The sequence below is a fragment of the Garra rufa genome, chromosome 24 (genome assembly GCF_049309525.1).
Source record: "Garra rufa chromosome 24, GarRuf1.0, whole genome shotgun sequence".
In the NCBI taxonomy this organism is placed as follows: Eukaryota; Metazoa; Chordata; class Actinopteri; order Cypriniformes; family Cyprinidae; genus Garra; species Garra rufa.
The window spans coordinates 11,326,522-11,389,176 of NC_133384.1; the positions used below are offsets into that span (position 1 = coordinate 11,326,522).

General features: G+C 39.0%; 2 protein-coding genes across 3 annotated transcripts; both read left to right on the forward strand.

Moving 5' to 3' along the window:
* Positions 1 to 23,238: 23,238 nt before the first annotated feature.
* On the forward strand, positions 23,239 to 41,770 carry tmx3b (thioredoxin related transmembrane protein 3b). 2 transcript variants are annotated; one of them, XM_073830509.1, is made up of 16 exons: positions 23,239 to 23,310; positions 23,409 to 23,469; positions 24,462 to 24,501; positions 24,583 to 24,706; positions 25,332 to 25,377; positions 29,901 to 29,981; positions 30,891 to 30,990; positions 33,122 to 33,199; positions 33,330 to 33,396; positions 34,003 to 34,101; positions 34,411 to 34,468; positions 34,577 to 34,630; positions 35,528 to 35,584; positions 35,749 to 35,878; positions 38,429 to 38,497; positions 39,981 to 41,770. In XM_073830509.1, the coding sequence occupies exons 1-16, from the start codon at positions 23,268 to 23,270 to the stop codon at positions 40,257 to 40,259; spliced, it is 1,386 nt and encodes a 461-aa protein (XP_073686610.1). In that variant the 5' UTR covers positions 23,239 to 23,267; the 3' UTR covers positions 40,260 to 41,770. The 2 variants fall into 2 exon arrangements, with proteins under 2 accessions (XP_073686610.1, XP_073686611.1); XM_073830510.1 differs by lacking the exons at positions 23,239 to 23,310; positions 23,409 to 23,469; positions 24,462 to 24,501; positions 24,583 to 24,706; positions 25,332 to 25,377 and adding an exon at positions 25,987 to 27,994.
* Positions 41,771 to 46,843: 5,073 nt separating this feature from the next.
* Positions 46,844 to 60,728, forward strand: dselb (dermatan sulfate epimerase like b). Its single transcript, XM_073830932.1, has 2 exons — positions 46,844 to 47,421; positions 54,772 to 60,728. Exon 2 carries the CDS (start codon positions 54,956 to 54,958, stop codon positions 58,595 to 58,597), a length of 3,642 nt encoding a protein of 1,213 aa, XP_073687033.1. The 5' UTR covers positions 46,844 to 47,421; positions 54,772 to 54,955; the 3' UTR covers positions 58,598 to 60,728.
* The last annotated feature ends 1,927 nt before the right edge of the window (positions 60,729 to 62,655 follow it).

Here is a 62,655-nt window from a genome sequence, read left to right on the forward strand (position 1 = left end):
CTGTCCGGTATAGCCACGTTCAGTCAGGATTCCGTGAAACACAGAGCAGCAGAATGTGAGAAATCCTTATTTGTCCGGGAGAGCAGAAGGAGTTTGTCCGTTTTGTTGGGTAGAGAGTGGAGATTCACCAGATGAATGCCAGGTCTAAATCCACACTGACGAAGCTTCACGAGTGCGTCGGTGCATTTTTCCCTCCTGCGTTTCCTGAAGCATCTGATCAGCGCTGCCACTCCGCCAACTACGATGTTCAGCAAAACCGAATAATTAAAAACCAGTAGGAAATTTATTGGTGTGGAAGCAGGCAATGATCTTCTTCTGTGGAGGCAGTGTGTGTGCAGCCCAGGGTCAAAACACAGACAGAGCAAAACTAGGAAACTCAGAGCACAAGTAAACTATAAAAACATACGAACAATAAGCACCAGTAAAGTCCAGGCAAAGGATTAGGGGAAATGAAGTCTTTGATGGAGTGGTAGAAGTCTGGGATAGAGCTCATGCTCAGCTTAAGATTGTGACAATAGAATGTTTTTAGACGAACAAGAAAGATCTGAATTCTGAAACTTACAGATGTTTTCATAGCATGATGACCTCTTATATGTCAAAAAAGTTCATGACCCCTATTAAAATCATTATGTACTCCACTGTATAAATACAGTATGCATTTAAAAAAAGGGGGGGGGGGGGGGGTCTTATTGGTACAGTGGTAAACTAGATTTCATTTTTATTTTATTTTATTTAAAGGTTGCTGTCCCCTGATCTAGCTCCTGCATACTTAACCAGTCTTCCATACTACAAATCATTACACTCTTAAAATCACAAAAAACTTTTATCTTTTTAAAGATATCAAAGGCCACTAAAGGAAGTAGAATGTAAAAAAAGAGGGAAAAAGGGAAAGAAAAGAAAACTTTGTAACACTAAAACATGCATTTTCTGTGAAGGTGCTGAGAAACAATATGTATTGTGAAAAGCGCTATAAAACTAAAGCTGAATTAAACTGAACTGAATTGAATATGCATTAGCATGTGTCTCATGGGAAAACGTGCTGCCGTGCTTCAGTGCTCAGGCTGAAAAAGACACACGTTTATTGCCTGTCACACGCAAACATAAACATACAGTGTGTCTCTCATGCTGGTGATCTGATAAAGGCTGCATGGCTTTTTCAGCCAGGCTGAAAATTAGATGTTAGCGTAGTGTGCTAATGACAGAGGAAAAAGTCAAAATGTTCAACAGCCAGCAAATGAAACATCTTTTACCAGTCCAATCAGTATTCTGACACTCAGTGTGTGAATTTTAGACCTTGATCAGCATTCATTACTACCACTGATTACAACTGGGCTTTTACAGAGGACTGGAAATCAATTTGTTTCAGAAATAATTATTTAGTGAATTGCATTAATTCCCTTTAAATTAGAGTATGCATTGACTTCCAAGAAAGATAATGCTTTCTTTTGCCCTAGAAAACTGTTGCACATACATTATAAATCAAACGGCAACATTACAAGCTGCAGTACACTAGCTAGGGAAGACCAGAGAACTAAATACAAAAGTGTGGCTTTGAAAGCATGCAGTGATGATGGAATAACTCTGACACAGAGAAGTGCAGAACAATGATATTATATCACATTTCAACATATAACGTCATGTGAAAGTCAAGATGCAAGCCAGACATGAATAGCATTTGTTAACACTGTAACAGTCTCAGCCTGTTACAAGGCATACTATCATTTCTGGAGGCTATGTTTATCCTCAACACTAGGGGTCTCTAGTTGCACTTAACGTTAAGTATAAAAAAGGGAAAAGGCAGAAGAAGAATCAGATGAGAAAGAATGGGAGATGGTTTATAGCATTCGAAGAGTTGTCGGTAAATGTAGAGTACAGGAAGAAACTATAGTCTCAAGGCTTAGATTTGGTCATACTGCTCTTAATAGCAGTTTGAATAGAATGGAGAGACATGAGACTGGAAAGTGTGAATATAGTAGTCAGGAGGAAAATGTAGAACATGTTATAAATGTCCAAGATACAACAAAGAAATCTGGCCCATGAGATCCACTTTCCTGCATAGTTTAGCTCTAACCCTAATCAAACACACCTGAGCATGCTAATCAGTGTCTTTAGGGTCATTAGATAATCACAGGTAGGTGAGTTTGATCAGGGTTGGAACTAAACTCTGCAGTTCCTTGGCCTTCCAGGGCAAGATTTGAGGAACCCCCATTTAAAGGACACTGGTTTATATAATAGAATATAGTGATCCTGACCCACACTCCTAATCAGGTGACGGTAATACACCTAAAAGTTGTATGCCATCCGCCAATAAAACATCAAGAAGAAGAATCAGATGGTTTTAACCTTTGTAAAGTTTACAGGACTGGAGCAGAGGATATAGTGGTGATTCTGCCCATGTCAGAGATTGAGGAGCCCATTGTGGAAGCTGGAGGAGCCAAACACACAGCACCAGATGAAGCATGGGCTCTTATCCTCTGGGATGGGTGGGGCATTACTTACAAAACAAAAAGAAAACAATACAGATACATCACCCATGTAGGTTGTACAGTAGTTGGCAGCAACACTTCTAAAGAGTGAACAATAAGAAGAAGATCCAGTTTGATTTGCCTCATGCTGTCTGCTGCTCTCACTTAAAAAAAAATTAGTTTGAGAAATGTTTTGTTTGCTGCTCGAATGTAAGTGTTTATTTATTTCATGTTTTCCTTTTTGTACATTTTTAATTTAGTCTTAGATCTGTTCTTTGTAAATAAATTGTTGGTTTATGTTGGGTAATTAGAAGTCTGTTTGAATTATGTTGTTCATTCATGCATGAGAGCGTGATTTTTTTTTCTTCTTCTTTGTGGAGGATTTTTTTTATGTTATGCTTACTCCTGGATTATAGCTGTATTCATGCTGTGTCATAATTATCATAATTCCGACGTGACAACATGACATATTACTCAGAGCTGAATTATGCATTTCTATGGCAACATTATCAACGCTAAAGCCTTGTAAGCTCAGAATGTTCTGTGAGTTACGACTTGGGTCATGTGACGACTGTACCACCTGACCGCCACCAGATTCATTTAGGCACTATCTCTGGGTCCGAGAACATCGGCAGCTCTGGGTGGAACGTCATATGATTTCATCTTGGAATTACGTAATTACGACAAGATGTGAAGGCAGCATGTTCCAGAGGGTTTATTTTGTTGATTACCTTTGGATACAGTGCCATTGGCCAAAGGACTGTAGGGGAAGGAACTTTTCTATAAGAAGGACATCTGTACAACATCATTCAAACAAGACTGATCTCATCCTTAGGGGCCAGTTGTTCAAAAGTAATCTAATGGGATTTTGGAAATCTTGAAAATGGGTTGTTCAAAAGATAAAAAAGATACTGAATTCAGATTATATTGCAAAATCCAATCTTTGTTTTTATCTGGATTACATCCTCAATTTGCGCTATTCAAAATGTTTTAGTAAGATTGGGATACTTTTGATCCAAAAAAAAAAAATCCAGCAGAAGTTTGGATTTCAGGAACAAAAATGTTGTACAACATTTTAACATGTAATATATCCCCAAACAGCTGTCAGTATTAAACAAAAATATTATTTTAAATTTAAAGTTTATTTAAATTTACTCATTGTAAACTACATTGGCACGATCATTAGAGATGGACCTAGCAGTCAGAAGTAGTTATTTGTGTAAATACAATGCAAAACAAATGCAATTTTTTTTTCATCACCATGTCCCATTAGAGCAGGGGTGCCCAACCTTATTGCTGGAGATCTACCTGCCTGCAGACTTTAGTTCCAGCCCTGCTCCAACACAGCTGCCTGTAATTATCAAGTGCTACCTAATAGATTAAATAGCTGGTTCAGGTTTGTTTGATTAGGGTTGAAACTGAACTTTGTAGGAGGGTAGATCTCCAGGAACAGGGTTGAGCACCCCTGCTGTAGAGGCTCTGTAGAGCACTAGAAATCCAGAGTTGGACATCTGAGAAAGTGCATATCTGGATCAGTGTGATACAAAAACTGGCACACAAGTAAGATGGGCTACCTGTTTCTGGAAAGTAAAACATGGGATTTCAAATCTAGATCATTCTGATCCAGAATAAACTTTTTGAACAACTGGCACCGGTAAACTGGCATTTGATGTCTCATATTATATCATTCTCCAGAAACCTCTTGTGATATACTACGGTTGTTATTTTGGATTTTTTGCTTTGTTGGTGATATTGTTATGTATTTATGTAATATAATTTATAGATGAATATATTTTTGAAAAGAGTTTTTTGGCTGTTTTTCATTATTCATTGTTTACACTATATCCATCACTTGGTGTTTTGCAGAAGTAAATCACCGCTGTTATATTCTTTGTAACTCATCAGTTCTTGTCACGATGTGCGGGGGAGACGAGGAGCCAGGAGAACAAACGCAGGAGAAGTAAATCCAATAAACACTATTTATTTACAAAACTATAAACAAAACAAACAGGGAACAAAACCATTACAAAACAAAACCCGAGGAGCAGAACAAACACCATGAGACGTTATCGACTGACATTGAAACTGAGGAAACAAACAACTTAAATAGGAGTGGCAGGGGGTGTAGCAAATTACAGACAAGTGAACAAAATCAAAGCTAATAGGGACAAACCAAATAACACAGAGTAACAGGGGAAGACAAAGGGAAAAACCAACTGAAGTTCAAGTGAGGGGGGAAACACTAGGAAACACTGAACAGAACAGGCACAATCCTGACAGTTCTAGGCAGCCAAGACAATTATAACATCAGGCAGAGATGCAATGCAAGCACAGCTATTTATAGCTGTTGATGAAAATATCCATTATATACATTTAGTCAATATTCAGTTATTTGAATCAGTTTTATTCCTTTATTTAACTTTATTTGACAAAAATATTATTTCAGTACAAAGTGCAAATATGAATATTTAAACAACTGTTAGATAAAATATTATTAGTAAACTATTGTAATCTTGTCGTGGGAAGAGTTCATATTCACAACATGAGTTTTACATTCTGACCAGCTCGTTACTTAGTTTAAACTCATTGGTTTGTGTAACTATAAAAAAAAAAATTAAAACCAAAACCAGTAACCAAACAGATGTAAAAGACAGCATGTGTGTCACTCTGAGTGCTGATACACGTCGAAAACTAATTCACACGAGGGAACTTTACATCAGCCTGTAATGAAGAGTGTGTTCTTTTCAACCTGGAGGGTTTGTTTGAGTGTTTTCTCTTGCACCAAAGCTCCAGTGGGGACTGGTGAGTGTATGTGATTAAAAACACTTAAATCCTATCCATTTCCCAACTTTAAGCTGCATTGAAATTAAATGCCAGATACAGCTTCTAACTGAATTTAATAATTATTCTAAATTAATCAATTAAATAAAATAAAAAAACATCAAAGATGATGCATATGATTAAAATAGCCCTGGAAATCTATTTATGTCGCAATGATTTCTACCTCTCTCGATTTAAGCTTAATCACCTCCAACTAGTTATTTATACTGAAAACATTTTAGTTCATTTAATTTGTCATTTGGTGTAAATACTGGCTCTATATGGAAAAATGTATTTCTGTTACTGATGTGAACTAATCATTGCACATAATATAAAGAAAATGAAGAATGAGCTTTGGGAATCAGCTGTCCACGACACACCTAAACCAGAACAGAAATGCACTTAGTTAACTGCAAAATACTGTCTAATTGTTATCAACAAAATCACAGAAATCCATAAATCCTCTCTCTCAGATTGTACTCTTTTTGTACAATTAAGCCAATTTCAGTCAAATCCATCTAAGATCATCATTGGTGTCCCACAGGGATCAGTTCTGGGCCCTTTAATATTTATGATCTGTCTGAGGTTAAAGCCTGATTTGCAAGCAATTTTCTTAAACTGAATAGCAGTAAAACAGAAGTTCTTCTCATAGGTACAACATTTTTTTTGCAAAGCTTACTACCAGATACGTAACATTGTTTTGTCCAGCCCTCTCAATTTATTCTTTAGCCACGTTATGTATTGATTATTTTATGGTCTTCCTCACAAGCTTATACACAAACTACAGTCTAGAACTCAGCTGCACAAATCATCTCCAGAACTCCTTTGGTGGAACATATTTCTCCTGTCCTTCAACAACCGCACTGACTTAATAAAATGCATTATAATTATTAATTCTTAATACCAGATGAACTAACAGTTTGTGAAAGCCTGTCCTGTCAGTTGTGTAGCAGCTCTGCATATCCCTCTAAAGAATCACCGTGTGATTCAACAACAGCTGAATTCGATTTTTAACAACATGCCTAAATAATTATCTTGCAAGAAAATACAGCTCACTGAATCCTTAAGAACATTAGGACTTTCTAACATTTTTGATCAAGGTAGAGCGGGGCACAAACAAACGCGGGGTTAATTGTAACACACGTGGTTTAAATATTTCCACACATGCTAGCATAACCAAATTTACGGTATTTACTAGTTGCCATAGCAACACTATACAGAGAAAAAAGTGCGGCAAAATTCAAAAGCCTTTTGAAGATATCACTGAATATTTATTTGACCATAGTAAGAACATCTCTGGCTGAAGTAAATTTTATCTCAGTTTTTAGTATTCATTTAAATTGAGACAAATCTGCTATTATTTTAATCTCTAATCAGTTATTTATCAATTTATTAATGCTTTGCAAACCAGCAGAAGAAACTAACCTGTATTATATTCCAGTTGTGCAGATGGGGAACATTGAAACACTGTGTGACAATATGCCCCGCTGTTATTAAACTATGCTATTCTATGACATTAGTGATGTTATTTACACTACTTACTTTTAGGAATTTTAATGAGAAACCACAAGAAACAGGTGAATAAAGACTGACAATCAATGTTTAATGTACAGAAATTAATATTTAAAGAAATGTAAAGCATTTTGTCTGGTTTATGTGTGTGGGGTTTTATGAGAGCTGTGTGTGGAGGGAGAGGAGTGCTTTTGTCTAAATGTGTTTCATCTATTTGCCTACATTGTTTAGAACAACTGTACAGCTGTGTTTTGAGATCAAGGTCGTCCCACGCATTGTTGCACTGTGTTCATTGTCAAATTCAAAAATTAGATTAAAAAAAGGCATTATTTAATTTGAAAAAGTTAGTAATTTTTTTTTTTTTTTTTTTTTGACAAAATATTTTGGTTTGTCGGGTATATATATTTTTCATTTGACCAGATAACATTTTAAGCTGTCATATGGTGATGTTACAACGTGCCCCTCAGATGGGCTTGTTGTCACGTTTCACTTCCTTTCTTTTGAGGTAAATAACGAAAAACGTATACACTGTATGTAATTATGAAAAATTACAAAGTGACATATTTGTACTAGACAAATGTGAAAATAATGAGGATAAAAGATTATACTCTGAACTCCACGTGGATTTACACAAACTGAGAAATTCAAAAAGTGTTAGTTTGTGCCCATCGCTCCCCTACAGTTAATAACACTGAGTTTAATTATCATTGCAAGGTGATTCTCATTAGATTCTCATTTCTGTTATACAGTATTAACTCTATCACAATAACACAACAGCATAAATTCGAAGCAGTCCAACAACCACTAGTACAGTATGAATATGTACAGAGTGAATCATCTACATGAAGTGCAGAGGTCACCCCATTTTAACTAGAACCACCTCGGCAGCGAATTAAAAGTTTCCATATCGAAAACTTCTCTGATATAATTGGTCATCAACTGCTCGTCTCTGTTAGTCTTATAAAAGTATTTCATCATTAAACTAAAAGCAGTATCCAGAGGTTGAGCTTTGGAACAGCAAACAAACTTCAGCAACTCGTTTGCAAAGCTGGGTTAAGCTGATGTAAAACAGATGCATCTTCAGGGGCTCGGAAACGAACGCTTCCCACCTTCTGACAGGAGACTGACAGCTATTTAAATGCAGGCTGTCATTAACAACCACGAGCCTCCACGACACCTGCTTTAATCACGGAAACAAAGGCGCAGCGAGTGGCCGGTCGTCAGGCTGATATTCAGATGATGAGGAGGAGCAGCGCCGCATAACAACAACATCAAAAGAGTCGCTCACTCCTGAGGAGGGCAGAGCTCCGCCCGCGAGACGCCCGCTAATCACCCGCTAACGGCCACGCGGGGTTAAGAGAACACGCCATCGTGCACAAAGAGACACACAGAAAGGTTTAGTCCAGGGTCTCTTCACTGTAACTGCTAAAATGCATTCATTCGTCACTTATCAATATGATGCATATGAATTTATTTTGATAAAATTTTTATTTCATGTATGATAGTCTAATATTTTTAGGTTGTCACATATTAATGAGGTTTGCATATATTAATTCACACACACCTCTCTCCCTCTCAGACTGCGGCTGGTGAAAGCGTAACTCTAACCTATCAACAAACTAACCAAAACTATCAGAAAATGACAGACAGGTTTGTTTTTCTTTGGGACGGATGAATGCTGAAGCCCTGCTCTTTGAAGTAATGGTTGAAAATAATTGTGTTGGGTTAATTTAATTCATTTAAGTAAACTGAACAAACACTAAATGCTACTTGAAACGTGTTCTTTCAAAATGAAAACATTCAGTTGAACCAAAGCATAACTGTTTCAAGTTACAGTTTTCAATACATAGTTCACTTTTGCAAAACTCTTCACACAATTCTCCTAACCGACTTTCAGTTTGGCAAAGCAGTTCATTTCACATTCAAAATGCACTACAACTACCAAAACACTTTATTCAGGTCTCAAATAAACTCATTCTTCCAGACCACTAGCAAAGCTTGACAGCCGACAAACACACTTTGTCACCCACAAAACAATGAGCTAAAAAACACTAACAACATGTAGCATTACACAGTGTTTTCTTGTGTAAAACAAGGACACATCTCTGTTTATTACTGCAATATATGTTACTGGAATGAATCAGACATGATGCAGAATTCCTCAATATTTTATGTCGTTTATTTATTTTTATTTTTTGCACTAACCTACTATAGAGCTTTGCCCACTGATCCTACCAGTAGATTTCAAAAGGAAATAGAACTATTCCTCCAGCAAGCTCACTCCTCTTCTCTTATCTCTGAACGAGAATTCCAATATTTGTTCAGTCGTACCCCAACTAGACCAGCTTTCTATATTTTGCCTAAGGTTCATAAAAATCTATCTAATCCACCAGGTCGCCCAATTGTTGCAGGAAATAATAGTCTTACTGAACCCCTTTCTAATTTTGTAGACTTCATTCTCAGACCTTTGGTTACTTTGCTCCCAAGTTATCTCAAGGACACATCTGATTTTCTTAAATGTCTGTCTCAGATTGGTCATCTAGGTCAGGGTTTTTTGCTTGCTACTATGGATGTAACCTCTTTATATACTAACATTCCTCACACTGATGGTTTGACTGCCTTGAAGTATTTTCTTGATCTCCGGACTAATGATGATGGTCTACCTACTAAATTCATTGTAGATATGTCTGAATTAGTGCTCACTAAAAACTATTTCTTGTTTGAACATCAATATTACCTTCAGATCAGTGGCACAGCTATGGGTGCCACTATGGCCCCTGACTATGCCAATTTATATCTTGGTGTTTTGGAAGAACAGTATGTGTTCAATAACAATCCTTTTTTGGAGAAGATAATATTGTTCAAGAGATACATTGACGACTGTTTTGTGATTTTTCATGGCTCATTATCTGAATTTGAACTGTTTGTCTTATACATGAATTGTTTAAGACCTTCTATTAAGTACACCTATACAGCGAGTGCCACTAGTGTGAACTTTTTAGACACCTGTATTTCTGTGATTGGTGGACATATTGTTTCTTCTTAATATAGGAAAGACACAGAGAAAAATAGCTTACTTCATGCCACAAGTGCTCACCCAACATCTCTGAAACGTGGTCTGCCTTTCAGTCAGTTCACCAGATTGCATCGTATCTGCTCTGACAAAAATGACTTTGAGGTAAAAGCAAGACTTCTATACAGAGATTTTAACTCTAGGGGATATCCCAACCGTTGGCTTGACACAAAGTACGTGCCTCTGGTACACATTCGTCTAATTTGGTTTCCAAACAAAATGAGAATCGCTGCATTCTAAAACTGACCTATAGTCCTTTGAGCAGAGAAATTCGAAACATTGTTAATTCTCATTGGCATATAATTAAAAGTGATTATCAACTGAATGGGCTTTTTCAAAATTTGCTTCTCTGTGTCTTTTCTAGAAGCTCAAATCTTAGAGATAGGCTGGTCCATGCTGATACTGCCACGCCTCCTTCTAGTACTCTTTCCAATGCCCAAGGTAATTTTCCATGCACAAGTTGCACTTCCTGCTCACATTACCTTAAACTCCAGTCTTTCACACACCGCACACACGTAAGATATATAAAATCAAGCAATTGATTACTTGTAAATCTACCCACGTGGTGTACATTTTGATCTGCCCTTACCCATTGTTGTATGTAGGCAAAACTATCAGGGCTTTACGAACGAGAATTTTGGAACATTTGAGTGCAATTAGGAGATGTGATGCAACTTCGTCTGTTTCCCAACATTTTCAACTAGCAAAGCATGCAATTTCTGACCTGAAATTTCTGGGCATTGAAAGAGTTTTGCCAAAAAGGAGAGGTGGTGATTTAGATAAAAAACTGCTACAGAGAGAATCTTTTTGGATTTTTGAACTCAACAGTCTTTTCCCGAAAGGGATGAATGAAGAGATGAACTATTCATGTTTCTGTAAGTATTTTTATTCTTTTTTAGAGATAAACATTGTTAACTTTTTTAAAAAGAATTCTGTTTCTACCTGTTCTCTGGGTCTGGGCTGAAGCCCCTCCCATTGCACCTGTTACCTGTTTCCTGATTACCTACTGAGTATTAATTGACTGCATGTCTGGTGTTGATTCATTATGAGCATTGAGAATAGCTGGATGGCTGAAACGTCTGCTCTTGCTCTATTAAAATAATTGTTTCTTTTTGTTAAAGACTTTGTCTAGTTTTTCAGAGTGCGAACCATCTACAGTCTCTTCTATACTTTATTGGTTTTTACGCACCTGGACTTACAATTAGCCTTCATCTGAGCGCAACAATATTTCCTTGCCGCCTTATTTTTTGCACTAAGTAATTCCAAAATGCAGTTGTCTCCTTTTGTAATGAAATTGAAAGAGTAACACCTGTGTAGATGTTCATCTACAATGAGAATCAGCTGTGGCTGGTTAAACTGCAGTTTTAGATTTGAAATATGTTTCAATAAAATATTACTGTTGAATTTTGCTGTCTTATTCAGTTTTGCATTATGTAATTGTTTTGAACATAAGTTTAACAGTTTTGAAAACAGTATGTAAGCATGTGCAAAATGTCCTGTACGTACAAAGATTTTTGGCAGTTGTTGTGTCTGAGAAAAGGATGTATGAAATTTGAGAGATGTAGTCATTGAATGCATTTTGTGCCAAAACAACGATAATTGATCCTCAGTTTAGCCCACATAGACTTCTGTTGTGCTCACTGTGTGAAGAGTTTTGCAGAAGTGACCTAAGTATTGAGAAATGTGTCCTAGCGTCTGTAAAAAACTGTAAACACATTGTATCTGTGTTTGAATGAGAAACCTAATACAATGGTGTTAAATCAAAATTAATTCTTTAAATAAAGTGAATAGTATAAAAAAAATGTTGAGTGTAGTAATCAGCCAGAAAGCCCAAACAATAAGCCAGAAACCCTTCACACCATGTTCATCAATGCTACATTAATCTTGCTTCAATTCAAGTTCAGACTGTAATGTTGTCAATCGCCATACAACCAAAATTCTGTGTACAAAATACATTAATGTGAACCAAAACTGCTGGAAAAGCCAGATGTGCTGTATGGAGGCTCATTGTTTGAAAAGGGTCAGAAACACATGTTCAGAATGACAAAGACAGTATCAATATGATTTTCCCCAAAAGAGGAAAAAAAACATGAATTTGCCGAGTACAACTGACTGAATGAAAAATGAATACTTAATTCCTTAAATAAAAGAATGATTCTTTGTGATCTTTGTTTTTAATACACAAACGGAAACATACCAACAGTTGCAACTTTACTGTCTGCCAAATATATTTATATTTTTTCTAAAACAAATAGAGTTAAACAAGATTGCAATTATATGTAAAATGGACTCTGATTTATTTTCTATTATCCATATAATAATGCAATTCATATCTGCTTATAATAAAAAGTGTCAATAGCTGAAATCATACGGCAGCACCATTGGTGATCCAGTATGTTAGTGGTAGTTTATCTTCACTCCGTCAGAGATCCAGGTGCCGGTATTCTGTCTATCGTGAGCCTGTGCTCATCGGTTGCTATGAATTGTGTTTCTATGTAATAAAAAAAGCAGAAGTGATTAAAGCTGAGGCGGCGCAGCCTTAAACAGACACATCCGTGCCTCTGACGATGCTGCTCTCTCGCTAATTACATGGCAACAAATGAGTTGCCAATCATCTGAATTCATTGTTTGCGCTTATCAGAAAGACCCATCAAGTCGAGCCAATTAAAGTCTGGAATGAGCAGACGGTGGCGGAGAGCATGTCCTCCCCCTTTACTTAATTCAGGATTGCCAATAAAACAAAAAACAAAACAGTTTGTTGTGATGTAAAAACTGCCAGAAAGGTTGGCTGACATTCCTCTCTTTCAGAATAGATGAGGAATTGTTTTGTTCCTTATCCTGCAGATAATGGTGCTATTCATGTGTTTGACTCTCAGGAAAAGCAAGAATGCAATCTTAAATGCAGTATTGCTTTGGATAAAAACATCTGCCAGATGTAAGTACACAGTAAACTGTTTTTACAGTATTGTCTTATATTAATGTCCGTTAAAGCATGATTAAAAATTCCAAAATCTCCAAAATTATTTAATTATTCAGTTATGTCAGACAGCAATGCATCATGTTCTATAAGATCATAATGTTTGTAGTGTGTTCCATGGGATTAAAATGTACACTATAATGTAAAAATAATATATTTCAGATCTATAATATTAACTAATAATAGTAAATATGTAAATTTGCATAAAACAAAAATACAGCAGCTGCCTCAAATGTATAATTAATAATAGAATTCCACAATTGATAACATAAAACATATATAATAATACAATACAACTTTTACTGTAGTAGTCATAACATTTACTGATGACTTAATTTGAGAAATAGTCTATTGCGCTTCTGAATTGGCTGTGAGATTCGGCAATTTTGGGTGCTTAAGTTGTGATGGATTCTGATCCGTAAAATAAATCTGACAATGTAAAGTGACTTTTTGCACTTTTTCGTGTCACACACTGCTTACCTGCAGTCATTTTGTTCTTTATTTCCACTTTGACTTCTCTTTCGTTGTCATTCTGTCTGCTTCTGTGCTGTTGTCCAGTTGGAATTTTCACTCCAGAATGGCGGCCGGTTTCACTCTCCCAAAACGTCTGGACGAAATGCCTAGTCGATACATAATGTATGCGTATACAGCTAAACGTGTCTCTGTGTGGACAGGCCTGAGTGTGTCAGATTCAGAAATATACAAAATGTGCAAAGCACTGGGCCCCGAGGACTGGAGTTGAGCAGCACTGCTTTAGGACATGCATTTTCTTTCAGTAGATATGATGGAGAGGAAATATGAAGATCCTCTGACTAATTGTTAACCTAGCCTGTTGTAGTCTATGATTGAAATGGCAGGTCAGCTTCCAGTCAGAGGTCACATTTCTTAGTCCGTCTGAATGAGATGTTTTGTTTACAAGTGCACAGGATTGAGAGGAAGACCAGAGCTGGTCTAACAAAGTTTGGTATCTAATCTCTAAGGGATATTTGATATGTTTTAAGCAATTAGAAGAAATATTCTTATATGTTTGTAAATGAAATATGAGAAGTATTATAACTTCTTTCAAAAAAGTCTAAAGAAGTTGTTGATGTCTGAAGACACAGCTGATCAGTGGGCACTTAAATGCTAATGCTATTTCCAACCGTGTATACGCATAACATGGACTATAATTATGGGCTCTATACTATCCTTACAGTCAGCTTCTGTGTATATGTCCAATCCATGAGTGCTGCCGTCTCTCTCGTGGCCCATTAGCTGCTTTTCTGTGCTGTTGGTGGTCTAATTAAAACCAGCCACCCTGAAATGTGTCACATTTTAATAGCAGGAAATGGATAGCTCACATTAATTTCCACTCTGTCTGTAATTTCTATACTTATGCTGACCTAATGTGTGTCTCTCTGCTGTTCTCTCCATCTTTTTGGTTCTTTAGTGATCCATCACCAGTACCAGGCCCGTCGCGACAAGGCAGGCAAACCAAGCAATTGCTTGGGGCCCCGAGCTGGCCTGGGGCCCCAAGACAACGACTGGTTAAGAATAAAATGCAGCGACAAACTGTGTGAGCGCCCCATTGATAGTGAATGCAGTAAAGTGCAATGACACTGTTATCGGGATCACCCTCAAGGGGGCCCCCCTCGCTGACAGCAGCCAGCCAACCACGAGATCTCTGCTGCCGGCAAAATACAAAACTTCCTCGGCAGTCATGAAGCGGAATTATGCTTCAGGAAGCCAAAAAAGAAAGAAGAGAAAGGAAGAGGAGGATAAGAAAAAACAAGACAGTGGTAAGTGATAAATTACACACATAAAATAGCTCTACTTGTCTTGTACAAATGGTGCAATTTTGCAGCAGGTAGGCTAGCAGAAATATGTTTATGTATGTTAGCTAAGCTACCTGCCTGACAGCAAATGCTGCTTGTAACGAACAGTTAGAGCAACTTTTTTTTGAACGGACGGAATATGGTTACATACTGTAATATGTTTTTTAACTGGATAAGGAAGACGCAGATCTGTTCCAGAATCGCTGTTTATCATATTTAATGACATGACATTGCTATAGCTTTGTAATAGGTTTTGATGAAAGTGGCATAGCATGCTATACTAACTATTCCACTGTGATAATCTATTTAGGAAAACCACACAATAAATTCTGTGCATCAAACATTAGCTTGGGATGTTTTTAAGCATTGGTAGTCGACTCACAGCACTTCTAATAATTAGTAAACATTTAATTATAATTTCATTGTTTGTTAACAGTAAAAAGTGTATTTATATAGCACATTTCATACACAATGGCAATTCAAAGTGCTTTACATAGAAGAAATTAAAATAATAAAAAGAAATAAGAATAATTAAAACAGTTTAGAAAAATAAAATAAAATACAGTACAGTCGGACGAACAGCTGCACAATGCTCATTCAGTAAATGCATAGCTAAAGACTAAAGATTAATTAACTGTCAATTTACCTTCTATTAATGATTGTTATTATTATAAAGTGTTACCATCTTTTCTTTCTCCCTCAAGGTGCTTTGCTTAAATTTCTCAGCCCTCAGGCTCTTCCTAAGGATACCTCCACTGATGAAGGTAGAGTGAATTTCTCTCACTGACCTGAGCTGAGCTGTTAAAAGTGACCTCTTTCAATATGCCAACAGTGAAATGGTAATTTCAGATTTTTTTAAATTATTATTTTCCCAGCTACACCATCAACTTCATCCTCAACATCAACAGATGCATCACTTCTCAGTGCTGATGTTTCCTCTTCAGCACAAGGTACCACAAGCTCTATAATTATAGCTGATATCCTGCACAGCCCAGAGTTTAAACTGATAAGTGTGTGCTGTCATATTGTTAGAAAAAAACAGTGCAAATCACTACTGAATTCCCATCAAACTGTGTAAATACTAGTCACTTTTGCCCATGGACATTTCAGAATTTTTTATATACAGTAGTGCCTGTCAAATTTTAGGTGTCAGACACTCTGTGATGCATTCTGTACCTGAATAGATGGATTTATATAAAGTGTGAGTGAATTTAAACTGTATGGCTATGCTGTGGTTCCTTTGCGTGCGTGCGGGGGGCCTCCATGTCCATTTTGCTTGGGGCCCCCAAATTCCTTTAAACGGCCCTGACCAGTACAAATGACTACTAATCGCAGTGTCACAACATTTTGCAGTTTTTAAAATCCATTGTATTATTACTAAGCTGTTTTGAAAATTAAGTTAATTCATAATGTAATTAAAAATATTTAAAGTTCTTCTTCTAGTTTATAGAAGTATATTCCTCTTTCTTGTCTGTTTTGCTAAACTCAAGCAGGTTTATCAGATAGTTGAGCTAAAGCGCTAAAGGTGTTTTTTCTCTGAAACACTGAGGCGCAGCGACTGGAAGGATTCAGATTCTGGCTGAAGGAACAACACGTCCCCAGAGATCTTCTCCCGGGGCCTTTCTCACACGAAAACTGTCACAAACCACACAGGAACCGGGTCAGCCTCCGTGACTCTGCTCGGCGTGGCCTTGATGTTGCTACCAATGACAGTCCAGATCTTTGGGGTCCTGCTTGTCAAAGCTACTCCGGCCGAGCGAACGCTTTCAGTCACGAGGGGCTTCCGGTGCCGTTTGCCATTTTGTCATTTAGAACCTGTTAAGTCAGACACAATCTGAAGTTTGTTGATTTATCGATTGGCTTCTCCTGCAGATTTCATGAACTGCAGGCTGTGACTCCCGACAGCGTCGTTCATCACGTTTGGCCTCGATGTTCTTTTGTAACCCAAATGTACGTTTAGATGGAAGGGTGTTTGTTGAAGAGCTCCTGATGGCAGATAGATGGATTGTTAACAGTCACGTTCTGAGCCAAACCGCTGAATTATGAGCACCGCTCGTCCTTGTGCGGGAAAGAAACAAGTATTGTTCGTTTCTTTGAAATCCAACAATCTTTTCGATCTCAGTTTAATGTTGTGTTAGCAGTCATCTATCAAATGAGTCAGGAAGCATCATCATGCCTCAGTAGATTCTCTGAAACTCCCGAAGGCACAAAAATGTTTCATATTCAAGACTTCATACCGCACCATCATTCAGTAACAAACTTTGTGAAAGACTGAAAGTTGTGTTGTGATGAATATTTGACTTTTTGTGTGTAGTATGACCCTGACATGGTTTTGTGGTTTGCTTTGTAACTGAGTGTTTTTCAAACGTTTCTGAATCAAGCATCTGGGTAACTACCTTTTTTTGTGGTTTTAATGGCTTTCAAATATCCTTTGCATGAACTTAATCTCAGAGCTGGCTGGTTCAGGTCAAAGATGAGAACTCATTATTGTTCATAGTCTTGAACAATTTAATTTTAATGCATATGGAGAAAATCATGAGGAACATGATGAAGCGTCTGGAGTTTGGGATCCTATGGTCACCATTAACCATCACTGACATCAGTCTACACTCATTCGTTTTAGTTTGTTTTTGTTTTGTTGTTCATTTGTTTTAGTTTGTCCAGCTCCGAACATTCCTGAACCCTACCCTGCTGAAAAAAACAGCATATGCTGGTTAGGTAGGTTTTGGTGCTGGGATGCTGGTTTATGCTGGTCCTTTGCTGGTTTATGCTGGTCCTTGACTGAACGTGCGGTGCGATAAGAAACACTTCTCCATCCTGGATTCCAGTAAAGCACACTTGCCATTAGTGAGAAACTCAAGTCAAAAATTAATAAGGCAAAACTGCCTTCAGTGGTTAATTAGTTATGATCGTGCTGTTCGGCTCTTGGTGGCATTTCTTCTTAATTAAAGCATATATTTAAATCCCAAAGCATGTGAAAGCAGCAAAGGTTTATTACCCTTGGCATTTAGCAGGAAGGTGAGCCTTTGTTTCGGTGCGAAAGTGGGCCGCTGTCCTCCTCTGAAAAACAACTAATCAAACCACATCAACATCAGCTCCACATCAAAGTCACAAACAGATGATTCATTACCTGATTTCTGCAGACACCTCACAATCATTTCCCTTGTTTGATTAGCATCTGAATTGTTCAGAATAAAATCTGATGCTTTTCTTATAAATTTCTTTTTTTCTGGATGTTTTCAGGCTTTCTTTACTTTTTTAGAGTCTGTCCTGGTAAACCCAACAAAGCACACGCTTCTGACGACAGCAGACAGTCTGTACGTTACAAACACATCACGCATCAACAATAATAAGATCGGTCTGTTTTCAACCCTCAAAACCAGCAGTCAGAGTCCTGTGCTATTATGCTGCAGATTCAACCTGGAGACGGGTTTGTTGGGCACAAAAAGCATGCAAGCGGCTCTGGCTGTGCTGAGAATCCATGGCATCCTAATATTGAACTACTGTGACGTCTGGCTGAATTCAGAACAGTCTGAGGAGACGCCGAGTCAACAGCGAATAGAAGCTGCACCCTCAGATTTGGCAGAGACTGCAAAAGACTGTCAAGACATTTTACAGGAGAATCTCAGGACAGCCGTTCATGACTCTAGAGAAGCTGGGTGAGACGATGACCCAAAGCACACGTGTGAATCAACTAAAAACAGCTGAAAAGATGAAAGGACAAGAGGGCTGCACTATCAAGACAAGCCAGAAATGTTGATAAACATGACTAATTTCATAGGGTTCACTTACTTTTTCCATGCATCAATACAAATGTGAAAAGTGCAATAGTCTATAATTGAGAGATATAAATAATCAATGCCAATACCCAGATATTTTCAATAGTTTACAAGATTCACAAACTTACGTTTGCCAGTGTAAAATCAAGAGATGTATTGGGTGTCTAAAAAGGGAAAAATTCTAAATTTTCCGCTATAAGGGTGTAGATGGGGAAAGCTACAAGATCATAGATACAGTTCTGCAATTAAATTCTCATGCATGTTACTTTTTATGTTTATGTTTATGAGTCTCACATTCTATCATGCCTTGCCCTAAATAATCACTATTTTATTATGCTGGTTAAGAGGGTTTTGTTCTCTGAGAATGACATTGATTCTTCTTATAAATTCTGAGAAAAAATGCACTCAACAAAACTCAATTATTTAAGAGTCTATTGTGAGGGAAAGAGAATATGTGAGCAACCTCCTGTTTACTGACGTGACGTTTCAACAGTTTCCACATATCAGATTCTTATAATGAGGGAGAAGCTCTCACTGTTAAAGCCTTGGTAAAGTCACGGTGGTTTTCAGTCACTTCCTCTTTTATCTCTTGTAAAATTCTCATAGTCACAGAGTGGACTCAGCAGAACAATGAATTAAAATAATTAACCTAAACAAAAGAGAAAGAAAGAAAGAAAGAAAAGAAAGCAGCAATGAAGAGGATAGAAAGAAAGCAAAGAACTGCTTATATTGTTAATGTATTAAATGCATGCAGTGAATGATGGCAGATGTGTTACAGATGCTCGTCTGTCGCCAGTGCAGTTAGAATAGCACTGCTGCCCTCTAGTGCACATCACTATTAACACTCACTATCACAGGACACTGTTCACACTCCATGGAATATGTATATATGATCTGTTTTCAGACACTATACAAAAACACCCATGCACAAATTATATAAATGTGACTTGATCCTCCACAAAAAAATCAGCAACATCTGATGCATTTTAAAAGTAATGGAGCAGGAATTAAAGTATATGGGGCACAAAATTATGAAAAAAAATGAAAATATAAAAAAGTTTTACTTTATTTAAAACAAATTAATTGATTTGGGGGAAAAGCTTGTAACTTAAAGTCTGAATTTGGTAATGAAAAGATTGTTCTTGGTCAAAGCACTTCAGGAACAGAAAACATTCAGGCTTCTGACTGCAAAATAAGACAGACGTGGAAAACAAGAAGGCAGAGGAGTGACTGTGTGTTTGCTGGTTTGAGTAACTGTATTATATATATTTGTCATCTACAACAGTATATAAGAGGTTCATCCTTTTTGATCCATCATCTTACAAACAGAATGTGATTTCCATCGATATAATTCACCCTACATTTGGGGAATTTGGTGCTTCTCCTCGAAACGTTGAGCATACTGTGATGCTTTGTCTTCATTCAGTACTTTAATGATGTTTTTATTTGTAATTTAACCATTCCTTCATATTACAGATGAACTTTTTTACAGTGCTTGATTGGGGCAGTTGTGGCCTAATGGTTAGAGAGTCTTCTAATCCAAAGGTCTCGGGTTCAAGTCTCAGTATGGGCAGGGACTGTAGGTGGAGGGAGTTCATCGGACTGAATTCATTTCAGATTTGTACATGGAAAAATACGTCAACAGTGACAAAAGCACTAGAATCTAATATATTAACAATTAAATATGTTAAATATTCAACATAATGAACATACAGTATGAAATAAATATATGTGAAAAAGATTAAAGGGAAAATACCCGTCGATAATCAAAGTTCTCATATCACTCACATAATATATCATAGTAAAGCTACTGTAAATACGCCACAATAAAATATCAGTTTCAAAATCATTCTGATGTTGTACTGACTAATGAGGTAAATGGATTTTCTTTCAAGAACATAAGATTGGTTATCGGGTACGAAATTAGCAAAAAGAGCGGATTGCTTTATGGCAGCAACAAAAACATGTGTACAGCCACTGTGTTTACAACAGTGAAATAATTACCACAGTAATCTCTACTCACTTAACTGTAGGGGACACAAAACTACATAGAGCTGCTTTAAAGCTTAAGTATGCAGTCAATAATTTGGGTGTTATATTAGGCAGCAACTTGTCTTTTGAAAATCATATTTCCTATGTTACAAAAACAGCTTTTTTCCATCTTAGAAACATTGCCAAACTACAGAACATGTTACCTGTTTCTGATGCAGAAAGTTAGTTGATGCATTCATGACGTCTAGACTGGACTATTGTAATGCACTACTAGGTGGTTGTCCTGCTTCTTCAATAAATACGCTACAGGTGTCCAAAATGCAGCTGATAGAGTCCTTACCAGTTCAAGAAAATATGATCATATTACCCCAATTTTACAGTCTCTGCACTGGCTACCTATTAGCTTCCCTATCACTTACAGAATACTTCTTACCTATAAGGCCTTTAATGGTTTAGCTCCTGCATACCTAACTAGTCTTCTACTACGCTACAATCCTAATCCTAACCCTAACTCTTGACTTTTAGTAGTACCTAGGATAGCAAAGTCCACTAAAGGAGGGAGAGCCTTTTCACATGGCTCCCAAACTCTGGAATAGCCTTCCTCATAACGTTCGGGGTTCAAACACACTCTCTATGTGACCCTGGACCACAAAACCAGTCATAAGGTTAAATTTTACAAAACTGAGATATATACATATGAAAGCTCAATAAATAAGCTTTCTATTGATGTATAGTTTGTTAGGATAGGACAATATTTGGCCGAGATACATCTATTTGAAAATCTGAAATCTAAGGGTGCAACAAATTTTAATACTGAGAAAATCACCTTTAAAGTTGTCCAAATTATGTTCTTAGCAATGCATATTACTAATCAAAAATTACATTTTGATAGGTTTACAGTAGGAATTTTACAACAAATCTTCATGGAACATGATCTTTACTTAATTTCCTAATGATTTTTGACATAAAATAAAAAAATCAATAATTTTGACCCATACAATGTATCTTTGGCTATTGCTACAAATATACCCCAGCGACTTAAGACTGGTTTTGTGGTCCAGGGTCACATATGTTTAAATCTAGATTAAAGACTCATCTCTTTAGCCAAGCATAATATATCTCATAACCTTGTACTTTAGCTACAGTATATCTGATCAAATGCATGTTATCATTCTTTTGCTTGGGTTGAACAAATACTTTTTGTTTGTTTGGAACACCAGCTATGCTATTTTTTATTTATTTGTTTCTCGGTTTCTGTCATCCTGACTGACATCCCGTAGTAACTAAGAATTACACAAGCTTCAGTCTGGATCCGACCCTTGCAAAGATCTAAGATGACCAAACACCTGAGAAGAGACGTTGCCAACCCTTCAGAGGACCTCAGAAGATGCCAACTCTGAAACAACACACAGAACTACCAAATTTTGCTAGAAGTTTGACTGCAACATATAATCATTGCTGTAATAGTGTTTACCCTCTGCTTGATTACTTTACATCTCAACTTGACATAATCACCACTAGTAAACTACTACTTAATATATTGTAGAAACTTGAACGTGAAAAGTGCTATACAAATCAACTTGAACTGAATTGAATAGCAATTTCTGCACTAGTGTCATCTAGCGAAACTTGCAAAAATAAAGAAAATATTTCCCTCCTCCCCAACTCAAATATCACAAACACAGCTCTATTAAAGTGAAGGCAAGTTACTTTTGAGGGTTACAAAATCGCGATCTCAATTCACACACGTGCTCTTATACCTAAATGACGATTTCACCATAACCTTCGAAATGACAGTCACATGGGATCAGAATATTTAAACCTGCTTTCGTGCAGCCACTGATCCAGAGAGAGCAGTGCTTATTATGTAAGCTTTTATGATTGAAACAGCTTCACAAACAGTCTACTTACACAACAGACTACATTTCTTTGTTGCAAACATTAAATAATAACGAAAGTAGTGCGATAAAGGTTTATAGTCCGGATATAGACTGGGATGTTGCAGCACCCATTTGGATCTAATGTTATACTTCAAAAAACTGCATCATGTACATGAATGCCAGTTAAAATGTATTTGATTCATTCAAGAGATTTGTTCAAACACTCTGAATGTTCATTCAATTATTTCAAAAGATTTTTTGCATAATTCATTTAAAGTAATACATATTTTATATAGACTAATTTATAACATTAAATAAAACACTAGAAACTCAAATAAATTAGGCTAAATATTATTAGTATTATTATTGGCATCTAATCTAATGTAGTTCTGGACCTGTGCCTCCTTTCATTCATTACGCGATCCATGGATTTGGACAAGGCCTATACGTTCCAATTAGTATTTTTACATTTCTACAGTAATGCCATATTGAGATATACATTTGTAATGTAAACATGGACTGTGTAACATTGCAGTGAATCCTAAACAGTAGAGAGCTGTCATTATTATTTTGTAAAGATATTTTAGAGAGGAAAACACAAATGCTACTACCTGTTAGTGTTTTTTTAAGTCATTGTTTTATGGGTGACAAATTGTGTTTATTTGATGACAACATTTGCTAGTGTTTAGGAAGAGTTGAAAAATGTCTATTAACTGTATAAAAAAACTACGTATTTTTACGTCAGTAACTTACGTAAGTTATTTTACGTCAGTGTCCGGATTGTCTGATTTTCGCTCTGTGCTTCTCTATAGTGTACTGCTGTGTGTCGTGCACTACATAGGGAACGAGAGTGACCGAATCAGACGCAGAGTGACGCAGCTTCAGCTTTTTGAGTGAAAGCGCATGAGCGTCACTGCGCATGCGCCGCCGCTGCTGCTGTTCGCATTTCCTGTTGATGCTCTTCTTCTCATTCGGAGCCATGGCGCTGCTGAGAGCGGGTACAGACTCTTTATTTATCAGATTGATGGTCAGATCTGAGATATCAGTCATCATAAATCAGATCTGCGTCTGATGCTGTGATTGTGTGTGTTTGCAGTTTTCTCTTCTCTTCTCTTGAGTCCCGCGGTGTTTGCTTTGGTGCAGGACCTCGATGACACGTGAGATTTTTCTTCTGGTTTAATATATTTTCCAATTCTTGGTCATAATGTCAACAGTATTTTGAGAAATGTGGACAGAGTTGCGGCTCACTGTGAACAGTCTTGAGTTTATTGTGAATATGAGTGTCCATAAGTGAAGATCTGATGCATTGATTCAGTTCCTGTCATTTATATTTGACAGCTGCATCTGAATATGGTCTGTGTGTGTTTGTCATTTATTAATGACTATATATTGTTTTTAGAAGCCTAGCTGTGCTTTGGTGCTCTATTCAGCCGTGTAGCCCATGATTGCAGTACTTGCGTTGTTTTGATTAAAAATCATGATATTTCTTGACAAGTAGTTTTCTTTTCTGCACGGATGAGTTTTCTGTGGTAAATGAGTCTAAATAAAGCTGTTGTTTGAGTTAAAGTTAAAGGAACGGATGCTTCAGTGCAGTCAGTGTGATGACTTATTGTCGTTATTGATGAAATAATGGATCTAATAAAATAAAAAATAAATTAGTTCAATAAAAAATATATTTTCTGCATGCTAATCTTTAACATGTTTTGCACAATATATTCGTTTTGTAGTGAGTTTACTAGAGAACCTGTGCCTCTGTGCCTGCTGTATGGCAAAAATAGTGCCACTTTATCACTCCACTATATATCAATATATATTAATATATATATATAGATGGACCCAAAAAAGTTTAAATTTAGTTTTGAAAGAAAGTTTAAAAATGGTCTTGTATAGAATTTTATGAACACTTTGTTTTATAACTGCTGTATTTGTGTACTATTGTATTGTGTTTTTTATGTATAATCTTGGTTTGCCATGAAATAGCCTATGAAGCTGAAGTGGCAATAAACTTAAAATCAGATCAGTCCTGCCATTCAGGAACCAGTTTAGTCCACAATTCAGCACTCGCTCACTTTTCTGGTTGTTTTGTACAGTTGTGCTGTTATTTCCTCCAATAAATGCCAATCGTGTTGGTTTGTCTTGTTTTGCTCAGGTTTAAGGACAGCAGGATGGAGGACGTTTGGCTGGTGGATGTGAGTCAAACACACAGGTCTGATGTAAAGCTGTGATTGTGGATGATTGTGTGTGATGTGTCTGTGTGTGTCCTGCTGTAGTTTTATGCGCCGTGGTGCGGATACTGTAAGAAACTGGAGCCCATATGGCAGGATGTGGGAGCGGAGCTGACGCGCTCGGGGTCGCCGGTTCGAGTCGGAAAAATGGACGCCACCGCATATTCAGGTGAGACCTTCATCTATGAGATTAGAATCTTCTTTAGTTAGTCTTTGTGCCGTCATATCTGTCTCTTTATGAAGATAAAAGCTTGAAAGCTAAAGTAATTAGTAAAAGATTGCAAATGAAACTGTTGTAATGACAAAAGTCAAATGATTGATAAGCAAACTCTTTGGGATGTGAGTAAATAGTTTTTCTTTGTGTAGCGACTCTAATAATCACACGCAGATGCAGTCAGTGTTTGCGGATCTGAATCGAAAGCAGCTTTAAACACAGATTTAGACACATTCTGCACTCATCATAAACACAAAGTGCAGATGTACATGTGATGTATGCAAAAGATGAATTTGACAGTGTACAGTTTTATTGATTATAACTGAGTCAGTTCTTCAAAATGTTATTTGATCACTTTCTGTATATCATTTATTTGCTGTATAAATAACTGCGGAAATGAAAGCATTATAATCAGTCATTTTCAATGTTTTTATTGAACTGTGATCACGTTAAATACATGATGGTATGGAGTATCAGTGATCTGACAGGCTGATGATATGAGCTCAGTGTGTGACGGATAACCTCTAGTGCTGCTGTTTTCCTGACGGTCCTGTGATTCTGTGAATGTGTCGTGATGCAGGTATGGCCTCAGAGTTCGGCGTTCGAGGATATCCCACCATTAAACTGTGAGTCTTTCAGCAGTGTTTGACACGCTCTACTACATGTGCACACACATGCCTTCAAAACGCACTAGTCGTGGGTTGCCTAAACAATCTGGCGACTAACTGATCATAAGGAAGCTGTAGAATAATTCTGCTTCTGCAATAATCATTTTATCTCGATTATTGTATTTTCATAATCGTTTGAAGCCGAAATCAAAACTGAATTTCAATTAGTTGCACACAGCCCTAGTAGAAAGAAAAGAAACATCTTTTTATTAACTTTTATTAGCTAGTCATTCACAAAAGGATCATTGATAACCACTTTTAACCAGTTAAATACTCTTAAACTTGTAAAACTTTGTTTATGAAAAAAATCTGTTGCCTCACAAAACAAAGTGCAATCAAGTAATTGGACAACACTTACCTGCATAAAGATTCCAAATGTGTGTTAATGAATAAATAAATGTGAGCGTTTGTTAGTGTTTGAGTCTCACTGTTGGATCAGACGACTGTCAGTGTTTCTGCTCACTGCTGTTACTCTCAAACTATTATTATTATAATAATCATTAATGAGCTGTGTGTGTGTGTGTGTGTGTGTGTGTGTGTGTGTGTGTGTGTGTGTGTGTGTGTGTGTGTGTGTGTGTGTGTGAGAGAGAGTGAGAGATAGGGCTGCACGATATTGGGAAAATATGCGATATTACATTTCCCTAGAGAAATGCTTTTTTAAATGATGATTATTAAATTTATTATAAATTTTTTAAATCATTTATATATGTAATGATCATACTAAAATAAACAGGTAATTCATCTGTCATCCTAATTAAATGTAATTCAGCCTACAAAAAAAAGTCAATGAAGTTGCACAAATTTAGACTTTAAAACACTTTGAATGTCTTATAACCTCGGCAGATATTCTGACATTACTTTTTTATTTACATGTAACATGTACACTCAATAGCATCTTTTAAACAAAATATTTCCCTTTTTTTCCCCTTTTTTTATAAAAAATAAATATTACACAAAAATTTAATAAATAGAAAACTATTAAACAAAAAGTTTACTATTAAACTTCAAAAAGGTACAGGAGCATCAACAAAAAAAAAAAGAGGAGCACCCAATTTCTTTTTCGTAATGCACCGATCTTGATTCTTCATGGCTGATTCTGATTGCCAAGCAAATCCAATGGGCTGATTCTGAAAGCCTTTTTATATATTTATTTTATGCCCAAAGCAAGGGACAAGAATGAATGAAAATATGAGTACATGAACAAAATGTTTATTTTCTCTATTATAGGTGCAGCCATTTAAATTAGAGACGACCACTGCATTTTTAAACAATCTAATAACAAACAGTAAACGACACAGTTCTTTATTATGCAGTCATAATCAAAGAAGGCCACTCTTTCAGTATTCAAAGGGAAAATAGAGACCGAATTTAAGTATGATTCAGAGTTATAGACAACTTATTACAGCCCACATACTAATAACAGCCTAGATATTTTATGTAGCCTAATTTGCGCACATTGGGGAGTCGCTCTCTAAACGTGGGGTATTGCTTTTGAATGCGGGTGCGCCTTTTACTTTTTCTTTCGTTTTAATGACCGTGTGAAACTCTCGGCGGCGCTGTGTGCATTCTACAATACAAGAGATTACTTTAACAAAACCTTTTGAAAGTCGGAGGACACAAACAGGACTTTGAAAAGCGTGTCTGCAGTGGAAATCAGGCCCCAGTGTGAGTGGAACTCGGCCGCTGAGAGGAACAGAGGTTGGTTGAGAAAAAAAAAAACATCCGGTTCCTAGTTCAGCCAAGTGATTGACAGCTAATGTCTCAAATCTTCATTAAAGATAATACTATAAATATTAATTTTAAATGGTTATGTAATGTTGGAGAGAATGTCGAACCTGTCCCTGCATCAGCTCACAGCAGTCTGTGCACTAGTTAGGTTAGCGAAGTAAAGAAATGACACTAAGTCGCACCACAACAGTTTCTTGCACTGGCACAGATGCTCCCAAAGATAATTTGAGGTCGCGCGGATTCAATTTTAAGAGCATATGCGACCAAAACGGTCCCAATTGTGAGCCATGTATATTTCAGACGTACAGTTCTTTTTAGGCACAAGTTCAGCGCTGCTGTCATTTTCTCCCTTCATACTCCTGCCGTATTTATTTCTCATTCTCTGCTCTGAGCCACCAGGTTCACCTCTTCGCCCGGTCTAGCCAATAGCATTATAGCATCTACTTGGGAGGCGGGTATAAAGATAGTAAGCGCCCATCTGTTTGGTCAAATAAGGACAACCTTTGCATGCAACGCACAAATGTTTAGCACAGAAATTAAATGTCATTTATCGCAACTCTCTGCGATACCAATATCGCATATGCTGTTATCGCGATAACGATATATTTCCGATATATCGTGCAGCCCTTGTGTGTGAGAGAGTGTGAGAGTGTGATTGTGTGTGTGTGTGTGTGTGTGTGTGTGTGAGAGTGAGAGTGTGATTGTGTGTGTGTGTGTGTGTGTGTGAATCCCATCAGATCGAGCCATGAGTCAGGGGACGGAGGTGTTGATGAAATTACCCATGAGGCTAATGATTCTCCTAATGAAGGACAGAGTCCATCTCACAAGAAAATGTGGAAATGTCAAAGTACATATATTTAATAATTGTATATAATTTGTTATATTATTGGTTTGATTGGCACACTGGGCTTGAATTGATATCTGTCAGTTATAAAGTCCATCTGAAGGAAAGCGGAGGTCTGTCCTCATGACGGTGTGCAGCGGTGCTGGGTTCAGGCGCTTGACTTCATGCTCTCTGGAGGAGACTGGAATAGTCTTGTGTACTTCTGTTACCGTAGTAAATGCTGTTTGGCTGTTTCACAACACCAGTTGCTGAGCGATAACTAACTTACATCATTTACATGACAGTAGAGAGTTCATGTGTGATATTTATAGATTATACTGTGTATTTATATTAATGGCTTGGTCTAATTAATATGAATATACAGTAAATATTGCTTTATTAAAAAGTTTTTATTTGCCTCTTAAAAATACATCATCCAACCTTTAGCAGATGGAGTTTATTATTTAAGGTGAGACACTGCAGGTGAAAAGGGTAAAGATTTACTAAATAACTACCCACTTGATTGATTAGATTGATAATTGCAGACATTATCTAAAATGTTAGGTTTAAATATGTAAATAAAGCATTATTTAGTGAAATATACGCTAATTTGCATTTCTAGTACAAAAATCTGAACACTGGATGAAGTTTTCTCAATTCTTGTTCAATTGTTTTTGACATATTAAGAGTCAAATGTTATTACAGAGGGAATCTCGTTGTTTTCATTATAATTCAGAAAACATTTAGAACAGACAGAAAATAAAATATTGTCACAATTTTTGGAGGAATAAAATGTTGTATAAAATCAAGCAAATTCTATATGAACAAATCTCTCTGTTAACACCTTCAGGATATAGACAGGAACACAAATGCTCAGTGTGGTGTGTGTAAGAGCTGCTGAAGTGGAGATTTATGGCTCAGTGTAGGAGAAAAAAAATCTGTCTTTAAAAATCTGTATTGTAATTGAAATCTATTGACACAAATAGATAAAGTGCTATAAAAGAAACACTTAACAGTGTCTTTAGGGTGTTTTCTTTCCACTAGTCTGAAAAAAAAAACAAAAAGCCCATAATCTCAAGCTTGACAGGTGCATGAAAAAGTGTTTTTGCCTGCAGTCTCTCCTTAATGATAGCGATTCAACCCCAGTGTGTCAATAAAAGCAATAATATAACAAAATATTTACAGTTAGCAGACGCTTTTATCTGAAGCGATGTTCAAAAGAGGACAATGGAAACAATCAAAATCAACAGAAGAGCAATAACATGCAAGATCTATGAGGTTTCTTTTATTATATAAATAACAAAAAAATAGATGGAATAAAAAAAGAAAAAGCTACTGTTAGAGCCCTGTTTTTTTTTTGTTGTTGTTGTTGTGTACTATTTAAATGAATAGAAGTAGTCAATTTTTTTCTAAAATAAATGCATAAATACAGTATGTGTGCTTTCACAACTTTTGCATAGTCTCTAATTAAATGTGATAATCTGGCAAATCACTTGAATGATGAGCGTAGGATTATAATTGCTTTTTCAGTAAGTGTCTGAATGTGTTTGTGTTAATTGTACACAGAGTAAAGTGTGTTCCTGTAAGCGCATGTGCATTCAGGAGCAGGAGGACTGTAGGTGTTTATGTTGTTTGTTATTAGAGTATTACATTCCAAGTGTAAAAATATTTGACATGACTGTTTTCAGTTTTTACTCAAATCTCATAGAGCTGCATTTGTAGCAGGGGTTTATAGACTGATATAGTCACTGTAGGTGTGAATTACACGATTTAGATGCATTTGGTGTGATTCTTCGATTCTGCGTCATGCGTTCATATGGTGTGATGTGAGGATTATTGCTGACATATGCGGCTGAAGATGTCCTGAATCACTGGAACTGCTCTTGTTTTTATTGGTGATTATATAAAGGTGTGTTTCTCTCTTTCTCAGGCTGAAGGGGGAGATGGCATATAATTACAAGGGACCACGAACCAAAGATGATATAATCGAGTTTGCCAACAGAGTGGCTGGGTGAGAATTCATTACAAATCTGCATTTTTTGTCTCCAAACCGTGTTAATGCTTTAAAAGCTATTGGATGTTATTTTATCTACAGCATTGTTTTTTTGTGAAATGTTTTGCAGCAGGATCTCACCTCCATAACTGGTCTTGAGATCATATCAAGCAAAATGAGTGTCACAAATGCTTCCTTTTTGAAGTTAACATTTTCTGACATTTTTACTCTTGTGAATGTGGCTTTAGTAAAGTGAAAGTGTGAGAGGAGAACTATTAAACAGCAGTGCAGAAATCACTGTTTCTATCAGAGTGTCATCAGATTGAGCTGCGATCTTTTAGATCAGTCCTGTTTCAGTGAGTAGACCCTAAATAAACTCCTGAATTAGTCGATCAAAGTCATCAGGATTACTAGAGAAGCCCCAGTGTCCCAGTTCACACGCTCTCCACCCTAAACAGTGTGTGAGATTAGAATGAGTGTGTTCCACGTCAAAACATGTTCAGATGAGTAACACACAGAGACCCGCAGGCTTTGACGGCACTCTTGTGTTGAGATAGTTTGCTCCAAAACTGCTCTTCTGCTAAACGCTCAAAACCATGTGCTTTATCTTCGCGCATGCTTTAGTGTCTGTGTTTGTGTCTGTGTCTGTGTCTGTGTCAGTGTCTGTCTCTGTCTGTCTCTGTCTGTCTGTGTCTGTGTCTGTGTCTGTGTCTGTGTCTGTGTCTGTGTCTGTGTCTGTGTCTGTGTCTGTGTCTGTGTCTGTGTCTGTGTCTGTGTCTGTGTCTGTGTCTGTGTGTGGATTGGGGCGCAGTGAGTGTGTTGGATCTGCAGTGTTAGGTGAGTGTGCAGGACTAGATGAACCCGATGAACCCAAAGTCATTTTCTGCTGATGGTGTGGGTGTTTCTCTGTGTTTGTGTGTGTTTCAGGCCGGCGGTGCGCTCGCTGCCCAGCAGACAGATGTTCGATCACGTCTTAAAGAGGCACAGTGTGCTGTTTCTGTATGTCGGAGGCGAGTCTCCTCTGAAAGTGAGCTGGTCAATCTGTCTTCATATCTACACACAACTAAAGTTAACACTTGAATTAGGGATGGCCGTATTAATCCTAAAGTATTGATATATCGATACTGATGCGAGTATAGAAAGTATCGATACTCCAATTAAAAAGTATTGATACCTAGGTGTGTTTTATTTACCAGTGATTTTGTTTATTTAACAAAAAGTAATGCGTACAATATGCATTGAATTGGACATATAACCGATGTTAGGGAATAATTGTGAGGATAGAACTATTTTCCTTCTCATTCAAACATAGCTGTGTTTCCCAAAAGTATCATAAGAAAGCATTGATGCTTTTGGAACCTGCAGCCCAGAGCAATGCTTATCAGAGAACAGAAAAACAAAAAACATGTTTGTGTTATTTCACAGTAAACAAATTGAAATTGTAGCCTACATAATTTGTGCAGTTACATTAATTTAAATTAACATTTAAAGGTGCCATAGAATGCATTGAGAGAATATTTTAAATTGTTCTCTGATATCTACATAGAAGGTATAGGAATGAGCAAAAAATCTCCAGAAATGGTTTTACAGGTCCATTTACAACCCTAGGATTTGTCTCTAGAATGAAATGCTCTGTTATTGCCTTATTTGGAAGCTTGATGAATATTAATGAGCTCTGCTCTGATTGGCTGTTTCACAGAGCTGCTCATCTCTATAGCTCGCACATGGATAAAAATATATATTTAATTACTGAGCTCTAGCCGCTTTTAATATGCGGTTTGTTGAATCTGCCGTTTGGAATCGCTGACATGTTATTCTCATTACTGTGATGCATGTGCTCTGTGTAACGCTATACTGCAGAGGGAGTGCTTACTTACAACACAAGTTCAACACAAGTTCATTTCATGTGTGCAACAGCCTGTCACTGGCACCTTATTTTCAACTATAGGTTTTGTAGTCACCACTACAGTAAAATATGTAATATGACAAATTTATACTAACTACATATATATACTACAATTACTGCAGTTGCAATGAAGGCATATTAAATGTTAAATGCATTTCACATATAAAGTTAAGGGGGTATATTTACATATTTTACTCTTAGTAATTCAATAAATGTAATAATTTAAAAGTTAAGTATAGAAGTGTCGTATCAGTATTGTATCAAAACAAAATAAGTGGTATCGCTCATTTCTAACTTGAATGTGAGTGAACCATGTTCCTTTACGCTTCATTCATTTGAGTACACATGTTTCTTAATACTTATATCTCACTGTTAATAATTAAAACCCAAACCATATAGATATTCATAATCCTCAGGTAGAGATTGATCAATTCTCATTTAGTGTTCATGTGTCCAGTAACTGATGTACAATATCACTCCCAGCAGATGGCTCCATTTATCAGCATGTCTGATATCACACAAACATATTCGTTTGAGGAAAAATGTATTATTGTATTTTTCATAAAAATATTATCTTTCGTTGACAACCGTTGTAGTTTATTCAGTGTCCAGAGCCCTTCATTACTATCTTACAGTCTTTTATTTGTCTTTAAGTCTACACTTCATGCTTCATAATGGCAAAGCAAATGTGATTTGTGCTAACTTGCACATTTATTAACACAAGTAGACACAGTTTTAGGACATGAATGGCTGATATAAGCTGATGTGGAGCAGCATGTAAATGAACACAGTGACAGACTCAAATTACCATTTACATTTTCAAGATTAATTCATTATTGGCTTGTTTCTCAAAGTTAAATGACAAATCAAATGTTACCCCAAGATTTCTTATTTCCTGTAGTTGAACAAGCAGCTCAGACTCTTCTTCATATGTGTTGCAGCAGAAATTGTGCTTAACCTCCTCACAATATCTCCACAAGAGTGGCTCAGTGCTGTTTATTAAAGGGTTCTGGTGATGGGACGTGATGAACGACTAGGAAACCCAAATGCTAAATCTGCAACCACTTTAAGCTTTGATTTTTTTTGTCCATCAGCTTCAGTGACTGTTTTTGCTGTTGCACTCATTTTCATCACCTCTTTTTCATCTCTCAAACACACACTCAGATGCAGATCTCTCTCTCTCTCACACACACACACACACCGCTTTAACTCTTTGGTCTCTGGCGTTGATTGTGCTGCTGTGTGATTTCAGGAGAAGTACATCGAGGTGGCGTCTGAGCTCATAGTGTACACCTATTTCTTCTCTTCATCTGAAGATGTCTTACCAGAGGTGAAATTAATCATTTTTTTTAGAGTCTATGAATTCAAATACTTGTGTTTTCATATGTCTGTGTGTTTTATATATCAAATATTGAAGTGTTTTAAACAGTCACTGACTTAAACGTATTATTTTAATGCAGTCTGTGACTTTGCATGAATTGCCTTCAGTGGTCGTCTTCAAAGATGGGTCCTATTTCACATATGATGGTGAGTGAAGAAAACCGTAAATCATCGTTTCATTTGTGTTCACGCAGTGAGTCTTGTGGCCAACAGTTTCACAGTAAACCTAAAATATGTGTATACTTTATGTAACGTTGTTTTGCACTATTATTCAGGTAAAGTGTCTGTCAAACTAACTGTTTTAATTCAATCACAATCAGTTCAGGGGAGTTTTACCAGATTTGTAATGCGATGCGTCTGTAACCCGGCATGTTTTTCTGCTATAATTAAAGTTTGTGGGTTTAACTTTTACAACTGTAGAGTTAAAGACAAAAGTATTGTAACTGTCCTGTAGTAGTGTAAAGTAAAATCTTCTTACTTGTTCGTTTATATTGTCTTATTATTCTATTCTGATGGTCTGTCTTCTTACAACAGCAGTGTGAATGTGCTGTAGACAGACACTATCACAACTGAAAGAGGTTTGAATCCACTTTAAAGTTTAGCTACAAGCCAATGTACAGACTTTTAACTCTGTTTGAAAATGAATAGGACATTTGGAAATCTTAAAATGACTCTCATGCCATCATCACAGATGTATATGACGTTCTGTGTTTCTCCGGAGTAAGATAGTAAGATGCTCATGTTGTGTTTCAGAGTATGAGGACGGCAGCTTGTCATCTTGGGTCAATCGAGAGCGATTCCAGAGTTATCTGCCCATTGATGGATTCACTCTCTATGAGCTGGGAGAGACAGGTGTTTACCATATCATATTAACTAAATCTAGCATATCTGGATGGAAGCTCGATCCTAGAGCAACCGTATTTGTTAACATACTTTAAAAATTATTGTTATTTTTCCAGAATGAATTGGTTTGTGTCATGCGCTTCAGCATAGATGTCCATATGAACTGATCATACACTGACATGATAATATATAACACACATTGACTGTAATATGGATTTCTTGATGAACATGAATTAATGGAATATGATCATCAAGAGCCTTTTTTCTGTCTGTGGTAAAAGCTAAGAAACTATGGCTATTGTTTTCCTTCGTTTTCAGGTAAATTGGTGGCGATCGCAGTCACTGATGACAAAGGTTCAACAGAGCAAAGCAGCAGGTACAGAGAAGCAGACAACTGTTTTTATGGTCATGTGATGCTGTGATGTCAGTCAGTATTGTCTTTTGTGTTTAAACCGTTGACTCTAGAATTGATTTGTTCATTCAGGTTGAAAGGTCTGATCCAGAGAGTTGCTACTGAACACAGAGATCAGTTCAGCAGGTGAGAGCTTCATGAAACCGTTCTGTAGTTCAGGATTTGATGGCTGCTGTTCATCAGTTTAATAATAACAGTTTACTCTTTTCTGAGATTACATATTATTGACCCAAGGAAATCATTCCCTCACAGAAAAACCGCATACATTGCTCCTGTTTTCCACACGTGATCACATGTGATGTGGAGCACATGCTGCAAATACTGTACAAACACTCTAATATTTTCATTAAGCACAGTAATGCAAATAGAAATCTACTGAAGATCAGAATTTCTGACTCTTACGGGCTAACCGTAAATATCAAACAACTATTTCAGCTGAAAGATAAATGTTTTAATGTTTTCCACCAGGATAAGAAATAATTCAATTATTTTCATTTAATCTGTTTAAAATGCTGAATTTGTTACATAACAAAAACATAATATTTCTATGAAGATGCGCTTAGTGTTGTGTTATGAATAATAAACAATTATTCACTGAACTGTAAGCATGTAATGAATCACACTGACAGCTTCATACTCGTGTGAAATAGTCCTGTGACATGCCATTCATCTACATTTAGGTGTTTACATTATCACCAAGAAATCACTTTACTTTTGGCCAGATAGATATATTTCAGTTTAATGTCCACATGAGTCGTCAGTGCTGTGATCGCTCTGCTATATTGCGTTCTTGTTTTGTTTTTTCCTGTCTGGACAAAGTTGATGTTTTTCCGGCCCAACCAGACAATCACTAGTTATTAGTCGGTAAGCTACTGTGTTTTTGCTTTTATTTCTAGAATAGAGCAGACATTAGATCAGAGCTGAGAGAGTGAACTCTGTCCATCGTGCTGTTTCTGTAATGATGCACAGTTCATGCTCACAATCCGTCATATGTCTGTCTCTGTCTTACTGTCTGTCCTCCAGGGATTTCCAGTTCGGCCACATGGACGGTAATGACTATATCAACAGCCTTATAATGGGGTGAGTATCTCTGGACCCTCAGGCAGGGTTTGCTGAAGGTTGTGCAGAGGTTAGGGGAAGATGGTTATGTAATAGGTGACATACTTTGTCATGAAATATATATATCATTACTCTGACATAAATAAGCGTTGTTTGGCACTGACGAAGTGCTCTTCCTCCTGCAGTGAGGTGTCAGTGCCCAGCATCATCATCCTCAACACCTCAAACGAGCAGTACTTCCTGCCGCCGGAGCCTGTGGAGGATCTTCAGCAGCTGCTCCAGTTCTTCAGCAGCGTTCTGGACGGCAGCGCTCCGGTAATGTCGGATCCTCACCTTTCACACACGTCCATGTCTCCATGTCTTTCAGTTACTGCTCAGGTCACATGTCTTTATGTGTAAAATACACACACAGTCTTGTTTTCACAGCTGAATGACATGAAGCAGCTTCTGTGTTTCTGTTTAGATCATAAGGGACTTGACGAAAGTCAACCATTTTAGAGGCACTTCAGCGTTTCTCCATGTGATATAACCAGGGTTTGAAATGAACACCCACCAAATGCGGGTAACGCTGTCCAATCACCAGCCGATTTGGCGGGTTACGTTTGGTGTATGTTCACTCATTTGTTTATTGGGGAAGTTCATGCAAACCAAATCTGTGCAGTTTAGCACAAATACTGAACTCATGAGACATCATGACATTAGGGCTGGGCGATTTGGCCTAAAATCAAAATCTCGATTAATTGAACATTTTAACCCGATTACGATTAATGAACGATTATTTTATTCATTAATAAACTTATATTTAATTATATTTAAATATTTTTTTTTTTTTGCCCTCATAGTTCACTGACACGTTTTGTAGAGTAAATATTCTCACATATTACAAGTGAGAGATTTTTGAATGAAGGGTGCACACACTATCTACTATCTATGATTATTTATTGAACAACAGTGTTGAACAACTGAAATTAATGTAAACATTGCTTAAAACGAAAAGTCACATTTTTCTTAAATTAGTGAAAATAAATAACTTGCACTTTTGGAAACAAAATAAATTTATAAAATAATAATAAATATTAAAAGTAGAAAATAAGCAGTATCTCTTCTAAATAAAATTACTCTTGTATATCCTGTAAATACTTTTTACTGTATAAATACTGCTTAAGCTGTCCATCGACACGTCGGCGGAATAACGCAACGTAACGGAGCGGGGTCATGTGACTCCACACGCGGTAGTGTTTTTAAAGGGGAAGTAATTGAAATAATTGACCTGGAAAAATTTGATCGATTATAGGGTCTGAATGTCGATTTCGATTACTTTTCGATTAATCGCCCAGCCCTACATGACATTATGGAGTATATTGCAAAAAACAAACAAAACACTTCTACAGAAATGCACGCATTCAGGACTATGTGATGAAGTCTGGTTTGACCAGTTTAGTGCGTGTGTGCATTTAGAGAGCCTTCTTTCACTGCATGAATCAGTCTATTAATATGCATTAATATCGCATATTTCAAGATATGGGGCAGAAAATCTATATATTTATATCATTTCATATAGTTATAATATCACACAAAGAGTGCATTTTTTTCTTAAAAAATCAGCATGATTACAATATGTGACCCTGGACCACAAAACCAGTCATAAGGTTAAATTTTACAAAACTGAGATGTATACATCATGTGAAAGCTCAATAAATAAGCTTTCTATTGATGTATGGTTTGTTAGGATAGGACAATATTTGGCCGAGATACATCTATTTGAAAATCTGGAATCTGAGGGTGCAAAAAAATCTAAATACTGAGAAAAACACCTTTAAAGTTGTCCAAATTAAGTTCTTAGCAATGCATATTACTAATCAAAAATTACATTTTGATATATTTACAGTAGGAATTTTACTAAAAATCTTCACGGAACATGATCTTTACTTAATTTCCTAATGATTTTTGGCATAAAAGAAAAATCAATAATTTTGACCCATACCATGTATTTTTGGCTATTGCTACAAATATACCCCAGCGACTTAAGACTGGTTTTGTGGTCCAGGGTCACATATGATATTGATTTTATACAACAGTTCAATAAACAATAAGAGAGTTATGTACGTTTTAGATACCATATTGGCTGTTCTTGCTCTATTTTGCCAACAAAAATCATTCCAAACACAGCACTGTTTTGTGTCTCAGAGCAACATGACGGCGTTTCTTTCCTGAATGAATCAACCGTTTAATGATTCGGTTCAATCGCAGTGACTCACTTATTAACAGCAATTTACTGCCATAAGTGGTAATAATTGACTGATTAAATGTTAGAATTTCACTCAAAAGATGATGCACACTTTAAAAAAAATGTCTTTATAAAGGTAAAAATCTATTTAAACTTATTGGAAAAGATAAATTTCTATCACTGCAGTGAACTGGCCACAGAATATGAAGAATATCGAAGAGTTCAGAAGTCAGTTGTCCACACACAAAAACACACTCCACATAATAGTGTCTAATTATCATTATCAATAAAATTCCAGTAAATATTGAGATATTATTTTTTGTCAATATCACACACCCCTAGTACTGACACCAAATGATTTTCAACGCTCGCTTTGTCATGTCCGCTGTAGACAGCCTCAAGCTGGTGGGTTATTTATTTATTTATTTATTTATTTTTGTCTAGTAGAAGTTATGAATGGCCAGTAACTTAGTAATTTAGTAGCCAAATAGGCTGGTGAGTGAAAAAGTTAATTCCAATCCCTGCATATAACGGCAGAATCTTGCAGTGAATGAGCAGCGTCTGCATGCTGCTGTCCTTGTAGAGATTCAGTCTTGATCCGGCTCTACTAACCGCAGCTTCTCTGTGTTTTCTGACAGGCGTATGGAGGAGACGGCATATTCCAGAGGATCAAGCGTGTGGCGTTCGATGCCAGATCCACTATAATGGTGAGTGGATCTCAGAATCTGCAGTAGCTACTGTATCTAATGATTCAAGAGAAGACTCTAGATTCACTGTCATTTCATTATTTCCCACCTAAATGTGACATAAATGCATTATACCATACTACACTCTGGTGTGACTCTAATGTGCTCCTGAATTTGTAAAACTGCTCATATACTGAACATGAGCTCTGACTGATGTCAGTGAATCAGATGAATTTGGATCCACAGCAAACGATTGATCATGAACCTAAACGTGTAACCAACACCTGATTAATCCTTAAACGCACACCGTGTCAGGTGTCCCAGAACATCAACCCATCTTTATCTTAGACCTCCATCTTCTTAGTAGGGATGCACTGAATGTTCGGCAACTGGAATTTTTCGTCTGAAAATAGCAAAAAGAGCTATTTCAGTGTTTGGCCAAATAAGCGAAAAGGCTGAGTAAATGATCGCAAACAATGAGGTGATGTGATCAAATAGAGGCGTGCACTAATGATCCAACATGTGTTCAGTGTGGAAACATTTAAAACTGTCTGAGAAAGACCGACAGCGAGAGACTGTTTAGAAGCGCATCGCATGTCTTCATGAGAAGAGAAAGGTTACTGTATGATGACTGAAATCATCCATTAGTCAATCAACTCCAGAACGTTCTGTTGTCTAATACACCAGACACCAATTGTATTTATTCTGACAGCAGCTCCTTAGCCAGGGTTCAAAGACCAAAGATGACAATCATTCACAAATCTGCTGCTGCCAGCAAACACTAGGACTGGGCTCTTCTTGTGGGTTTACCACTAAATAAAAGTCAACATTCAGAAATGTTAGTATTGTCATTTTACTGTTGTTCTGTAACATAATGATGACAAAAATAATGCTAACAATCATTCCAACCGCTCTATTAATACATTTATTCTAACATTCTCCTTTGCTCAGCAAGGCTGCATTTATTTCTAGATTAAAAACACATGCCTGATTCAAGAAGGAGGTCTTAAAAATGGCCAAAGAATATTATTTTACTAATTAATTTTAAGTTAAATTGTGCTTTGTTGGAAGGCTATACGGCTTTTTAAAATGTTACAAATGTTCAGTGTTAAATATTTTTAAAATGTTGTGTTGTAAAAGACAAAACTATAAAAAGCACATTTAGACTGTTTAATTTATGCAGTGGTGAAAAAAAGTCAAATATATGGTGGGAAAAACCGTGTTCAGTAATCAGCCTTCGACCCAGTGTTTAATTTTGTTCGGCTTCAACCAAGAATTTTCATTTCTGTGCATCTCTACTTATTAGTATTACTCAATCTGTTCATTATCAGCAATATAACATGAAAACAATACAAAATTGTAAATGAATGTCTGTTTTCATTGTTTATAGCGCTTGATGTCCAGTGTGTCTGTGGTGATTTAATGCTGGAGATGAATGATGAAGCTCATTAAGAGTGTGTCGTTATTGCCGTCCTCTGATGATCTCTCTGTCTCTGGTCTGCAGTCGGTGTTCCGCAGTTCTCCGGTGCTCGGCTGCTTCCTGTTCGGCCTGCCGTTAGGCGTCATCAGCCTCATGTGTTACGGCATCTGCACGGCCGAATCCGACGACACGGCGGACGACACGGAGGGGATGAAGAGAGACGGCTTTACGGACGAGGAGGAAGAAGAGGGTGAGGAGGAAGAGCAGCATCAACTCCCGGCTGGAATAGAAGAGACGGGAGAAGAGGATGAAGATGCAGAGAAGATCAAACAAAAGACTCCAAGTGACAAAAAGGTTGATTAACGAGAATTGAACACCTCAGAAGAGGAAACCATGGCTTAGAATCTCCTCACTGCTTTTCGTTTGGATTATTCGTTTTCCGCTTCTTTATTTTCAGAATTCCCCTAAATGTCCGTCAAATTAAAAGTCTTCAGGACCAGCCATGGAGCTCTATATGACTATATTGAGTTACCAAAGCACATAGGCGACAAACACTGACTGTTTTAAAGTCTTTGTGCTGACCAATAATCATTACTGTAATAATGTGTCCTTATGAGCCCGTCTCTCACCTTAACTCGTGTCGACTGCAGTTCTCTCTCAGTTGAAACTCGCTAAACGATTGATCTCTTTTCTTACTTTGTTTTGAATGAGAAAGTGCAGTTATTGTTGCATTAAAGACTTGATCAACAGAGGATCGTCTTATATATTAAGAACATTTTCAGACGTAATGACCGCACATAAAAGCTTTTCTCCTGCTTGTTACACAGACGTGATCTGACCGACTGTAGAAGTGGTTCTAGTAGCGATGGATTTGGTGAGAGCATCTTTATTTCTCTGAAATGATGATCGAAGGCTTGGTTTTTATCATATGCACTGAACTGACGTCATGCACTGAACACATTCACAACTTTAGCTTCAGTTTTCCTTTTATTTTTTAACTAGATAGTCTTGATCCTGGAGAACAGGTGCTATATTTAACATTTTATAGCAAGTAGTGTCCGTATATGTGTTTTATAGATATAAAGGCTTTATATGTCAGCTCTTCTAAGCATCGATTACCAAAACTTACTCGCAAACTGTTCTTGCATTCATGAAAAATGAAAGTGAAGAGTTATAAATTTTATTTAGATTCTCAAAACTACAGTAAATAACTGTAAACGGTTATAAAGGAATGTGAACATTCGGAGCAGATCTGTAGGTCTGTCGGTTTATAGCGCTTCAGCTGATCTCAGACACAGTTTTATTAGACAACATTTCCAGTTCGAGCCAAAGCTGTCGTTACACAGGAACATTGACGAGTGTTTGGATCATGCTGCTTTATGGTCAAACTCGATCTGAAGGGTCACACTGGATCGTAATGGAGTGACGTCGCTAACTTTGCCTTCTCCTTCCCTTCCTGATATCTGCTGTTACTGTAGGGATTCTCATGTTTAGACACATTACTTGTCTTACTGTTTCTGCTGTGTTCAGTAAGTGTTTCTTTGTCTCTCTCTCGTTCTACATTCGTCCCTCATGTCAATATCATGGTAAAGTAGACTTTGACTCGATTACGTTCAGTTTTTTGTATGCGAATACATTTGTCTGAAAGGTAATTGTAGGGATTTATAACAGTGCTGCTTTTGATGAAAGTTGTTTTTTTTTTAGCCCAGATGTTTATGTATAGTATAGTTATTGGGGTAAGATGTGTCAGCGTCTTTAGCCGAACATGTTTGTCACTTGTCCACATGTTTATAAAGGGCCTATCGTGAACAGCAAAGTTCTGCCAAAAACAATGCCGAAACAATTACAATCAATAAAGAAGTCCGTGTTTGACACATTCTTGTGGAGCTGTAATTCATTAAAGTCACATCGTGTGTAATCATGACCGATTAAAGTCTTCATGCCGGTCCACAGCAGAAGTTAGTGTACAGTGGGGGAAATAATTGTTTGATCCACTGCTGATTTTGTATAATTTTACAGTGAGAGATGGAATATTAACAACAAAAAAACTCATTTCAAAAAAGTAGGGCCGGGCGGTATACCTTTTCATACCGAATACCGGTGTTTTTTTGTTTTTTTATGATATTCATTTTTCATATTCATTTGTCTGAAGCAACACATCTGCGGTGTGAACATATTTCAGTATGTCTGAGAAAGACCCAAGGTTAGCGATTTGCAAAACTTGTAATGCCGAAATTTCAAGAGGAGGTGTGTCTGCAGTGGTGTGTGCAGATGATGATGAGAACAGAGATCGAGACAGATGTAGCTTTCAATGAGTGGAAAACAATGGCTTTACGTTGGTGTTATGTCGCAATATTTTAAAGATATGTCTTTTCTATATACTGTATTTTTATTAATATTTATGTTTTAAACCATGGAGGTGAGCCAATGGATATCACACAAGCAACGTGAAAACTGGCAATATGTTAAAGTTAAAGTAAAAACTGACTTTCAGCATCTGATGTGCATTCTTTCAGACACTGAGAGACGATTATACTTAATATGCTGACATTAATTTAGTGCCTTGATATTTTTCTTGTGCCCCGAACATGGTGGGAAAAAAATAAAAAGAAACGTGTTTTGTGTAAGGTTTGTTTTTGAAAGTCTTAAAGCTCTTAATTTTCATTGATGACTGTAGTGTTATTAGGAGGTTATGAAAGTCATAATTATGATTTCAGGTGGTCTTAAATGTGGGGACTGAAAGACAAGAATTGCGATGAAACTTCAAAAGGCTATCCATTGAATAAATATGAGCGCTGCACGTTTCACAGTCATTTGCTGCGCTGCTTTGTGTACCATTATTCTGACAGCGCCTCCTGCTGGAAGAGAAACACATAGAGTTGTAAATGTGAACTCATGGATCCACAAGATAATGTGTTATAAAAATTTAAACAAAGGCAGTAAAATATATGTTTATGTTATTTAAGTAATATAATACTTGATTGATAATAATTGTTTAAATTGGTATGATTGATTTATTCTTAGAAATTTTAATATTAATTTATGCAATTGCAGTGCCTTGATTCTAGTAAGATTTAGTACACAGTCGTAGCCATAAATGCAATGGTACTAATAATTGGCATAATTCTTTCGGTTTCGGCCAAGAATTTTCATTTGGGTGCATCACTACATCATGTGTAAACGTGGTCAGGCTAAAGTTGTAGCCGCAGGAGGCAACACAAGCAGTTTGCTTCACCACCTCCGCCACAAACATGTCCTGGAATATGACGAGTGCACAATAAAGTGTTGTGTATTTTGACTGCAAGTCATGAATTCTGATTTCTTCACCTCATTACAATTATGAGTGCCACTGTCACTTCTTTGTGAACAGCAGCATTTTGTGAGACCAATCAAACCTGGGTTAATACTAGTCCGGTCAATGTAAGCCAATATACTGCAGTAATTATTCTCTAATTTATTAGGAAATAATTTGGAAAAATACCGTGAAATAAATTTTTGGTCGTACCGCCCAGCTCTACAAAAAAGTTATAATTTGATTTGCATTTTAATGAGTGAAATAAGTATGTGATCCCCTATCAATCAGGAAGATTTCTGCCTCCCAGGTGTCTTTTATACAGGTAACTCCCTTTAAGAGAGTGCTCCTAATCTCAGCTTGTTACCTGTATAAAAGACACCTGTCCACAGAAACAATCAATCAATCAGATTCCAAACTCTCCACCATGGTCAAGACCAAAGAGCTGTCCAAGGATGTCAGAGACAAGATTGTAGACCTACACAAGACTGGAATGGGCTACAAGACCATCATCAACCAGCTTGGTTCACAAATGGAAGAAACACAAAATAACTGTCGATCTCCCTCAGTCTGGGGCTCCATGTGAGATCTCACCTTGTGGAGTTACAATGATCAGGAGAACAGAGAGGAATCAGCCCAGAACTACATGAGACGATCTCAGATCAAAGAATCTGAGACCACAGCCGTCTGAAGTTTGCCAATCAACATCTGAATGATTCAGAGGAGAACTGGGTGAAAGTGTTGTGGTCAGATGAGGCTAAAATCCAGCTCTTTGGCATCAACTCAACTCGCCGTGTTTGGAGGAGGAGGAATGCTGCCTATGACCCCAAGAACACCATCCCCACCGGCAAACATGGAGCTGGAAACACTATGCTTTGGGGGTGTTTTCTGCTAAGGGGACAGGACAACTGCACCGCATCAAAGGGACGATGGACGGGGTGAGAACCTTGAGTGAGAACCTCCTTCTCTCAGCCAGGGCATTGAAAATGGGTCATGGACGGGTATTCCAGCATGACAATGACCCAAAACACACGGCCAAGGAAACAAAGAAGACCTGTCAATCATCTTGTCACAACATCCTCCACATTTCATTTAACTTAACATCCCACCGTATTGGAGAGAAAAGTGGCACGTTGATCTGCCATTCGTGGGTCTTTCATGCCCAAAACTCTGATCATATTTTCGGCGTAATGATGCATTTAAAAGTTAATGAGCAAACAATGTTTTTAAAAGTTAAGATTGCTGTTGCAGATGAATAACATTAATTAAATATGTTGTACCACTTTAAATGTTGAGTATTAATAACCTAAACCCCTTTTTCTAAACATCTCTGCCTAACCGCACATCCGCCATGCTTGTAGTTTTAAAATGTGTTTTATTTGTGTTTTTAGCCCTTGACCAAATCCTTTGCCAAAGTGCAATGGATTGTGGGCAATGTTAGCCATTAGAGTGTGCACAGATCCACACTTCAAAAATCGACCTGAAATAGTAGACCATCGGGGGACCTTTGGCAGACTCTTTTCAGCACACTATGCTGAGTATAAGTGGGACACACTTATTGTAATCTCACATGCTATTTAGGATGATAGTATGAACATTGGGACGCAGGGTAAGTCATGTTTTGCGAAGGGGTCCAATACTTGTTTCATTAATTAAAATGCAAATCAATTTATAATTTTTTTAAAATGTGTTTTTCTGGATTTTTTAGTTGTTATTCTGTATCTCACTGTTTAAACAAATCTACTATTAAAATTATAGACTGATCATCAGTGGGCAAATATACAAAATCAATATATAATTTTTTTTTTCTCCTCACTGTAAATGAATGACTTCAACTTGCTCTGTGAATGTAAGTCAGTCGCTGGAGGTCAAGGTGTTCCTCTGCTTGAATTAAAGAGTTCATCTGTTCTCTTTTTCATTTTGAGTGCTAAGATCTATCAAGTTCATATCTAAGAAGGCATTTAGTTTTCCACGTAAAGTCCATATGTAGAAACATGTCTTGGCAATACGACAGATTCTAATATGAACCCTTTACAACCAGAAAGCTTATAAAAAGAACTGCTGAATTTGCCAAGAACTTGTTACAGAACCTCCAGTGGATCAATCTTTTGTCCAAAACATATTCCTGCCTCATAGTGTCAGATGTTCTCAAATGATCACAGAACCGATTTCTCCAAAAAAAAAAAAAGTTAAATTCATTGAATCAATTAAATTCAAAAATGGGGATAAGGCTGGGTTTGTGAATGATGGTCATTTTAGCATGCTTGTTCAGTTCTAAGACTTGTTCCATGTAATGTTTGTGGTTTCTGAAATCATGAAAGAGAGTAAGGCAGGTTTTAGACTTTTTTTAAGAGTGGACCACAAGAGAGAAACGCTCTGCCGCAGACTCAGTTTTGGCAGGATGGTACATGTGTGCTTGTGTTTTTGCTGGACAGTGCTTCACTGTGATTTGAATGAAGGCGTGTTTTATTTGACATTAGGCTCTGGGTAGTTTGATTAATACATGAAACTCATAATCCAAAATGAAAACCATGTTGAAATCAGCAGCAGCTTTTCACTCTCAACTACAGTAAGAGCAGAAAACACAAAAGAGGAGAAAGGCTGATCAGAGAGGAAATAAGTGCAAAGAGGAGTCGTGATCTCCAGCCCTGATTAGATATTTAGTATCATATGCGGTCTGTTCTGATGACATTCAGTGATGCTCTTTGTCTACCAACACGCACACGATAGCAGTCACATGTGTTTGCATTGTAGATGGACATTATTTTGGCTCAATAGCAGACAAAAACATCATGCTGTTACTCTGAGATTTTGACTTCACTCTCACATCTCAACTTCACAAACTGAATGAGTGTTCAGGAACATCATGAAAGTGGATGAGGAGCACAGAAAGCATCATGCAGTGGATCAGAGCAGATCAGCATGAAAGCACCATAAAAGTTGTCCAAACAAGTCTTTATGTAAGGAGGAGAGTTTTTATCTTGACAGCCCTTCACTTTCACTGTAAACAGAGTTTGGAGATTCTGCTATAAAAACTCCTTTTGTGTTCAATGAAAGAACATCATTCAGGCTTGGAAAGACGAGGGTGAGCAGATGACAGAATGGTGATTTCTGAGTGAACTAGTCCTTTCAGACAGACTTTACTGTGTTTTATAGCTGAGCTGATTTCATGTCTGTCTTACACACTGACCTTCTGCTTCTAGAACAGATTTTATTGAAGAAGAACGACAGTGTGGAGTGAAACACAGAGCTGAATCTGTGATGATGAGCAGCTACTGTGCCTTAAACAATAAGTCTATTCTGTATTCATTCTTCAGCTCCTCATATTCATCTCTGCTTGTGAATTCCTGTTGGCCAAAATCCTCCAGACTCACATTTTTGTAAAATAAAGTTCATTGATTGCATAATATGATGAGCAGGTCATGTTATTTCTTTTTGTTTTATATCATATATAATGTTAAAGGACAGACTGATAATTTTGTATGGTGTGTGTGTGTGTGTGTGTGTGTGTGTTAGAGAGAGAGAGAGAGAGAGAGAGAGAGAGAGAGAGCGCCCTCTACAGTGAGTGGTCGCTATGGTAACGTCAGTGTCATCGGCGGAGCCGCAGACAAATGGCAGAACGCGTTGAGCATCAGACGCGTTTTACGCAACGAAATCACGCGTTAGCGAATGGATGCGGACAAACACACATCATAAATGTCATCTCTGAGGATTATTAGCCGGACACTCGAATACCCGTTATTTAGGATGTCGTGGATTGTGCCTTTTCTTCATTTCTACTGGAACTTTCCATTAACTTGCGTTGTGTTTCTACATCTGTCTGCAGTGCGCGGCGACTGAGCGCGCGTCCGCGATGGAGAGCAGACGATCAACATGCGCGCGAACACAGATCCTTCCCTAAAGATGTCAGATAGCGCTGCGTGATGATAATGACGATGATGTGTGTGTTTGTGTGTTATGATCGGAAGGGTTCGAGATTGATGGAGGATAGACTGTGATGATGATGATGATGATGATGGAGCAGAGCAGATGCGCGCGCGCACGCTCACAGTCCAAACCACATCACCTGACAACTCCATTTAGTGGATTACAGAGAACTAGGTCGGATTTCTCATACAAATGAATGGATTAGTGACTCACACCTTATTCTACACATCATTCCTCCTCATCTCATTGTTTGTGGGCAGATCTCAGCATCAGGGTTTGATTGGACACATGAGCTCTCTATCACATGTAAGTTCACACTAACAGATGGAGAGCTGATGTTGAAGGGGTTATGACTTTTTAAATTATGTCCATCAAGGTACATTTTGTTGACTGAAATGTAGAGTATATTGTCTGATGTTCTGAATGAAAATCTCAGATATGAGCTGCTTTCATGATCAGATCACATCTGCATTAGAAACTGAGGATCCCTGATGTGGAAGTGTTTTGGAAACTGCTGTAGGATGGGCTCATGATACTGGCTCATACTGTAGGAAAGATGAAATGAAAAATAATGGTTTAGTATGAAATGGTGAAAAAAAAAAAAAACGTTTACAACCCCCTGCTACTTACATCAATAATAGAAGTAAGCAGTTATAGCAGTTCTATAATCCGACACACATTCTATTGAATATTGAAATCTGATTTAATGTGAAAACCTAATGAGCCACTATTTTATATCTAAGGTCTCTCTTTACATTCTTATAACAAACATCATTTTGTTTGTAAAGTTGGAGAAAAGTTGTGTCCATATTCATTACAGTAGTGAACATCAGATCAGTGGACGGATGAGATCCTCAAAATATGTATTACAAACATCAAACATTTATGCTTTGTGCTAAACTTAATTTGCCTTTTACAGTTATTACCTGTGGTTATGTAACAATGGTAATCATCTTAGCTAAATAATTAATTTTTTTCAACAATGGTTTCGTTAACAATTTAAAAAAAAATTTGGTTAAATTAAATATTACAATTTAAATATACCTAATGTCAATTATGGACAACTTAATCACAAAAACAAATGTATTTGGACTTGAAGACGTGGTGCTTTTTTCCAAGCATTTATACAAGCATTATTATGCATAAAAACTTTGGATTTTAATACAGTATATAATTATCCCAGATATTGTTACAAACGGGATGACTGAGAGTGGGGATCCAAATGCAAGGCTTTATTTAGACGAGGTCAGAACAGACAGGGTCGATCACCAGCAAACATCAACAGCAAAGATAATCCAATAGCGTAATCCAAAGAACAAGCGTTGGTCAAAATCCAGGTGAGCAGTCCAAAGGAAACAATGAAATGAAAACCAGAAACTAGAAAACTATGACTAAGACTAGGAATCAACTGACTAAGACTATGACTAGGAAAACAGGAAAAACAAACAGGGAAAAACGCTCAGTAAGGTCCACAAATGTAAATCAATACTTCGCAATGTGTGTGTGTGATGAGCTGGCTTTTATGTCTGGTAAACAGGAAGTAACCATAGAGGCAGCAGAGGGAGCAGCAACAGTCAGTGGGGGTAAGGGCTCCCTCTGCTGGCCTGGCGTAACATAGCCCCCCCCCAAGGAGCGGCTTCCAGACGCTCCAAAAAACAACAGGAGGAAACAGTCCAGGGGAGCGGTGGGGGGGCCAGGAGACTGAGGCAGAACAGGTGGGGCAAAGGCCCTCCAGAGCAGGGCAGGAGATTCAGGAGCCCTCCAGGGCAGGGCTGGAGGCAGAGCAGTCCTTTGAGGTGGAGCAAGAGTCTTAGGAGCCCTCCAGGGCGGAGCAGGAGGCTTAGCGACCCTCCGGGGCAGAGCAGGAAGCGTAGAAGCCCTCCAGGGCGGAGCCGAAGGCGGAGCAAGGGGTTTAGGAGCCCTCCAGGGCGGAGCAGGAGGCGGAGCGGCCCTCCAGGGCAGAGCAGGAGGCGCAGGAGCCCTCCAGGGCGGAACAGGAGGCGCAGGAGCCCTCCAGGGCGGAGCAGGAGGCGCAGGAGCCCTCCAGGGCGGAGCAGGAGGCGCAGGAGCCCTCCAGGGTGGAGCAGGAGGCGCAGGAGCCCTCCAGGGCGGAGCAGGAGGCGCAGGAGCCCTCCAGGGCGGAGCATGAGGCGCAGGGGCCCTCCAGGGCGGAGCAGGAGGCGCAGGAGCCCTCCAGGGCGAATCAGGAGGCGCAGGAGCCCTCCAGGGCGAATCAGGAGGCGCAGGAGCCCTCCAGGGCGGAACAGGAGGCGCAGGAGCCCTCCAGGGCGGAACAGGAGGCGTAGAAGCCCTCCAGGGCGGAACAGGTGGCCGCATCATGGACTGGGACCTGGGGAGAACAGGGATAGAGGAGGCAGACAGAGCAAGGAGAGAAGTAGAGAGTTCACGGGAGAACGTGGCCTCCATAGCCGTGACCAGGCAGACGAGAACTTCAGGACCGACTTTCGGGGCGGTTCCTGGGCAGACAGAGACTTCTGGAACGGCCCCAAACGCCAAGACAGAGATGACAGGGAACCTAGGCGGTGCAGGCAGAGCAGGGAGTCTTGGCGGGGCAGACAGAGCAAGGAACCTTGGCGGAGAAGACAGGGCAGGGAACTTTGGCGGCGCTGGCAGAGCAGGGAGCACTGGCGATGCGGGCAGAGCGTGAAGCCTTGGCTGAGCGGGCAGAGCGTGAAGCCTTGGCGGAGCAGGCAGAGCGTGAAGCCTTGGCGGAGCGGGCAGGGCGCGAAGCCTTGGCGGAGCGGGCAGGGCGTGAAGCCTTGGCGGAGCGGGCAGAGCGAGAAGCCTTGGCGGTGCTGGCAGAGCGTGAAGCCTTGGCTGAGCGGGCAGAGCGTGAAGTTCCGCTATGGACGCCACCTCCGAAGGAGGTATAGGCGCAGCGGACATGCGTGCAGAAGAGCTCTCCAGAGCAAACTTGTGGGCAGACTCATGGGCAGAAGAGGCCACTGGGGCACAGTGTGCAGCCCACACACTCAAAATGGCGATAGCCATAACAGGTAACACAGTTGGCGGAGGAATGCCCTCCGGGTCATTGGGCGTGGGGCTTGGGAGCGTTGGCTCTGTGTGACTTGGGAGCGTTGGCTCTGCATGGCTTGGCAGCGTTGGCTCTGCATGACTTGGGAGCGTTGGCTCTGCATGGCTTGGGTGCGTTGGCTCTGCATGGCTTGGGAGCGTTGGCTCTGTATGGCTTGAGAGTGAAGGCTCTGGATGCTCAGGGGAGATGTGACTTGGCAGTGAAGGAGTAGCTATGACCTGACTCGTCATGACAGGAGCAGCAGTGACTTGATTTGGCGTGAGAGGGACAGCTGTGGCTTGACTTGGCTCGGAGGGAACAGCTGCTTGACTTGGCCTGACAGGAACAGCAGCTGTATCTTGACTTGTCCTGGCAGGAACAGTGACTGTGACGTGACTCGACTCGGCAGGGACAGCAGCTGTAACTTGATTTGGCGTGACAGGGACAGCTGTGGTTTGGCCTGGCTCGGAGGGAACAGCTGCTTGACTTGGCTCTGAAGAAACGACTGCTGCGACATGATTTGGCCTGACAGGAACAGCAGCTGTATCTTGACTTGTCCTGGCAGGGACAGTGACTGTGACGTGACTTGACTTGGTAGGAACGGCAGCTGGTGCAGGTTCGAGAGAAGCAGATATGACGTTCACAGGCAATGGCTTGGTTGACGTGGCGTGAGCAGACGCTGGCTTGGTTGACGTGGCGCTAGCAGATGCTGGCTCGGCTGACAGTAAGGGACCAGCTGAACGAGCCGACCGCAGTGGTGGGTCCTCCAAGCTAGACATTAGTCTCTGATACGTCCTGGGAGGGTGAGAGTCTGACGCTGTAGCCACCCTGTTAATAACAGACTCAGGTATGGCGGCCATCTTGCGTGCAGGTTCAAGCGTGGCGGCCATTTTGTGTGCAAGCACGGGCGTGGCGGTCATCTTGGGTGCAGGCTCTGGCGTGGCGGCCATCTTTGCAGCAGGCTCTGGCGTGGCGGCCATCTTTGCAGCAGGCTCTGGCGTGGCGGCCATCTTTGCAGCAGGCTCTGGCGTGGCGACCATCTTAGCAGCAGGCTCTGGCGTGGCGGCCATCTTAGCAGCAGGCTCTGGCGTGGTGGCCATTCTGACCGGGAACTCAGGAACGGAAGCCATCTTATGAACGGGCCTTGGAACGGCGGCCATCTTGTGAGCAGGGTCTGGAAGAGCGGCCATTTTGGGTGCAGACTCAGGAAAGGAGGCCATCTTATGAGCTGACTCGGGAAGGACAGTCATCTTGTGATCGGGTTCGGGGGTGGCGGCCCTCTTGTGAACAGGTTTGGGGATGGCGGCCATCTTGTGATCGGGCCTTGGGGTGGCAGCCATCTTGTGAGATAAGTCAGACGTGGTAGATTTCTTGTGAGCTGGGTCCAATCGGGTGTCCATCTTGAATGCGGACTCAGGAAGGATGGTCCTTCCGAAAGCTGATTCGGGAAAGGCGGCCATTTTGTGAACGGGCTCCTGAAAGGCAGACATCTTATGAACAGGCTTTGAACTAGCAGATATCTTGTGCTTGGGCTCGAAGCTAGCAGACATCTTGTGCTGTGGCTCGAAGCTAGCTGACATCTTGTGCTGTGGCTCGAAGCTTGCAGACATCTTGTGCTGTGGCTCGAAGCTAGCTGACATCTTGTGCTGTGGCTCGAAGCTAGCAGACATCTTGTGCAGAGGCTCTAGGCTGGCAGACATTTTGTGCTGTGGCTCTGGGCTAGCAGACATCTTGTGCTGTGGCTCGAGACTAGCAGACATCCTGTGTTGAGGCCCTTCTAGTACTCCCACAGTGAACGGAGATCCACAATGCGACAACACAAAGTCAATAAACTGTGCGAGGGTCCAACTAGGGTCCTCATCGGGTAAATTGTAACCGATATCTGTGTCCAACCCACTCCAAAAACACTCCTTCATTAAGGTCTCATCGTAAGGTGCCAGATAACAATAAGCAATGAAATCCCTCACATAATGCTCGATGGGACGGCCATTTTGAAAGATGGAGCAGAGCAGACTTACGGGGTTGGACAAACTTCCTGCTGAATCCATTCTTGATGGGTTGTTCTGCTGGTGGTGAATAAAGCCGCTGGATCCGGGTGTGGCGAAGTATTCTGTTACAAACGGGATGACTGAGAGTGGGGATCCAAATGCAAGGCTTTATTTAGACGAGGTCAGAACAGACAGGGTCGATCACCAGCAAACATCAACAGCAAAGATAATCCAATAGCGTAATCCAAAGAACAAGCGTTGGTCAAAATCCAGGTGAGCAGTCCAAAGGAAACAATGAAATGAAAACCAGAAACTAGAAAACTATGACTAAGACTAGGAATCAACTGACTAAGACTATGACTAGGAAAACAGGAAAAACAAACAGGGAAAAACGCTCAGTAAGGTCCACAAATGTAAATCAATACTTCGCAATGTGTGTGTGTGATGAGCTGGCTTTTATGTCTGGTAAACAGGAAGTAACCATAGAGGCAGCAGAGGGAGCAGCAACAGTCAGTGGGGGTAAGGGCTCCCTCTGCTGGCCTGGCGTAACAGATATATGTTTATGTTTAAAATGTATTGCATAATTACATATATTAGGAAATATATTTTACATTTGGTTAATCATCTCTATTGGCGGACAAACAGATCTCCATGATATCATTGACAACATTAGCTGTAAACATTAAAGATAACATCTGACGTAACAGGTAAAATACATGCACATTTTCTAAAAACTACACCTGTGTGACTGATACGCTGTAGATCAGGTGATGGTAATGATGACTTCTGTCAGCAGATAATAGCAATATATTTATTGGGAATAGCTTATGATTTTGCGAGTAGCCCATCATTTATATATTTATATATACAGATCATTGGTTTGGACATAGTTTAAGAGAAAGTGTTTATTAGAAGTAGTCTTAAGAGTACATGTACAATTACTTGTAGCCAGCAGCTGTATGGAATATCACCTGAAAAATGAATGAAAGGCAGAGAAAGTGAGAAATACAAGCAGACAGATTATATTGAACACTGGCATGATGGCCTGCAGGTTGGCAGAGCATCTTCTTTACATTATTTTTATATCATTTCCTTGACAATGAGACTAAAACCAAATCTGAAAGAATCAAACTGACCGATCATCAGACTACAGCTTCTCTCACTCTCAGCAGACCTGCCATAGATAAACATCTCCACCAACAGACATGATGGTTGAGACAGGAAAACGTCTTTTTAACCCTGCAATGATAAATAATGGTGACTAGTGGAAAACAGACATATAAAACATTAGACATCCAGAACAAATATGTATAACAATAGAAGTCAGCACACTCTGGATACTCAAAGACCATAAATATTACACCAGAGGATGAAGCATTATATTAGTAGCTAGGGGTTTGCTGTCTCTGTCTCATCATTCACTGATGCTCTGTTTGCAGGCCTGCATCATGGTTCATAAACAATCTGAAATGTGCTGATCAAACTAAATCCTGCACTGATGCGATCAGGTACTTTGTTAAAAAAAGCCTCAGCCTTTCCTAATATCGATCCTTCGGAAGTGGAGATGTGGGTTTCTGTAGCCAGAAGCAGCACAAAGTTTGCTGAGTCTCACATCCGCTCAGATGAATGACAGCTGTAACAGGAAGCTGTGCACACAGCAGTCGAGCAGTGAGGAGGAACTGTGGTTTATTGCACAACAAACTCCTGTATGTCATAACATAGGCATGAGCAGTATACCGATGCAAATGACCATCCAGTACATCATATCAAACAGATTAATTCTTATAGTCCATTCAGGACTGCAGGACATATTCAAATTATTATTTTTTATTTTTTTTTGCACAAATGAAAAGAAATGCAACACCAAGGACATACTGGTGCATATTCAGTGCCGGAGAAGGCAAAAAGCCAGTATGGCTTATCTAAAGCCTCCACCAAAGAAAAATAAAAAATAGCCAAAGAATGCAAACACAATATAATACAATTATAAAAACATTAATAAAAAAAAAATTTAAGTGCATTAAGCTTGGAAAGAGAACTCAAGTCGGTGCTGTACACTGTTTTACAGACGGTTTTCTGTGTGTGTGCTTCGAGACAAACCAGAGGAAACGCAAACAGTATACTTTGTGCTTAAAGACCTAAACACCCAAATTCACACAAACATATGTCAGAATGCCTGTCTTTATGAGTATTCACATAAACACAGTCAACCTTAAGTGAGTGTAATTTAGTTGGGAGGAATTTGGATGTGTATCATTACACTGGATCCATGCATTAGGTCATCCATGTACAAGTATGCTGCTGCTGACTGTCATTATTGTTTGTTTGAAGTTATTGAATCACTTTTATTAGATTTATTAAGAATAAACTAGATGCAATTTTAATTTAATTTCTGTAGTATTTCTTACCTGAGTACAAATGTTAGATAGCCCACCTGAAAGACTATTTATTTTCTATCTGTCTTCTATTGAACAATTAATTTTACATTTATATTACTATAGTGAAATAAAATGACGGAGTATGATTTTAACCATATCACCCATCCTTCTCATAACCCCTTTAATGTTAAACAAGATTTTTAATATTATTCAATTAAAGGAATTTCACTTATATTTCTTTTCTGTTTGTCAACAGTGTTTCAGACTGTGGAGGCCAAAGAAAGCGCATACCAGAGCCCAAGACAATAACAACTGAAACAAGCAGCCATTATCATTGTATGCCATGAAAAACATTCCCTTTGAACGAGAAGGTAACGTGGGGAGAGGGAAACCAGATTAAATCGTGGAGAGGAGTGCCAAAGCCACCAAACAAAGGGAAAATGTTGTGGACAGCGGTTTGGAGGTCCATCGGGTGGCCTACATTTGCAGCGTCTCTATTTCTAGCAGTGGGAGCTTCATTCTCCGAAGTCTTCAATGCCACAGGGAAAGATATTTTTAGTGACTTTGGACAATTCCAGATTACTGAGAACGGGCCACCGGAGCTACGGAAACTCCAAGGCGCTAACCTTCACCCTAACTTATACTTTAACCAGGACGATATACCACAGTTGAGACAAAGGTCAACTACGACTCACAGCCACATCTTTAAAGCGATCCGGACGGCTGTGCTGACGATGCTCTCCGCCGGCCCGCTCTACATGCCACCCACAAAGCACGAGGAGTTCACCAGCAAATGGAATGAGATTTATGGAAACAACCTGCCGCCTCTGGCCCTCTACTGCCTACTGTATCCCGAGGACACTGCTGCCGTGCAGTTTCTGATTAAGTTTATGGACCGAATGTCGGAATATCCTGACTGGAAAGTAAGCAGTGCACCTAACGACGAAGTTCCAATGGCTCATTCGCTCACTGGATTTGCTACTGCTTTTGACTTCATCTACTCACTGCTGGATCAGAAGCGCAGAGACCTGTACTTAAAGAAAATTTCAGCCGAAACCCAAGCGCTCTATGAGGCGTCAAAGTACAGGGGCTGGGGGAAGCAGTTTATTCAGAACCATCAAACCACTAATATAGTTGCTATTCTGACTGGAGCTATAGTTGAGGGTGCACACGATGACACTCAGTCGATGGTTTGGAAACAGGTATCTGTAAATTACATGGAAAAGACAATGTTTCTGTTAAATCACGTTGTAGACGGCTCTCTGGACGAGGGAGTCGCGTACGGGAGTTACACGGCAAAGTCAATCACGCAGTACGTTTTCTTGGCCAAACGCCACTTCAGCATAGACAACATGCAGAACAACTGGCTGCGTACTCATTTCTGGTTTTATTACGCCACTTTGCTTCCGGGTTTTCAGAGAACGGTTGGTATAGGGGACTCAAACTATAACTGGTTCTATGGACCGGAGAGCCAACTAGTCTTTTTAGATTCCTTTGTGATCAAAAACGGGTCTGGGAATTGGCTGGCACAGCAGATTAGGAAGCACAGACCTAAAGATGGTCCCATGGGTCAATCCTTTGCCCAGCGCTGGACGACGCTTCACACAGAGTTTATCTGGTACAATGCCGAACTTACACCACAGCCCCCTAATGGCCACAATCAGGCTAAGATGCACATCTTCTCCAACTGGGGAGTGGTGACCTATGGGGCTGGTCTGTCTGTTGCCCAGGGCAACACTTTTGTCTCGTTTAAATCGGGTAAGCTGGGTGGTCGGGCGGTGTTTGACATTGTCCACGCCAAGCCTTACTCGTGGGTGGATGGCTGGAACAGCTTTAACCCCGGTCATGAGCACCCAGACCAAAACTCATTTACTTTCGCCCCTAATGGACAAGTATTTGTTTCTGAGGCATTATATGGCCCCAAATACAGCTTCTTAAACAACGTGTTAGTGTTCAGCCCTTCCCCAACGAGCCAGTGTAATGTCCCTTGGGAAGGACAGCTCGGGGAATGTGCCAAGTGGCTCCGCTGGACAGACACGGGGGTCGGAGACTCGGCGGGAGAGCTGATCGCTGCTTCTGCTCATGGAGACACTATGTTTGTGAGCGGAGAAGCGGCTGCGGCGTATTCCTCAGCTATGAGACTGAAGAGCGTGTACCGAGCCCTGGTTCTCCTCAACTCACAGACTCTCGTGGTGGTTGACCACATCGAGAAAAGAGACGACTCACCCGTGAACGTCGTCAGTGCGTTCTTTCACAATCTTGATATTGACTTTAAATACGTGCCCCATAGTTTCACAGACAGGTACAATGGGGCATTGATGGACGTCTGGGATGCTCATTACAAAATGTTCTGGTTCGATAGTCAGGGACGCAGCCCCGATACTCAAATACAGGAGGCTGAGCAGGAAGCCGAGTTCAAAAAGAGGTGGACGCAGTTTATTAACGTCACCTTTCCTTTCACAGATTCAGTGGGTAGGATGGTGTATGTGATGCACGGGCCTTACGTTAAAGTTTCCAACTGCAGGTTCATTGAAAGCAGTAAGAATGGGCTCAAACTTTCTCTGGTCATCAACAATACAGAGAAAATAGTGTCTCTAGTAACCAATCACAAAGACATCGGGGCACGTTCAAGCTATCTGGGCTTTGGAGGTTACGCTAAGGTGGAAGACAGACATCAGATTATCCGCTTTGGCTTGGGGACGCAGCTTGTCCCCAAACAGACAAACCTGCACAATCATCTCTTTGACTTTGGAGTTACAGTGAATGTCATAGCCGGGGTAATACTGTGTGTTTCCATTGTTTTCTTGACCGTACAGCGAAAGTTTTATGTTTGCTTTAGCAGACTGATGCGTTACACTTTGCTTTCGGTGTTGATGCTGTGGATAACCGAGCTCCTGTTTGTCTCGAACAGCTGTGATCAGCTCCTGTGTAAGGTAAAGTGGCGCGGAGCCACCACAGACCCTGAGCTTAGTAAACAAATGACGCTTTATGACCAGCATCAACTCTCTCTACCCACAGTAGTGATAACCACTCTACCTGGCTCTGGATCTGACATCCTTAAGCACCTTTTCTACAACAACACAGACTTTGTCTACCTGCGCATCCCTACAGAACACTTGGATATACCCGAAACAGAGTTTGAATTTGACTCTTTGGTAGACGCTTGTGAATGGACGCGGTCGGAAGCCCAGTGCGGGCGTTTTAAAATGATTCAGGGCTGGCTACATTCACTGGTTCACAACACCCACTTATTCCTGCAGAACATCCCACTCCACGACACCAGCCACCTGAAACTGGCCCAAAGAGTTAGTCTCTCCCAGGACAAGAGGAGGAGACTGAGGAGGAGAGAGTCAAAGGCCGAAATGAAAGGCCGGATGCGAGTGGACAGGGACGTGGAGTACGTCAGAGAGCTGAGGAGACACACGGTGGACTATCCTAACGCCCGTGTGGTTCTCAATCTCTGCAGCGGCAGCTGGGCTCTCAAGCTGCCCTTTCTTCAAGAAGTTATCGGCCCTTCTCTGAGAGCCATCTATGTTGTCAGGGACCCTCGTGCATGGATTTATCTGATGCTGTATAATAGCAAACCTAGCCTTTACTCACTCAAGAACATTCCACAGCATCTAGCTCTTATTTTCAAGCAGGATACGGTGAGCGACAGGTGCCCCACCGCATTTGCCGCAGAGTTTAGGAAGCTGTGGCAGCTCATATCGCGATCAGAGACCAATCCTGTGCTGTTGCTGGCCCACCTGTGGCTTGCTCACACCGCTGCTGTTCTCAGAGTCACATCTACCTTATCTGAAGAGTCCTATCTTCAAGTCAGGTTTGAGGATGTCGTGAACTATCCTCAAGAGACAGCCGAGAAGATACACTCCTTCCTTGGAATCCCTGTATCACCTTCGGCCCTGAATCAGCTCATGTTCACCACCTCCACAAACTTGTATAACCTGATGTATGAAGGGGACATATCACCAGCCAACATCGACAAATGGAGGAGAAACATGCCAAGGAGAGATATCAGACTCATAGAGTACACATGTGGATTCCTGATGAGGCAACTCGGGTATCACAGGTTCACTGAGTAATTAGCTGCAGGCCAGCTGTTGTCATTCATCTCTTGTATCTGATTGTTTGATATTTGTGTTGTACTTTTGCACAAATTTGAGTTGCAAACAAAGTAAAGTGAAAATGAAAGAACTAGGCACAAGAATTGAACTTCAGTCTGTGATTCTGCACCATGTCCAATCATCATGTCTAATCTAATATATATATACATAACGTGTGTTGAAGAAAGAGTAAAATAAGCAAAGCAAGGATGCATTAAATTGATTAAAAGTAACAGCAAAGACTTTTCAAATAAATTATATTTTAAATAAATGCTGTTGTTTTCCCACTATTTATGAAAATGTGAGAACAGTTTCAACAGAATATTAAGAAGTTTTCAACTGTGCTAATGATAAGAATATATCTCAAATCAGAATATTATAATAACTGGTAACACTTTACAATAAGGTTCATTAGTTAACATTACTTAACTACTTTAGTTAAGATGAACCAAGAATGAACAATGCTTCTAACAGCATTTATTAATCTTAGTTAATGTTAATTTCAGCATTTACTAATACATTATTAAAATCAGTTTTGCTTGTTAATATTAGTTAATGTGCTGTGAATTAACATAAGTTAACAATAAGCAACTGTATTTTCATTATCAAAGATGAATAAATCCTGTAATAAATGTATTGTTCATTGTTTGCTCATGTTAGTTAATACATGAAGTAACATTAACTAATGGAACCTTATTGTAAAGTGTTACCAAATGATTTCTGAAGGATGAAGACTAATGACTGCAGACAATTCACAGGAATAAAATATATGTAAAATAAATTAATATAGAAAACTGTATTTGGAAATATTAAGATTGCTGTTTTTGCTGTATTTTTGATCAAATAAATGCAGCCTTGTTGAGCAGAAGAGACTTCTTGGATAAACATTGTACCAACCCACACTTTTATGTAAAGACATTCACATTAGTCTTCTTTATATTAGACACTGTGTTTCGTGTTGTATGATACCAGTGAGACTTTAACTGTTAGGGAGGGAAAAGTTAAAACTAATGCTAGCCTTCCTTATAGTTATATATAAGTCCAGTGGTTGAAAAACTTCACTGTTTCATGAAAAATCAACAGTCCATATCCACATCTGGATTAGCTCTTTTATTGGCAAAATCAGATATTTAATGATCGAAGAGATTACTGTCTTAAAATTAAGTTGAATGCTTGAATTTTTGGACATTTCCTATTAGGTTTTGTAGGCTGAAATAATGTTTTAAACTGTTGACAAAATGCCATTTTACATATTTCAAATTATAAGTAATTAGACAGAGAGCAAGCAGTTCTTCATTTCACTTAGCAAGAAACTAAGTGTTCATAGAATGTTTTAGTTTTATATTTTGCTTGCAAAACAAATATTAAAAAAAAGACACTGTAATAATTCCCTTTAGCCATGTGCACACACTCACAAACCACTGGTTGTATTTTTGCTGTAATTTTGTGTTCTGTGTCTGCAGTCCTGCTCTTTTTCGCATCCAGGGGTGCGTTTCCCCAAAGCATTACCAACACAGTTCAGCAATTCAGTTATTCCTAAAACCATAGTTCCAGCGAACAGTTGCAAACAGCATCTCAAACCTACTGTATGTGGTTGGAACTATGGCTCTCGACCTGACAATCTGTATCTTTTATTTGATACATACACAAAATTTCAATCTACATCTTATAGTTAAGAGAATGAAAGTGCATTTCAGAGTGTGCATGTGCATATGTTATACCAAACAGTAATACCAAGGGGTGACAAGGAAGCCCTCAAAATAAAGCAAAATAACAGACATAATGAAACAATCCCCACACACCATGTTCATTATTTACAGCAATAATCTGACATTAATTTGGAACTGATTCCACCTGCTTGACATCAACAACAATCTTAATCAAAGTGGTTTGAGCAACAGATGACGTGTTTGGAGAACAGTCTTGACTAGTTAGTTTCTAGTTGTGTGGTAGTTAAGCAGAGTTAGGCTGCTGTTGGGGAAACACACTCCTGATGGTCTGATTCTTCACTATGACGGGTTTTATGTTTTCATGTCTCAGTGGCCTTGATCTCGGACTCTTGAAGCTTTATTAAGGTTTGATTTCTCAACATTAAATAAAGATGTTCATTTTTAACCTGTGATCAGATGCAGCAAATGCAGTCTTACTACACAAAACACAGCACTTAGTCATTTAGAATCACACTATATAGAAAGACATTTTTCCTTGAAGCATACAAAAATTACTAATACTTATTTCAATAGTGGCTAGTCTCTATTCAATAGTCACTAGTACTTAATTATAATAGTATATATTTTAATATGTAAATGAGGCGTGTGGTGGTATTACATGTTCATTTTGCGATAATTGCTAAAGCCTTTGTCACTGTATATATTATCACAATATTGAAATTTAGTTGCAAAAAGTGTTGTCAAAAAACAGTATAACAGGTTTAATAACTTTTTTTCTTAATCCTGTTCCTCATGTCTCCCTGCTCTGCAAACTCTGCTCTGCATCTCTTGCTCTATCTCCCGATTCAGCAATGAACTGTGTAACAGTTATACACTGTGTGTGTATAGACAAACAGACATTTTTCGTAGAGCTACAAGCATTAAACATGAACGCACACACAGTTGCCATTGTAGCAAGCAATACTTGCTGGCAAACACTTCTTACTGTTACAAAATGCTACAAAGCAATCATGTATTCTGCTGTATTGCAGCTTTTATCAGGATAAAACCATATATTAGAAGCTAATGTAATGGAGCGACAGAGACGTGAAGCGGGGGATCCAAAGGTGAACAGAGAATGTAATCCAAAGGTGCGAGGCAAATGGGTAATTCAGACCAGCAGTCAGTAGATCATACGAGGGGTGAACAGAGTCCGAAACGGCAAGACGAAGGGTAATCCAAAACAGGCGAGAGATCCAGGGCAGGTAGAGAAACAGACAGGATGAGATGAACCAGGCGGGGATTCAAGACACGAATAACTAGACTAAATACAAGACTTAGCTTTGATTAAGGAAACTTGGAAATACTAGGAGAGGATCTGTAATGTGGCTAACACTAGGAAAGGTGCTAAACACTCAACATTAGGAAACTTATAATGGCTCCATACCGTGCCACCGCTGGGAGAGAGGAAAACGCAACAATACTCAGCGATCTGAAGAGGAAGTCCAAGGCTTATATAGTGTGTCTGATTAGATGCAGCTGTGTGTGTGTGATGAGTGAGGTGGAGCATGGGAAGTGTAGTCCAGGGTGATGTGTAACAGTCAGTAAGGTGTGGGAGTCAATGTAATGCACAGGCGACCTCTGGTTACGGGCAGACTGAAGATCATGGACAGCATTCGTGACAGCTAGCATAAGCAGTAGCAGTTACAAATAACAGTGTATCTAAAAGTATGAGACAACAACAAACGAAGAAACACACTGTGCGATGCTCTTCACTAATATTCTCTGGGTCTCATTCGGGCTCAAGTTAATATGAAATATTGAGGATGCTACCAGAGCACATGACAACTGAGGTGAGGGGTGTGACGTTTCTGTATGCGTGCTATAGCTAACCAATCTGAGCCCACTGCGTATTTCTGAGGGAGAAAACCATCACAGCGGTGTAGAATAAAGGTAAATTATGTGCACCCCATTACTGCATCCCATAAACACAATCAAGCCTAGAAAAAACAGTCCACCACTCCTTTAATGAATGTTTAGAAGGATTTTTCATTGACAGTTTATGTTAACTAATAAATAAACAAATGTTAACTGAGCCTTAATGTAAAGTGTGACCGAACAATAAAGAATCTAAACATTTTCAAACAATATCTAGGGCCCGTTGTAGTCCAGATTATAATGCAATAAAGTTTATAAATAAATACCCTCTAAAAAGTCAGACTACATTTGGTGCTGTGATGAACACCGTACACCATGAATGGTTCTTTATAACATTTCAATCCTGCTCATAAAGAGAAAGCTGGGGTAACGGCTGCATTTCTGCTGTCCCATCAGTGCCATCTACTGTCAGAGAGTGAATGTGCTCTTTCATTTGGTTCATGTCCTTCA

What these genes read in the sequence shown, in the direction of transcription:
- tmx3b (XM_073830509.1), top strand. Translation starts at nt 23,268, where the DNA reads ATGCTCTTCTTCTCATTCGGAGCCATGGCGCTGCTGAGAGCGG. An exon ending in CATGGCGCTGCTGAGAGCGG is followed by an intron (nt 23,311 to 23,408) that starts GTACAGACTCTT and finishes GTGTGTTTGCAG; the next exon opens with TTTTCTCTTCTCTTCTCTTG. An exon ending in CACAGAGATCAGTTCAGCAG is followed by an intron (nt 34,631 to 35,527) that starts GTGAGAGCTTCA and finishes TCTGTCCTCCAG; the next exon opens with GGATTTCCAGTTCGGCCACA.
- dselb (XM_073830932.1), top strand. Translation starts at nt 54,956, where the DNA reads ATGTTGTGGACAGCGGTTTGGAGGTCCATCGGGTGGCCTACATTTGCA.